At 34.2% G+C, this 72,089-nt stretch overlaps 1 protein-coding gene across 2 annotated transcripts; it reads left to right on the top strand.

Annotated features, from left to right (window-relative positions):
* The first annotated feature begins 12,904 nt into the window (after nt 1-12,904).
* LOC136027899 (carbonic anhydrase 2-like) lies at nt 12,905-61,523 on the top strand. Of its 2 annotated transcripts, XM_065705330.1 has the most exons (8): nt 12,905-12,961; nt 16,876-16,948; nt 23,192-23,242; nt 34,796-34,960; nt 37,188-37,326; nt 40,626-40,731; nt 53,775-54,005; nt 61,350-61,523. In XM_065705330.1, the coding sequence occupies exons 2-8, from the start codon at nt 16,897-16,899 to the stop codon at nt 61,518-61,520; spliced, it is 915 nt and encodes a 304-aa protein (XP_065561402.1). In that variant the 5' UTR covers nt 12,905-12,961; nt 16,876-16,896; the 3' UTR covers nt 61,521-61,523. The 2 variants fall into 2 exon arrangements, with proteins under 2 accessions (XP_065561402.1, XP_065561401.1); XM_065705329.1 differs by lacking the exon at nt 12,905-12,961 and having other exon boundaries at nt 16,842-16,948.
* Nucleotides 61,524-72,089: the final 10,566 nt, after the last annotated feature.

The raw sequence follows: 72,089 nt of genomic DNA, 5'->3' as shown, positions 1-72,089 counted from the left end.
GACACGAAAAAAGATACTAAGTTAATGACATTTTAAGCCTCCTTAGGGTGAATAAACACAAAAATGTGAGTAACAAAATTTAAAATAATGAGGGGGGGGCGTCAGAATTTTAGAAATACCTAGGCGGGGCACTTCCAAAAATCAGTTTGAAACCGAACTAAACTAAATTCGCATCAATAAGCCATTCAATTCTTGGGGCCATTCCTTACTGGATAATTCTTGGTCTTTTTTTTTGTTTTAAGAGAAAATACAAGATATTGCGATTTTGTAGTAAGGGGCTTGAAATCTCCACAATAGAGTTCTCTGGTATTCCGACTTTGTCGGTGTAGCTTACATTAAAATCACTTGTCTTTTTGGGATTCTTTTGTCTTTTTCTAGAATTTGTTAGATATTCTCATGCTCAAAGCTTTTGACATATAACTCTAAACTTAATTACTATATAGCATTTGAAACCGTCGTATAAAATAGATTCTTTCAACTCCTTTATTCCTATCAATATTCTTTTTTCTAAAAGATTTGGCTGCTATTAGCAGAAGCCGCTGCTTACTTACAGTTCATTGCTGCAAGGTGTTTGATCTTGCGACATATGTTATGTCCTATGTTGAAATAAAACAAAGTAATTTTATTATGATTATTTTCTAGGTTCCAAAAGGCGTATTTACAGGTGATTATCGTCCTTCGGAGATGTCCTCTGCTTTTACCTTTTCCGTTCGATTCAATTGTGAACAAAGCGATTCTATTGGGATGGTTTTCAAAGCTCCCATAGGGGAAGTTTCAGGTGATTTTTCTTCTTAAGGAAAAATTTTCCTTTCATCATTTGGAGAATATTTGCATAATATGTTTTAATTTGACATCAGTGCGCCAGTCTGATTTGCAGTCACTAAGCTCAGGAACTGCTCAGGGTATAGGTGGAATGTCGGTGAATAGATGGAAAAAAGATGGGATGGATACATCTTTATACAGCCGTGCTGGCCTTAAGCGGCTTGGTTCAGTAAAGAGTTGCTAGTGGTATTAATAGCAGTAGTATTATCTTGACCAGAGCAAATTCAAGCAGAAATCCATCTGGATAGTAGATTTAAACCAATGATACACTGCTTGAAATATTAAATGACTTGAAAAGTACCCAGGAGAGTAGCTATTATAACAACAAGGAAAAAGAGTAAGGGTGCCTTATGTCCAGTGATGCAAACTACTGATAATTTGATAATACACTGTAAAATAAAACAAATATTACGGTTAGAAATCAGAATCTTGTTTCCTATTATTAACAGCTCTGTATTTTTCGTGGCTGTTTTTCCTTCTGAATTTTTCTTGCTTGTTCTTTGTTTCCCCTCTGTTTTTGGTTGGGCAACGTAAGGTTAAATTAACATAAGTTGCTTTTCTTGATATTAAAGTTTTATTCTCGAAAAAGTATTAAAATTCTTTAAGGTAAAGGTTTTAAACCTAATCTTGTAGATTCTGAAGAGATATGTGTAATAAGTAGGATAAACAAAAATAAATAGTGTAATAAATTTGAAATAATCTAAAAATCCCAATCATGGAACTTGCAGAAACAGAACATGTAGACCACATAAGAAAAAAAAGAAACATAGGGCATTTTTAAATATCGACTTTCATGACATCGTAAGTATTGTTGGATAAAAAATTAACGAAAGTGCCCAGAAGTGTAGTCAGGACAAATACTACATAAGATCGAGATAAGAGACAAACTGCAAATTGCCTCTTGAAAATCACTGTAGCAAACCAATTTGGGGATGGAACACAGATGTGTTATTTATCTGTATGTTTATCTATAAATCAAGTTAGTGCCATCTTCCAATTGTATTCTTAGAGCATATATATATATATATATATATATATATATATATATATATATATATATATATATATATATATATATATATATATATATATATATATATCATGAAAAGAGAAATCACCAATGCAACAGCACAAACACAAAAAAAAGAAAAAAAAGAGAGAGACAGAAGGAGAAAAGGAAGACTGTTTTCCTAAATTAGTGATTAAATGAGGCCTTAACCCTACTCATCCATTTAATCAGATAGGTCAAACAGCATAGCCACACACAATCAACCATAAAGAATAATCCATGGACAGGCAGTCATGTCGTCAATAAGTATAAGTCGTCATTATCCAAACAATAGAAAAAATAATATAGACAAATAATTCAGAGGCAACACCCAACATAAGGGCTCATCAGGAGAATACACTGGCCTATATAGGGTTTCGCCACTCTAAATTCTCTACCCAGAACAGTGTTGTGGCTACCACAGAATATCCATGGCATCCCCGCGTCAGGTATCACCCCCAAAATATGTGCCCATGAAAGAAAAAAAAAACAGCAAATGTAAAACAACCAAGTAAAACCAAAACAAGCTTATCCTGTTAATATATCCCTCCCTTTAGCAACAATAGGTAAACTAAAAAGTATAAAATTTACCAAATCACAAATATTAACACATTGCAAAAAACCTGAATGAACTAAACAATTATAGAATTCATCTTTACCATGTGGCTAATTTTTAAGAAAATCCGCTCAATTAGAAACACAATTCAAAATAAATGGCGCTGCGACAAAATTTCTCGAACCTCCGAAATTAGTTGAAAATTTCTTTAAGTATTTCTAGATAATTTTTTTGATATTTATTTAAAAGTTCATTATAATGAAAACTAAATTTTTAAATTGCCAAGTTAATTTATTTGCAGAAAAACCTCTTGATATCAATTTTTGGCTCAAGATTTTACATCTATTTTTAAAATCAATATAATTACTACAAATCCTTGCATAACGAAGTAACTGTGAGAAAAACGCTGAATATGTGATATTTGAGCGTATATTACTTTCAGGGAATGGGAAACTAATCCCTTCAAAATCAAAATCATCCGTTTTATTATACATTTTAAAACTTAATTTATTATTATCACAAATATTCATATTTAAATCTAAGAAATGATCTTCATGACCAGCGCCATGACTAGGCTCATGAATAAGCTCTGATGGATATATATTTTTAGAAATATCAATGAAATCCTTACAATTTAAGACCAAAATATCATCTAAATATCTTTTATTATTTGACAAAGTATGTTTTAAATTAATTGGATTATTCTTTTCCATCATATATTTATATTCTAGTTGACTTAAAAACAAGTCAGCTATAAATGGGCTGGCATTCTCCCCCATGGGAATTCCCACAATTTGCTTATACAAATCACCCCCAAATCTTATATAAGTATTGTATAAAACCAATTCCAATAACTCAAAAATCATATCCAAGCTGTAACATCTCAAGTTAACTGTAGTATTAAAGCAATTTGTCCATTTAGCTTTTTTTTTTATAAATGCCTACTTTTAAGAACATTTTACTAGATAAGAGGAAAGATTTCTTGATAACAGTTTTTAAATTATCAAACACTACATTAAGTGATAAATTAGTATACATTGTCGCAAAATCGAAAGACTCAATTCTTTTAGCTGAAACCATTGTTAAAGAACCTATCACCTGCAGTGAATTATTAACACTCCAATATGGATTAAAATTCGAAAATTTTTTAATAAGAGAACAATAGGTTTTAAGTTTATATACAATTTCCTTTAAAATTAAAGAAAGGTCATATATATATATATATATATATATATATATATATATATATATATATATATATATATATATATATATATATATACAATCAACAATTAACCAATGCTTTCCTCGATCAGGACTCATCAGAATCTATTCTTAATTGTAAATATCATAGTGTACCCCTCTCTAGCCTAGGTCTACATCGTAGTGAAGGTTGAGCAAACGGAATTGATGTTAAGAGGGCCGTGAACAAACAAAATTCTGACACTTACTGCTGAATATTTTTACTAGCTGTAGATCCGTTTGTCTCTTTCAGATTCTTTTCTATGTTTTCTCTTTTCACTAAATGTGTCCGATATTTTATTTTCGTTAGGAGATTTTAACACCCAGGTCAAAATAAATAGAGATATATAGTATCATAGCCTACGTAAATTTGGTGAAGGAAAAGAAAACAGTAATTGCTACAAACTTTTGTAATGTTGTAGGCATAACAATCTAGTTATCACCAATACAGTGTTTGGTCGTAAAGTGGCCCATAATTTGGTATTCACGTAATGGTAAAAGAGCAAACCTTATTTTTATGTTATAGTAAACCGAAGACTGGCAGGATCAATACAAGGAGTTACGGTATATAGGAGTGCTGTCGTCGGTGTTAAAAGTAAAGATCGCCATCTAGTAGTGTCTAGGGTTAATTTAAAGCTAACATATGGACGGGTAACTACCTCCCGTGAAGTTATGATGCTGGTTAACTTCAGGACAAAAATTTTAGTTAACTTTCCAGGAACTGTTGAATACTAAACTTGAGGGTTGAGAATTTGACGATTTGGAGAATGAATGGAATAATTTTAGGAAAAAAAATTTGTGAAGTTGCTGATGGTGTCTTTGGGAAGAAATTTAGGAGTACAGCTAGGAATATTAGTGAAAAAGATTTATTTTCAATATACAGGAGAAGGGGCTTGAACAAGAATTATCTTAGTGATGGACCTTATGAAAACGAAAGGAATGTCAATAAAATGGAGAAAGGATTAAAATATTAATTAAGGAGTCGTTAAGTGGACGCAATGGATAAAATTACCGTGGATCTAAAAGACGCAGCTAGACGGCATAATGGTAAAATGTTATACTGGCACGTTAAAAAATTTAAAAGGAGTATTTATCCTGAACTTGTCCCTTTCAAAAATAGGAAGGTGGCCAAGATCAGTGACAAAAAACGAGTTAAAGAGAGATTGGTAGAGCTTTTTCAGAATGCATTCAACCGGGATAGAGCTACAGTAAAACATATAGAGGAAAATGAAAAGGTTTGTGACACCTTGAATGTAACCGAATATTTATATATTAGGAGAACGAGCGACAGTACTAAAAGTGATAAAAACAAATAAGGTCTTAGATGCTGATAGTCTGGTAAATGAAATAAGTTTAGCATAAGATTAGAAATAAACTACTGAAGACTATGAATAGGATTTTTGAAAAAGGAGAAGTATCAAGCGATCTTAGGAAAAACCTCATTAAACCCTCTATAAAAAAGGGGATAAGAGTGAGTGTAGTTATTTTAAAGACACTAGCTTGGTCTCCGTATGTAGCAAATTATCTAGAATAATGATAATTCTTAGACTTATCGTGCTGTAGACAGAGTCAAACAGTTCGTGGTAACGAACTGTAGTAAGGAGCGACCCGGCTCAATAGTAAACGAAATTCTAAAAAACGGAATTTCGATACTAAGAGATATATGAAAAGAATCGAATTTTTATGCTGATTTTAAATATATAGGTTTGATCAAATTTAGTCTTTGTCATCAAAAGTTACAAGCCTGAGAAAAGTTGCCTTATCTTGGAAAAGAGAGAGAAACACCCTCTAAAAGTCATAGGATCTTAACGAAAATAACACCATCGGATTCAGCGTATCCGAGAACCCTATAGAAAAAATTTCAAGGCTCAATCTACAAAAATGTGGGATTTCGTATTTTTTACCATAAGACAAAATCACGGGTGCGTGTTTATTTGGTTTTTTTTTCCCCAGGGGTCATCGTATCGACCAAGTGGTCCTAGAGTGTTGCAAGAGGGCTCATTCTAACGGAAATGAAAAGTTCTAGTGTCCTTTTTAAGTGACCAAAAACATTGGAGGGCACCTAGGCCCCCTCCCACGCTTATTTTTCCCCAAAGTCAACGGATCAAACTTTTGAGATAGCCAATTTGTTCCGCATAGTCAAAAACATAATAACTATGTCTTTGGGGATGACCTATCCCCCCACAGTCCCTGGGGAAGGGTCTGCAACTTACAAACTTTGACCAATGTTTACATACAGTAATGGTTATTGGGAAGGGTACCGACATTTTCAGGGGATTTTTTTGTGGTTTGGGTGTGGGGTTGAGGGGAGGGGGCTATATGGGAGGATCTTTCCTTGGAGGAATATTTCATGGGGGAAGAGAAATTCAATGAAAAGGGCGCAGGATTTTCTAGCATTACTTTTAAAAAAACAATGAAAATATAAACATGAAAAAGTTTTTTCAATTGAAAGTAAGCAGAAGCATTAAAACTTAAATCGAACAGAGATTATTACGCATATGAGGGGTTCTAAATATGCTTTAGCATAAAGAGCGAGGTATTTAGGAGGAGATAAATACTTCGCTCTTTATGCTAAAATATTCTTAGTAATTTCAACTATTTATTCTACGGCCTTTCTGATTCAGGGGTCATTCTTAAGGAATTGGGACAAAACTTAAGACTTAGTGCGAAGAGCGAGGTATTACCGAGGGGTCAAACCCCCTCATATATATATATAATCAAAAATATAAGAATATAAAAGTTTGTTACGTAAGTTATTTCTTAAGTTACGTATATTTTTTACTAGTAAAAACGTTCGTTACAAATTAAAAATTCTAGTTGCCTTTTTAAGTAACTGAAAAATTTGAGAGCAACTAGGCCTCCTTCCCCACCCCTTATTTCTCAAAATCGTCTGATCAAAACTAAGAGAAAGTCATTTAGCCAAAAAAGAATTAATATACAAATTTTATTTTAATAATTTATGTACGGAGAGCCAAAATCAGACATGCATTAAATCAAAAACTTTCAGAAATTAAATTAAAAACAAGTTTTTTGAAATGAAAGTAAGGAGCGACATTAAACCTTAAAAAGAATAGAAATTACTCTGTATATGAAAGGGGCTTTTCCTCCTCGACACCCTGCTCCTTGCGCTAAAGTTTGATTGAACTCTACTTTTTAAAACAATAAAAAACTTCAGCGTAAAGAGCGGGGCGTATTTTCTGTTTGTTTTAAGTTTTAATGTCGCTCCTTACTTTCATTTCAAAAAACTTTTTTTTTATTTAATTGTAAGAAAAGAACAGTTCGATTTTAGGAAGCGTCGAGGATGTGTCGACATAATTAATAATTAATTAATAATAAAAGTAAAACAGTTCAAGACAGGGATGATACCTTTTTATTGACAGTGTACATGTGTTCGAAATATCCAGTTAAATAATTTTATATCTATTCACAGTCAATAAAAAGGTATCATCCCTATTTTGAACTGTTTTACTTTCGTCATGGAAAGACAGTGTGGTCTTCGAAGTTATCTAATTAATAATAATTAACAATTAATTAATAATAATAACATAATAATTCAGAAGTATCTGAGTCTTCAAACACCTTTAGTCCTTAGTTTTATAGAATGAGCAAGTGTTCAGTTCACCTGACAGAAGTGCTTTAGCGAAGGTCTTATCCTTGTATAGTTTGCCAAACAAATAGATAAAAGTGAATACTGGTAACGAAAAGATCGACCAGGTGGACAGCTTCACTTGCCTTAGTAGTATTATTAGTAAAAATTGTGGGAGCCGTGAAAATGTTAAAACTAGAATAGCCATGGCTCAGGGTGTTTTTTTAAAGCTGAAAAACGTTTGGAAGAAAAAGAAGATAAGTCTGCGATCCAAGATACTAAAATTGGAAGCTACAGTGACGAAAGCGACCAGTGATGAACTCCGAAAAACGGAGGAGGATTTGCTAAATGTTTTCCAGAGAAACTTCCTACGGATCGTTTTGGGTACCCGGCTGACTGAAACAGGCTGACTTTCAGACAGGAATTTGCAGAAATAGTTTGTCTTATTCCTGGTTTCTAGGGCTATAATAAAAGAAAGATTGAGATTGGTAAGGTTCAGGTTCTGCGGATGAAGGATGGTATATTGGCATACATTTTACTTTTCAGCTAAGAGTTTTGGACTAATCGGAATAATAGTCCAAAGAGCATAAAACGATATCTCCAGGGCTGACACAAACCCTTAAAGCCTTAGGGCAAGGGTTTTAAGTTATGCTCCAGGGAGAATTGGGGTTTTTATGATGGGGCTGGTCACAAAAACCTTGGAGGAAGCTCATTTGATTTGAAATTGGAAGTTCTAGTTCCCATTTTAGTGTCAAAAGTTATCGGAAGGCAACTAGCCCCCTCCTTCCATGAAATTCTCTTTCCCAAAAATGTATTCAATCGTAATTTTGATATAGCCATTTCGTTCAAAATAGTTCAAAAATCATAGAACAATGCCCCCAGGCTGACACAGCCTTCCAGAGCCTGGAGGAAAGATCGTATACAATTTGGGGTGATCGTATACAATTTGGAGGAGCCCAATAGATTGGAAAATGAAAGTTCTAGTTCCCTTCTTAAGAGTCAAATAATGAGTTTAATTAGCCCCCAAACGCCCTCTTTTCCATAAATACAACCATCGAAATTTTAGATGGCCATTTTGATAAAAATAATCCGAAGATTATATAACAATGGCTCCAGGGTGGACACAGCTCCCCAGAGCCCTTGGACAAGGGTTGTAAGTTATGCCCTGGTAATACATAAAGTTTTTATTGAAATCGAAAGTTCTAGTGCAATCTTTAAGTGCCAAAAGTGATTGGAAAGCAGCCAGCTGCCCCCCCCCCCCCCAATCTCTTTATTTCCCAAAACACATCCAATCAAAATTTTAAGACAGCTATTGTGTTCAGCGCAAAAGACCAGTAATCATGCCTTTGGGGATGTCGTTCCCCCTCCCTTTCCAAAGCCCTCAGGGCAAGGGCTGTAAGTTAGGCAATTTGTCCATTGTTTACATACAGAATATGCTATTGAAAACTGGTTGGCCCGTTTGACCTTTACTTTGCAAAAAGATGAAGGGCTTTCAGTTAAGTCTTTCAGAGAATGCTGAGGAGAGTTTCGAACTGAATCAAAACACAATATGTGCATACGGGTTGTCAAAAGGGCGTAACTCAGACTTAGTTTATTACTTTGGAGCTTTTACGAAATAATAAAGAAGATGATCAATAAACCAAAAGGCAATATTGGCACGCTACTGCTACTGATACAACTACCACTACTACTACTGCTACCAATACTACTATTACTGCTATTGCTCCTACTACTACTACTACTACTACTATTACTATTACTACTACTACTATTACCACTAAAACTAGCACTTCATTAAGGAGTACTACCAAGGCTCAGGATATTGAAGTCAACATCTGAATAAATGTTGAAATGGAAGTTTAACTAAATTTTAACATACTATGTGCATTAAGAATGGCAAAAAAATGTAACTGCAATATGTTTGAAACGGCCTACCGTATCAAGAAGAAGCTTCCGGAGCATCATGATGGGAACGTTCAACTGACCAAAAGGCAATACGTATATGCTGGTACTGCTATTAATACTGCTGCTACTACTGTTGCTACTACCACTAATATAACACTATTATTACTGCTGGCACTCCTACTACTAACACTACTAATATAATACTAACATTAGTAATTTTAAGCGTATGAAGGTGAAATTTTGACAGAATATTGGTGGGAAATCTGAACTGAATCAAAACACACTATGTATATGCAGATTGTCAAAAGGGCATTTGTCAAGAATGGATTTGGGTATTAAGTTGGAACTATCAGAGAATGTTTAATGGGGAAGATGAATTGACTAAAGGATAATATGAAAATAATATTAATAATAATTTTTTTAAACCCTCTATAACAAGAATTATACAAATTCTGAAAAAAGGAAAAACATACATTTCCAAAAATTTGTAAATTTAAAATACACTGAATTAACTGGCACAGAGGCCAAAAAGAAAATATATAGTCCAAAGAGTACGTTATAAGGGTGGCCTAGTGTACGTCAGTCGAACTGAACTCTGACTCAGGCAAATGCTCCATATGACTTTCAGTTTTCTATTTGAGGCTACGGATATGAGTTGTTTTGTACCATGAAGAGTTTTGTCATAACTAAGGCTAAGATATACCAAAGAATTTTCTTCAGGGACTATAGTCCCATCTATATTACTAGGGAGGACCTCTAATCTGTCGGTTAATACCAAAAATTAAAAACTTAGTTTTGGACATTGCTATGGTTAGCCCTATGGCATTCAAACTCATAGAAATAGAAGTCGCAGCTTCCTGCAACCCAGATAAATTCTCACCTAATGATAGAAGGTCATCAGCGTATCAAATATGACTGATATCAAGGCCATGTAGATTGACCAAAGGATGCAAAACCGTTGTAGTCGAGCGAAGACCTACATTGAAAATCGAAGGACTAATCATTTACCCTTGATTAACCAATCTCCTAATGGGTATCTTGGTCGAAGTTAAGTGGCCAACTCTAATTCGATTGGTAGAACTCTGGTAACATGACCAAAGAGAGCTGCAAACGAACAGATTTGCCCCAGATTTCAAGAGAGATAAAATGGATCGAAAGCGGAATATGGAATCAAAAGCTCCAGATATACCGAGTGCGCAAGCGATTAATTCTTTCTTGGAGTATTGTAATATCGTTTTTAATAAAATGATTGATTGATTGATTGAAAGGGCTAATCAATCATACTTTTGGAACTGCTAACCATATCAAAATAAAACTTTAAGGGTATCCTAAAGGGGATTTTCAACTGATCAAAAGGCAACATGTACGTTCTACTACAACCATCAATACTGCTACTACTACAAATACAAATACTACCTCTACTGCGACTACTTGTAAGACTAAGAGTGTTAAGAAGAAACTTTAAGAAAGTATATGAATATACAGGTTATCAAAAGATCATATGTCAACGTTGTCAACGCCTGTCAACGATTGGGTCCTTACCACCCTTTGATTAGACTGCATTGATTGTATTGTTTGTGTTATTTTGTTTTTCTTTCCTTAACGTTTTTGCTCCGCTTAAATTGTCAAAACAAGCGGGTAACAAATAAATTGTTGTATTGGTAATGTCATACCCACGGCTAATCATATTAAGTCGAAACTTTAAGAAAATGATGAGGGGATGCTCAACTGACCAAAAGGTAATATATTAATGCTACTGATGTTACTGCTGCTAGTGCTGTTACTGCTAATACCACTACTAGTACTTCTAGTGTTAATACAATTGTTGTGACTACACTTATAACTTTTCTTAAGGGTGTGAAGGTGAAATTTTCAGGAAATATTGAGGGAGGAAAATGAATTGAATCACAACTCATTGTCTGTATGTAATTTGTCAAAAGGGCGTATCCGCAATATCATAGGAACGGTTTGGTGTGTGAAGTTGAAACTTACAGTGCTAGTTGTTTGGGATGTTGAACTAACCAAATGACAATATTTGTGTCCTAATGCTATTGCTTCTACTCATGCTACTGCTACTGCTACTACTACTACTACTACTACTACTACTAATGCAACTACTATTGCTATTGGTACTATCATTACTGCTACTAAGGTTAAGGGTATCAAGGCGAAAAATCTGGAAAATACTGAATTTTTATGGAACTAAATCAAAACACACTTTGCCCATAAAGGTTGGCATGAGGATGAATTAACAATGCTTTAGGAAGGGTTAATGTTATTAAGTTGCAATTTAGTGGCCAGAAGCCACTATGTTTATACTATTAATGCTACTACTGCTAGCAGTATATATTATATATTTTCTTTTTCCATAAAAAAGGCTATGTAAAAAAATGAACATAAATTAATTTCAAAAACTTGTTTCATGATATAATTTTTAGAAGAAAAGTAAAGAGCTCCATTAAACCAAAAATGAGAAGAAATAAAGTCAAATAGTCTTCCAAGCATAAAACTACCATAAACTACCCTCCGAAAAATAAATGAAACCCAAAAATTAACGACCAAAAATTTCAATAAATAACTGAACCAAACTCAAAACGACCAAAAATTAACAGAAATTAACAGGGGTGGGGGTTACACCCCCATGCTTTTGAAGACCAGAACATAATTTGAACTTGTTTTACTGAAGTAAAACAAATGAATGCGGACTGATAGTTTAATATACATATACCGTTGTTTACTCATTAAAATCTTAATAGTTTTTGATTTATTAAATAAAAAAAAAAGTTTTTTTAACTGAAAGTAAGGAGCGACATTAAAACTTAAAACGAAAAGAAATTACTTCGTATATGAAAGAGGCTGCTTCCTCATCAACGCCCCGCTCTTTACGCTAAAGTTTGACTCTGTCTCTGTTCTTTTTAAAACAGTAAAAAACTTTAGCGTAAAGAGCGGGCGTTGATAAGGAAGCAAAACCTTATTAAAGTTAAAAAAAGTGAAAACGTGTAATAAGCATTTTGTTTTCAGTAAAGTGCAAATCAAGTTCTGGTCTTAAGGCACGGGAAGTGTAACCCCTACTCATGCTAATTTCTCCTCGTTTTGAGTTTGACTCAGTTATTTATAATAATCTTTGGTCCTTATGGGTCTCATTTATTTATTATTGATGGTTTGTGGTTGTTTTACGCTTGGAAGATTATTTGACTTTATTTCAGATCATGTTTGTTCTAAAAAGCTCTTTACTTTTCTTTGAAAAACTTATTTTGTGGAAAAAGATTTATAAGTTAACATACTAAAGGGCAGTATCTCCCACAGGATTCCCATCTTACGGTGACTATTCCGTACCGTCTCTTAGTCATTCTATTGAGTTGTATGTTTCAGACTTTTAATGCTGAATGAGTGTTTTTCTAACTCACCAAGCTTGGCTAAAAAAACAAAAAGAAAACGCAAAAAATAGTCCCTCTGCATTATAAATTGGTTTCAAAATCAATGGATGTCCAATCTACTAAATGAATTATATTTTAAATAATACATTAATTAGAAGAGCCAACTTTTACTATCCCTGTTTAAGTGTTTTCCAAATTCTTGTCACATAAAGAATTTGTCATGGATTTCATTTTGTTATGTCATCATAAGCCGCTTTTTTTTTTAGTTTAAACCTCAAATTAGTATTCTGAAAAGGAATTCCTTCATTCTCTCAAAAGAATATTTAATAATTTGCCAAATAACATACCTATTTATAAACAAAAGTAAAATCAGTTTTTTACGTGGAATTCTAAGAAAATTGGAAGGTCTTTTTCAGTTTAACTTAGTAAGTTATTCTCTTTGCATAAATAGATTAGAGCTCATTTGAAACGTTTCAGGAAGGTGGCCCGAAGCACGTGGTTTTAGTGAATAAACCATTAGTAAATATAAAAAAAAAAAAATTTAAGAAATAAAATAAGAAGCTAAGAAGTTATCTTGTTGACTGTTGCTTATATTAATATTAATACTATTATTTCTTTATTACTAGCATCACTTCAACGATATGAAGTCCAAAAGAGAAAAAGGCTAAATGACGTTAATGGTGTCCAATTTATAGGCGAGTTATGTAACCTCATGTTTAACTTTCTGTAATGTTCAACCAATGGTGCTTGACTCATTTCTACCTTAAATAATTTAATCGTTTGAAAATACTTTTGAGAATAATATAGGATAATGCTAAATTTTTAGGGGAATGCTACCCCGTAGCTCTATAATCTTTACGGTAGATTTTAGTTTTAAGTGGCATTGCTTTGAATTTAAAAAATAGTGTTTTCCTTATTACCGTTAACGCTATAAGAGAAAGATTTCTATCCTTTCTTCCCCCTATCACCTCCGAATAAATATTCAAAATTTGTACATGGAATCATCCTTTTTCGAGATTTTCAAAGTATCTACATTTTGAAATAGTTTTAAATTAATGTAGTTAGTACACTCATTCATCAATTTCGGATATGTTTCATTTTCCCAGTAACATTAGTTTCTGTCGTGAGTGCTTTCGTTCCATTTGTTTGAATTCCTGACATAATTATCTTAATCCAATAACCGTATTCGTTGTTTCTGGAACGGTGAATAGCCTCTATTTTTATTTATTAAAATATGACCTAACACCACCAACTGACGCTAACCGTTTTGTATCACATATCAAGTCAGCAAACATATAAAACTTAAATTCCATGAGAATTTCAATTTGAATAAGCCCCTTCCCAAAGTTCTAGGACTACTGACTCGATGCTATCACCCCTGGGGAAAACATACAAAAACAAACAACCAAACAAATAAATACGCATATCCATGAACTTTCTTCTGACAAAAATAAAAGAATTCCACGTTCCAGATGGGAACTTGAAACTTCTACAAAACAGTTCTTGGATATACTAAATCAGATGGTGTGAATTTCATTAGATTCCGTGTATTTTACGAGGTGTCCCCCGCCTTTTTCTTCAGATCGCAGCTTTGAGTGACGCTAAACATAATGAATAGTATACATTTGGAATCAGGATATCAAGCCGATTCCTTTTAATATTAGATAAAAAGCAAGATTTTTCAAATGAAAGTAAGGAGCAACATTAAAACTTAAAATGAACATAAACTATTACGTGTATGAGGGGGTTCACTCTCATACCCCACTCTTTACGCTAAAATTGGAATTTTATTCAAATTCTTTAAAAAAGACTCCTGAATCACCAAGGCCGTTTAACAGAATAAATAGTTCTTTTGAAAGTACTATAAGAACTTTAACGTAAAGAGAGAGGTATTGAAGAGGGGACAAACCCCCTCGTATACGTAATAATTTCTGTTCGTTTTAAGGTATAATGTTACTCCTTACTTTTAGTTGAAAATTGAAAAACCTGATTTTTTATTTAATTTGTGGTTCTTTTTTAAATTATATTAATTCCGGCAACCCCATCATGGATAATTGTCTTCCCCCATGAAAAATTCCTCCATGGAAAGATCCTCCCATGAATAAAAGACCCCCACCAGAAAAAACCCTGAAAACATCTGTATGCTTCCTAATAACCAATACTATATGTAAACAATAATAAAATTTAATAAATTACAGCTCTCTCCCCGGGGATAGTGAGGGATTAAGTTATCCTCAAAGGCATAGTTATTAGATTTTTTTGACTATCCTGAAAAAGAGTTAGTCAAAATTTTGATTTGGTGACTTTGGGAAAAAATGAGGGTAGAAGGGGGCTTAATTGCCCTCTAATTTTTTGGTCGCTTAAAAAGTGCACTAGAACTTTTAATTTACGCTCGAATGAGCCCTCTCGCTATACTGTAGGACCACTGGGTCGATACGATCACCCCTGGCAAAAAATACATTCCCTATTTTTGGAAATAGGAGCTCGAAACCTCTATGTCAGGGTTCTTTGATACTCTGAATCTGCTGATTTGATTTTCAGTAAGATTCTATGCCTTTTAGAGTGTGTTTCCCCCTTTTTTTAAAAACAAGCAAAATTTTCACAGGCTCCTAACTTTTAATAGTAAGACTAACCTTATGAAACTTATATATTTGAAATCAGTATAAAATTCAAATTCTTTTGATGTATCTATTGCTAATGAGATTCCGTTGTTTAAGATTATTGGTTGCTATTGAGCCGGGTTGCATCTTACTTATAGTTTGTTACCACGAACTGTTTCATATCTATTCATATCTAAATTCCGTTTGTTTTTAATTTCGGTTACTATTGAGCCACGTCGCTTCTTACTTACAGTTTTTTTACCACGAACTGTTTGATTACAAATAAACTCCGTAAGCTTAACGCTACACATCAAAAGTTGTCAGCCTATAAAAATGTCTCAACGGTCGAAAGAGGGTAAAATCAATCCCTAAAGGGTGATAAATTATGATGAAATTTACGTCATCAAATTCAGAATGTAAGAGAACTCCTTTTAAGAAATCTAAGCTCTTGTGTACTTTGTTCGAAGAGGATCGTGACGGATCACCTTTTTTTTTAAATCGTAACCGTTGGTTTTAGAATGTCTGAAGAAGGTTCAATAGAAATAAGATTGTTCGCTCTAATCTTGTTTTCGATTATTAGAATACCATATGGAGGTAGAAATTTCTACCATTTAGGGCACAAATTGACAATTTTATCTAAATTCAAATTTCAACTAAAATTTTCAACTAAAAATTAAATTCAAAAAAATTAACTAAAAATTCAGTGAGTGAAGGTTCTGAGATAGCCAATGGATTTGTATTTGTTGAAAAACTGAATATTAAAAACTGAAAAACTGAATGTTAAGAACTCGAGTTTCTTCAGTTGCTCTTCAGTTGCAACTCTCGAGCTCTTCAGCTGCTTCATGCTGATGCATTCGATGCAGAAATTGATCTTTAATATCTCTTAATTCCCGGATATTAGTCGTTTACACCTTTAATATTGATGCTAGGGAGTGGTATCACCCTTCCTATTTCTAAAATGTATGGAGCATAAAAGTTTTAGGGCCATTTTTAAGTAACCAAAAAGACTCACCATTTTTCTCATCAAAGTTGAAAGACCCGACAACTATGCCTTTAGATATAACATCAAGATATCTTGAGCGTCACCAAGAAATTTCTCGATGTGGTAGGGGGGATGTGTGTGCGTTTCAAATTTCGTAGGGAACTTCGTTTTCACTAAGTTTAAATAAAAAACCCTTCTTGCTTTAAATTTGAATGCAATGTTTACTTCTTTTGTTTTCAGAGGGCGTCACACCCTACTGGAATCAATGGGAAAATCCCTGTACAACCAGTTTCTTGAAAGAATTTACACTTAGAATCTTGAATATGATGACTTAATCCGACCTTGAACCTCTAAATCATAACTCCAGTGGTGCATTATTCTTCAGGGATGAAAATTATTCTCGGAAAATTATTTTAGAAATATTTTTCAAGGAGCCAGAATTCAATGAGGGAGTATTATCCCTCTTTCTCGCTAAAGAGAGCTTATTGTTTAAGTTTCTACTTGATTACAACAATTAGATTTATTCTCCTAATCCCTGGCACTTTATGCATTCGTTCAACGTACTACGCCGTTTTTCTTTTTATCGTTAATAAAGGGATTTCCACCCTTGCAGAAGCGCTGCTAGTTATAATGTCGAAATAATGTTTTAATTAGAATTCTACATGAGTTTAAACCATGGATTATGCTTGTGTTTTATATAAAATAGTAATTATAAAATCAACAATGAACCTTAGAAAGAAACAACTTCTTTTTCTAGTAACTGGTAGTGGCTCAAGATATGAAGAAATATTCAGTCCTAGTAACTCTTGTTTTAGCGGATTTATTCTCAGGCAAGTGAACAGCCTTTATATTGTCTAGTCATTGTTCTGCTTATTTTTGGGTTTTCTTGTTAAATACGATTGACCAACTCAAGCTGGTCAGTATAGTATATTTCAAAGTCATAATACGGCAATGTACACAAAAATATCAAATATTATAAATTTGATACAGTGATCATCAAGAAAAACTTAAACGAAAGATTATATTAACTTAATACTATGATTTTATTTTAATATACATGATTTCCAGACATCTTGCTGTTCTACAAATAAAATGTGGCGACGTACTATTTATGACATTAAACAAAAACAAACAAATTATTTTTAACTGAAAGTAAGGAGCGACATAAAAATTTAAAACGAACAGAGATTATTCCGTATATGAGAGGGGTTGTGCCTCCCTCTTTACACTAAAGTTTGACTTTTTCTCACAACTCTATGTTTTAAAACAACAAAAAACTTTGGCGTAAAGAGTGAGGCGTTGCGGAGGGCACAACCCCTCTTATATACGGAATAATTCCTGTTCGTTTTAAGTTTTAATGTCGGTCCTTACTTGCAGTTAAAAAGGACTTGTTTTTTTTTATTTTATTTCTGAATGTTTTTGAATTAATGCATGTTTTGATTTTGGCTCAGCGCTCATGAATAATTAAAACGAAATTTATATATATTTTTTCTTGCTAAATGGCTTTCTCATAGTTTAGATCGGATGATTTAGATAAGAAAAAGGGTGAGGGAGGAGGGCTAGTTGCCCTCAAATTTTCGGTTACTTAAAAATGCAACTAGATTTTTTAATTTTTTGTAGGAAAGTTAGTAATAGGAAAGTAAGTTAGGAAAGTAAGTTAGAAAGTTAGTAATAAACATACGTACCTTACGAAATTTCTTACGTAACAAACTTAAACTAACTAAAGCTTGAATTTTATCCCAAATCCTTAAGAATGACCCCTGAATCACAAAGGCCGTAGAATAAATAGTTGAACTTACTAAAAAATACTTTAGCATAAAGAGCAAGGTATTGTGGAGGAGAAAACCTTCTTCTATACGTAATATTTTATGTTCGTTTCAAGTTTTAATGCTACTCATTACTTCCAGGTTAAAATTTTGTACTTATTTTCTCATTGTTTCTTTTTAAATAATGCTAGAAAATCCTGCGCCCCCTTCATGGAAATTCTCTTCCCTCATGATAAATTCCTCCATTGAAAGTTCCTCCCACGTAACCCCCTCCCCCGACTCACTCCAACCCCAATGCAAAAATGTCCCCCTGAAAACGTCTGTACACTTCATAATAACCATTACTATATGTAAACAATTTTCAAAGTTTGTAACTTGCAGCCCCTCCCGCGGGAACTCTGGAAATTAAAAACAGCCCTAGCATCCTTACTTCAACAAGTTCAACAAGGACTGATAAATAAATTGATATGAGATGATAAATTAATTCAAACAAAACAGAACAAAATAACTAAATACAAGTTTTCAAAGCTAATCTTGTTTTTTGGCAGCTTGCCTCAAAGGCCTTTTTGTAACTGGTTCATTACCATTATAAATTCGTTTAATAAAATATTTTGTTATATCATTTTCAATTAAATTTGAGCATAAAGAATATAGTGAATACTCCCCCAAGTCCATATTTAAAGAATCATTATTGTTTATTTTAAGACTAATTTCGATCGATTCCTGAACCACCTGTTTTATCCCCAAGTCATTGCTAATGAGAGAAGATTTTCAAAATGTATTCTTAGGAGGGATTATTAAATATATGGCAGGCTAAAACAGAATCAAAGGAGATTTTAGAATTATTAGATATTAATGCTTTGTCTATGTCTTCTTTATGCTGGTGTCGTCTTAATTCTATATTGTGAGGGGTTCTACCAACAAATAATTGCCACAGTCACATGGTATTTGATAAACCCCTCTTTGGTGAGTAACTGGGGTTTTATCTTTACCGGAGTTTAAGAAATTCGTGATATTAAAATTATTAATGAAAACTACATACACATTATTTCTTGTGCAAACTCATCTTAATATTTGCCTTGATTTTTGGGATGTACAGAAGATAGATAATATTTGAGGCCTAATCAGGAGCATCACATTGGGAAATATCTTCGATTTTACGGGAATGTCTCTTTAGTCTACGGATAATTATTATTGGCAAAAGGTGTCCAATACCAGAAAGAGTTTCTCCGGTAAAATTCATTTATGCACAAATCGGAGCAAATTTTCAGTGCACGATTAATTAGAGAAGTTACAACTGCTCTTTTAATTTATGGGAGGTGATTTGGATTAGAATGAAGATTCTGTTTATGTTTTGTATTGGTTTTCTATAGATAGTAAAATCCAGTTAATCAGGATTACGAATAATTAACACATCTAAAAATATTAGTTTATTTTCATTTCCAATTTCTTGGGTACGCTGCAAATTTCTGTCATCAAACAGTTCTAGGTAAGGAATTGTAGTAAGGAGCGACCCGGCTCAAGAGTTTTGGGAATTTTGGACCAATAATTGCATCAAAAGAATAGCATTTTAAAGCTGATTTAAGTATATAAGTTTCAGCAAGTTTAGTCTTACCCATCAAAAGTTACGAGTATGAGAAAATGTGTCTTGTTTTAGAAAATAGGGAGAAACACCCCCTAAAGGTCATGGAATCTTAACCAAAATCACACGATCGCATTCAGCATATCAGAGAACCCCACTGTAGAAGTCTCAAGCTCCTATGTACAAAAATGTGGATATTCCTATTTTTTTGCCAGAAGACCGATCACGGGTGCGTGTTTATTTGTTTTTTTCTCCCAGGGGTGATCGTATCGACCCATTGGTTCTAAAATGTTGAAAGAAAGTACATTATAACGGGAATTAAAAGTTCTAGTGCCCTTTTTAAGTGACCAAAAAATTGGAAGGCACCTAGACCCCCTCCCAAGCTCATGTTTTCCCCAAAGTCAACGGATCAAAATTCTGAGGTAGCCATTTTATTCATCATAGTCGAAAAACATACTAACTACGTCTTTGGGGACGACTAACTCTCCCACATTCACCGTGGGAGGGGCTGCAAGTTACAAAACTTGACCTGTGTTTACATATAGTAATGGTTATTGGGAAGTGCAGAGTCGTTTTCAGGGGATTTTTTTTTTGATGAGGGGGGGGGGAGACGTCGAGGGAAGGGGGTAGTTGGGAGGATCTTTCCATGGAGAAATTTGTTATGGGGGAAGAGAATTTAAATGAAGGGGGCGCAGGATTTTCTAGCATTACTTAAAAATAAAACAATGAAAAAATAAATATGAAAAGTTTTTTCAACTGCAAGTATAGAGCAGCATTAAAACTTAAAATGAACGGAAATTATTGCGTATATGAGGGGTTCACCTCCTCGTAATACCTCGCTCTTTACGCTAAAGTATTTTAGGTAATTTCAGCTATTTATTCTACTGCCTTTGTTATTCAGGGATCATTCTTAAGGAAATGGGACAAAATTTAAGCTTTAATGTAAAGAGGGTGAACCCCCTCATATACGTTATAAAGACATACGAATATAGAAGTTAGTTACGTAAGTTAATTCGTAATTTACGTATATTTTTTTACCATGAAGATGTTTGTATAAAATTAAAAGTTCTAATTGCCTTATTAAGTAATTAAAGAATTGGAGGGCAATTAGGCCTCCTCTCCCGCTCCTTTGTTTCTCAAAATCTTCCGATTAATACTTTGAGAAAGCCATTTAGCCAAAAAAATAATATTTAGATTTCATTTTAATTACTATGTGCGGAGAGCCAAAATCAAAACATGCATTAATTCAAAAACGTTCAGAAAGTAAATAAAAACAAACAAGTTTTTTTTAACAGAAAGTAAGGAGCGACATTAGAATTAAAAAAAACATAAATTACTCCGTATATGAAAGGAGCTTTTCCTCCTCAACGCCCCACTCTTTACGCTAAAGTTTTTTTTCTTAAAGTAGAGTTAAGAGAAAGAGTCAAACTTTAGCGTAAAGAGCGGGGCGTTAAGGAGGAAAAATCCCTTTCATTTACAATGTTGCTCCTTACTTTCTGTTAAAAAAACTTTTTTTTTATTTAAAAAAAACTATTTTTTATTAACGAGTATTACGATGGTTTAAAAAACCTCGAAGTTTAATTTCCCCATAATTCCAAACTGAAATTATGTCATCCATACAACAACCCCAATAGAGGTTTTTTTTTAAAAAAAAAGAATTTAATGCCCAATTTTCTAAGTTTTTGACATAAATATTTGCCAGTAGCCCAGATACGGGTGATCCCATGGATAACTCATTTATTTGCTGATGAAAGGCTTTGAAGGCAAGGAAAGCTGCCGAAAAAAACAAGATTAGATTGAAAACTTGTGTTTAATTATTTTGTACTGTTTTGTTTGAATGAATTTATCATCTCGCATGATTTTATTTATCAGTCCTAGTTGAACATCGCTGAAGTAAGGATGTTAGGGCTGTTTTAAAAAAGCTTTTTAAAAATATTTTTAGTACTAATTTTTACATTTTAATATAAGTTTATATATATATATATATATATATATATATATATATATATATATATATATATATATATATATATATGTATATATATATATATATATATATATAATATATATATATATATATATATATATATATATATATATATATATATATATATGTTTATTTTTGTTGCTCTACTCAAGACAGCCATTGGACATAGTGCCAAAATTTTCACTGAAGTGAAATCCACGGTCTTGGAAAAATTTCCCTATTGTTTTCAAGTTGTGTTTGTTTCAGAAATTTTCCACCACCCATTCTAAATTCTGAGTCCAGTATCTCGTTATTACCGTCTCTAAATGGCAGTGATTAATTAGCATAGATTTGACAAGCTTCTGACACCCATCCCCCCTTTCTTCGATTCAAAGTACATTTTTTGATAGTTGCTGTATTTTCTTTACCGCTGCGAGAAGGGAGCTCATAGTTGAGCTCAAAAAGGGAGCTCAAACCACCCTCAGTTGACAATAGCTGCCTAATGTAATGATAAATAAAATTTTCTAAAACAAAATCAGTCATTAAGTAATAAGAAAAGTGGAAACCCTTAGTTAGAAAACCTAAAAGTTAGAAAACCTTTTCTAAGCCTCAGTGAAAGCTCATAGCGAACTGCTTCTAAAATCCCCTCTTACCTAAAGTGGCAATGTGCTAAGTTTTGATTATTACCTTTTCTAAGCCTCAGTGACAAAAGAAGCTCATAGCCGATCAACTTCGGAAATACCCTCTTGTCTAAAGTGGCAAGATGTTGAGTAAGGCAAAATGTCTGTCGATTTTTAGCTCGGAAGCCTTAATAACCCTTCGATTAAAGAATTATCAATGAAAATCTGATTATAACAATTAGATTGAAATTTGTTTGTTCTACCTTTGTTTTCTTTTCACGATCAAATGGTATATTCTTGACACAAGATATGTTCAAAATTTTAGTCTTTTTTGTAAATGATTTACCTAATATGGTACTGTAATTTATTTTCCTATTTTTAAGTAATGTAGGATATTATTTTTTTTGTTTCTGTTCTCCCTTTTTCTATTGCAGAAGATAAATTTGAGAGGAAGTCAAAAAATTTCAATTTTTTTTTTATTTCAGTATTTGCCTCACCCTTTTTGTGTCTTTGGAAAATATCAGATCTGTGCATTAATCTAATATTAAAAAAAAGATATATGAAGCTATATCCTACAGTAATGTTTCAGAGACATAATTTAGAAGGTTAATGGATGGATTTAGAAATAAAATTATTTTGCAATCAAATTTAAATGTGGCTCAGAAACAAAACTACATTTGTTTTTGCTAACCAGCCATTTCTCAGTTTCTGACATGTAACCAATTGATTCTGCTATAGAGTCTTCCCTCTCTTAACCAGGGAACTATGTAATAAAGGGTTCTATGTAAACTGTTTGAATATTTTACTTATAGGTTTCAGTGACCGTTCAGGAATTGAACTAAGTAGGCTAATTAGTAAGAAGTGCACGCCTCTCTAAAAAAGAAACTTCATTTAGCAGATCAGGTGTTTTAGCACACAACTTTTTGTTTAACTTAGCTTTTGCATTTTTGAAGACCAATCATTCATACAACAATTGCAAACTTCAATCCTAATTACGACTCTCTCCCGTTTAAAAAATAAATACCTAACAAGGATTCCAACAAGGGGTATTCGAACCATAACAAGGGCTATTCGAGCCATTTAGAGTTCCATTTTATCAATTTAAGACTTATATTTTAACCGTTTAAACTTCTTTGTAGGTACATGTGGTGATGATCATGGTTTGACCTGGGATTATGATGGAGAACACGGTAAGTTCAACAAAGAATATCTTGTTATGCTTTTCTGTTATAACATTGAACTATTAATCCTTAGAATCAATTTCAGGTTATATACCCTCCCTGTCCTACCCTTCACAAAGGATTTGACTGCTCATTCCTTCCCTTAAACAAAATAGTACGGTGGAATTAACATTGTATCTAAGTTATAGAGCTTACATCCCAAACGCAATTAAGCAAATCAGAGACAAGCCTTTTATAGACTCCTCTCCTCTTTCATATCTCCTCTAAAAAAAATACATTTTAAGTCCTCTTACTACTCTCCAAAACTCCGTGGAAGTTTCAACTCTATCCTTAAAAACGTTCCCAAAACATTGCACGTAAGGTAATTTGAAACTCAGGTGAGCATAATACATATTGATAAAACCCTGTGCAAACTGTCTCAGGAACACTTTTTGGGATACCCTGGAAAATCTTTTCTTAAGAAACGATCTCTAAGTGTTCCCAATTAAAATCAAAAATACCTGATTTTTCTTCTACAGTGTATTTACAAGCAATGATCCGCAGGGGGTTTTGTCAGCCCTGAATGCATACTAAGTACAATTTTATATTATTTTGAACTAAACAGCCATCCAAAGTTTTTGACCTTGTATCTAAGAGAGTTATGGGGGCACCAAGGAAAAAAATGGCACAGAAAATGGTCTGGCTACTCTGCAGTCACGAGCAGTCACTAAAAAGTGGACTGTAAATTTCTGTTTCCAATCAAGTGAGCGAACTCACAAGTTTCTACGGTCACCCTTTCCAGAGAGAGAGTGTAAAAAAACAAGGGAGACACATTGTTCATTACTAAGCCCATGCTAGTACGTTGACTCTGGTAGCATACTTCTTTTTTTGTATCACAGTTGAAGTCATATCTACACAAATACCTGTTGTCGGTTACCTGTTTTTGCGTTGTCGTAGACAGGATCTGAAGCAAATAAGTCAATAGGATAATCCTTACCGTTTAAGGGCAAAATGATATCATTTTTATCAATTCTTCGGACTTTAGAGTTTGCCTTTGTCACAATTAATCTAGATAGCTGGCTGTTGTAACTCTGTATATTTTCAAGCGGGACTAGAAGATGACAGGTGATTTATGGCCAAAAGAGCTGGGAATTAGGTGGTCCCTCAGAGCTTCGTAGGAATAACAAGCCTTTCTTCTCAAGTGTTGACACTAGAAGCAGCTTTAGCAAAACAAGACGAAAACTTGCTGGAATTTGAGGATGAATGTCATTTGTCCATTCACAAGACAGGCATAAAGATCGAATAATCATTACATATCACTTTAGAGGCCTTTCGAGATGGCCCAGGACGCTAAAAGCAGCAGAGGCAAAAACGGAGAATAGCTTCCTACAGCTTCCAGATTAGTAACACTACTCCATTAAAAATGAAGGGTAGAAACCTTTGATAGAACTCTAGGACAGTTTTGAATGCCACCCTTTTTACTGGTATTTTGTTGACAATAAAAAAGTGTGAGAAACTATTTGGTACTGAAACTAGATGGCATAGTAGTAAAACATTGTAATGGCATGTTAATATTTGAGAGGGAATAGTAAATTTGGATTTCTCTCTATTTAAGATAGGAATTAGTGGTCAGGAAAGAATTGGGCAGACATTTTGAAAGTGTGTTAAATCGAGGTACAGTTGCAGGAAAAGACATAGAAGAAAATGAAAAAGTTTGTGATACCTTGTATGTGAAGGAAGATTTGTTTTGTGAGAAAGAATTAGTGACATTAATTAAAAAATATTAAGGCTCCAGGTGCTGATTGTGTGGTAAATAAGTTTCTTAAATACGGTGGCTCTGAGGGTAGAAAAAGAGACTTAAGAATATGAATATAATTCTTAAAAAAGAGAAATACCAAACTATTTTAGGAAAACTTTAATTAAACCAATGTATAAGAAAGATGATAAGAGTGAGTGCTGTAATTATTGAGACGTTAGTCTGGTCTCTTTAGGTAGTAAATTACTTGGTAATATGATACTTTTTAGACTGAGAGATGCCATAGACAAAGTTTTAAGAGAAGAACATTGCGGGTTTAGAAAAGTTAGAGGATGTATAGGCCAAATTTTCATTCTTAGGTTAATAATCGAGGAGTGCCTTATTTTTCAAACATCTTTGGTCTCAGTTCTATAGACTGTGAGCAAAAATTTGATTCTGCTGATATAACAGCTTTAGAAAAAGTCTTTTCCTTGTATGGTATACCGGACAAACAGATTAGAGTAACTTGCACTATGCACGGGAATAACGCTGCTGCGGTTAAGGTAGGAAATGAGGTTAGCAACTGGTTTTGTATTAAATCAGTAAATAAGAAGGGTTGTGTTCTATCAGCTTTTAAATGGACTATTTTGATGGACCTTGTCTCAAGAAAAGCAGGAAAGACAATGAGAGACTAAAGAATGAAATGGGTAGGAAAACCTCTCCTGGATTTCGATTATGCTGAGGATTTAAGCATCCTAGATAAAAGTTTGAGCAAAATGAATGAACTTTTAGAGGTTTTGCAAGTTCAGAATGCTAGAATAGGTTTGAAAATTAATGTTGAGAACGCTAGGTCGAAAAAGCTAGGAATTAGTGAAGATGAATATATGATGCTTGGTAACGAAAATATTGATCAGCTGGGCAGCTTCACTTGCCTTGGTAGTATAATTAGTAAAGACGGAGTGAGCAGTGAAAATATTAAAAGTAGAAAAGACAAAGCTCAGGGTGTTATTCCACAGTTGAAAAAGGTTTTAAAGAATAGGAAGAAAATTCCGCAAACCAAGATTAGGATAGCAGTCAAATATGGCTCTGAAGCATTGGCGCTCCGAAAAGCGATGAAGATTTACTAGATATTTTCCAGTTAAATTGCCCATAGATTGCTTTGAGTACCAAGCTGACTAACCTTATTTTAACCAGTAGACTGTAAGAAAAATATGATTCAATCCCGCTTTCTAGGCCTATAATAAGAGGAAGGTTGAGATTGCTAGAGCATGTTCTACGAATGAAGGATGACAGATTGCCGAATATTGTCCTTTTTCGCCAACCTTCTATGACTAAGCGGAAAGCAGGTCGTTCTCTTCTAGGGTAGGAGGATGTCTTATAGAAAAATTTAAAGGAAATGGGAACTTTCTGGGAGGGATTGAAGAGGGAGGTTGTCACTTCCTTTTTCAGAAATCAGCCCCCTAAGAAATACAAGCCGTGACAACGACCCCATAAGCCTTCTTAATAAACCTCTGAAACAGAGACCACGTGCCCGGAATGGGGTGCTTTCAGGGGACTATCATAAGTTGAAGGAAACAGAGCTTTCTTATGTTTAAAAGTATATTCCGGATACCATAGAAGGTTTCGTATTTCACTATTATTTTTTTGTAAGATAAATGACAGAGAAAGCTAATCTGGTAATTTAAAATAGGTATATGAGTATTTTTACTCAGATTCGACAGAAACCCGGTAAGCTCCAAGTCTCCTTCAGCCAGAAAATCTTTGAGTCAAATCGCAACCTAGAAAACTAATTTCTGGATATACCCATGCCTCTTGTTTGACTCTTATACCTATTTTAGGAAAAAAAGTACTATATTTCGTTAAAATATTTTATCATATACCAGTAGATGATTTAAGAAAAAACTATAGAGAATAATTGGAAAGGCGATGAGATCCTTAAATTTTTCCGCCACAGTCGGGCCCTATCCCCATCCTCTGCTCAAGTGTCTGCTGAGTGCTTACAAGGCCACACCCAGTCTGTGTCAACTGGATCTAGTATGTTTAGTTTTGGTGTATGTGCTACCGGGAATGTCCAAAATCTGGTTAGTGTCGACATTCACCAGTGAATGTCCGAAATTCTATTTTCTCTACTTGAAATCAATTAGCTGTGTGAGTCACTTTTTTCAGTCCTATGCAAGTTATGATGGTAAAAGTTAAAGTTAGGTTTGATTAAATTAGTTTAGGTTTGGGTAGAGTAGGTTAGATTAGGGTAAATTTGATAATAAATACCAGAAATGGGGTTAAAGCCTAACCTAACCTTACCCAACGTTACTAAGCCTAACCTAATCTAACCAAAGCTAACGTCTCATCATCATACCTTGTGTTTAATTGAAAAAGTTGATTAGCGACACTAAATAAATGGAAGCAGAAAAAAACATATTTCGGACATTCACTGGTGAATGCCGACATTGACCAATTTTTGGACATTCACAGTAACTAATGTGTAAAGCATTTATTAGCCTTTATCTTATAGCTGCATAGTGTGATAATTGTTAAATATACTATTGTTCAGATCATTTGGACGTGCGTCATTGTGCACTGATTAAATTTAACTTATTTTTATGGTTGCTCTAACATTTACTCACTACTATAAAAAAAGCTGTTAAGAAAGTTTTGGGTTTTTTAAAGATGAATATAATAAAATTTTATGCCTTAAACTACTCCTTACATCTTTTAACATGAGTGAACGAATTGATAAAATTGTTTACATTTTGCCTTTTATTTACAGCCTAAAGATTTACAACCCTACTACTGTCCTTAGATTTCACGATAAAAGTGTAGTTTATTTATATTTGCTCTTTGTTTTTTTTTACTTGAATCTTCTGGTTTCTTTGAGCCAGTAAAAAAAAAAAAATCCCTTGAACAAATTTCACAAAGAGAAGCCAAATTACCCTGCCCTTTTTAACACATTGTTGTGTTTATCTGTTGTTATTGTGTCGAAGTTTGTGCCTGTTGTGCCAGTTTAAACCAACCGGATTGGCTCTTTTATCCGAAATCTGGATTGGCTCTTTGGATTATGCCAATCCAAACCAGATTGGTTGTTCTGCATAAAATCTTAAAAGAGAAAGTATTTGGAAAAGTTTTCGAATCACAATATTTTATGCGATCCAAAAAGAATCAGAGTAGGCTGTTACAATCTTAAAAGAAGAAGCAGATGAACACGTTTTGGAGTCACAACATTTTATTAGTACTAGAGGTAGTACAACCTGCAATGTTCGGACACAGGTTGTATGTCAGTGTAAACATAAAGTAAAAGATAATCTTAAATGGATGCGATAAACTTCTATCGTTTATTTAAATGATTAAAATGTATAGTCTGTCTGACAGTGGCGCCACATAAAAAAAATCCTTTTTTATAATATCCTGGCGAAAAGTACACTTGAATTTCATTGGTTTGGCTCTGTGATCTATTTTCGTGAGCCATTTTAACCAGCAGAAGTTTTATTTGTCAATCATAGTCCTGGCTATGTTAGAGAAACAAACTGGTCAGTCTTTTTAATTCCCTGTTGGTTTTAAGAATCTCCTATGTGGAATTTAAACCAGTAAAAAGAAAAAAAGCTAAACTATATTTGGTGGGTCTTTGCGTGTGAAAATTGAAGCCATTATAAATAACAAGAGGTTTTTTAACAAGAGGTATATTATTTTATTTGGTCTAAATGAGTATTACACATTTCTATTCTTCTTTTTCTTATTTGGACTATTACGCAAACGTCTTTGTAGAATCTCAACACCAAATCATTTTCGGGGTTTTTCTGAGGTCTAACACCAGGTCCTGTAATACCAAACCGGGAGGCAGATCAATCCCACTACGATACCGCAGGAAATTTAGCTGTAAATGTTAAATATATATCTAGTTCCATATTATAAGGAAAAAATGAAACAGTTCGTGGTAACGAACTGTAGGTAAAGAGCAACGTGGCTAAATAGTAACTAAAACTCTAAAAAAGGGACATCAAAGACTACAAGAACAAGAAAATTTACCTGAATTTTGAAAAAAAGGAGGCTACCCCCCTAAAAGCCAAGGAATTTCAATGAAAATCTCACCTTTCGATTCAGCTTGTCAGAGAACCCTCTATTGAGATTTCAATCTCCTATTTTTAAAACTTAGAATTTTACATTTTTTGCCAAAAGAAAGGATGCATCTTTATTTGTTTGTTGTTGTTGTTTTTTTTTTCCTTGGGCCAATCGTATCAAACCAATAGCCCAAGAACATCGCGAGAAGCCTCATTTGAACTCAAATTTGAAATTCTAGTACCCCTTTTAAGTGATCAAAAAGATTGGAGGGCAATTACCCCCCTCCTACCATCTTGCTTTGAGGTTTGATTAAAATTATATTTCATTAAAGTGGTTCAATTAAAACTTCGGAAAAGCTATTTTGATCAGTATAGTTTAAGGTCCAATAACTATGTATTTGGAGAAAACATGACCCCCACAGCCCCTGGAAAAATGTCTTTAGTTATGACGTTTAGGTTATGAAACTATATGAAATTTACTCATTGTTTACGCATAGTATTATCAAGGGGAGCTATGCAAAAGTCTTGTGGGCGGGGAGAGCGTGAATTTTCTTCCCGGGAGATACTCCGGGGGACATTTGCTATGGGGAGAGAAGTTTCCGATTGGGAGAAGAACTTTTCAGGAGGCATTTTACACCGAGTGAATTGGCCAGAAATCCCATACGAAAATATTATTTTTTGTCTTACTTTCTCTTTCCTCACTAAATTTTGCATGTAGAGATGTTAATGGTAATTTTCCGAGGTAAATTTTCACCAGAGTGGATCTTTCTGTTCAGACGGATTTCCAGGCATCAAAAAAAAAAAAAAAAAAAAAAATCAGACAACAAGTTTTTTGAGACGAAAGTAAGGAGCAACACTAAAATTTAAATGATCAGAAATTATCACGTATAAGGTTGGGTTTGTTCCCTTCTCAACACTTCGCTCTTTACGCTATAGTTTGACTTTTTGTCCCAGTTCTTTAAGAACTACTCATGAAACCCAACGGCTGGTTATCTAGAACAATATGAAACTTTTTTAAAAGTACTATAAAATTCTAGCGTGAAGAGTAAGGTATTGAAGAGGGGACAACCCCAATTCATATACTTGATAGTTTTGTTATTTTGAAGTTTTAATGTCTTTCATAAATGTCAAGTTGAAAAAAACTGTTTTTTAACTTAATCACTGGATATAATAGTCCATATGTTATCGATATAAAATATTTTAGGATTGTGCTTTCTGATGATGTCGCATTTTACTTAGGAATAAGCCATATCTGGTCTTAGGTCTGGACATCAAGTTATCAGAGCAGTTACCATTTTAAGGCGGGCCTACCGCCATAGAATTCAGAACATAGACTGAACGCCGTGTAGTGTAATTCCTGCTGTTTAGTTTGAAGGTCATATGTCTAAAACCATATTTAATATACTGATATCGAAACTTACCTGAGCTGTATACAAAAACAAATGAAGACTAATTAATATTACCTGTTGGTTGGGTTTACTAACCTTTTCCAGGTCTTTGTCCTTCTGATTTATACGTTCGAGTCCTGGGCCCTGTTAAGAGGCTATATTGTCAAACAAAATACCGCTGTATACATGTCCTATGTTAGTTAATTTTTTCAGGTATTTTCATAACTACGAATTCAATTGTGTATGCTAAGTGGTTAAGATACGTCGGCACAATTTTTCATTCTAAAATTGTGCCGCTCCTTTCAAGCATGGTTATTGTAAAAATCCATGATACCATGGCAATTTTGGCTGTGGTTTCAAAAGGAACCTAGTAATAAAAACAAACTCTAGTCCACAGCAACTTAAAACTTAAAATATGGTTTGGAAAAAAAACTGTTAAGTAAAGAAGGATCGTCAGGTGATGCTGATTCAGGAGCGGTAACTGTTATTTTATTATCAAATTTTCTCGGAAACAATACGAAAATTTCCAATTAAAGCCAGGAACTCTTCAAAAATGGCAACCGATCAAAATCCAAACTGCACCATTAAAACACCATCGCCCAAAACCCAGTAAAAAAAAAAAAAAAAAAAAAAAAAAAAACAGTCTCCCATCTGGAATAAAAAGCAAAATCAGTTTTTTTTCGGATGGGAAGCAGTGAGGTGTGTCCTTTCTTTTTTTTCTTTTTACTAGAGGTGAATGTACGGAACAAGGACACATAGAATGTTGAGTGAGGGCTCATTTCAATGGTAGTCCCCATTTCTGGTGCCATTAGTAAGTAACAGAAGAAATCATCGTTTAAAATCATCACAGCCATCATAACTAAACAATTAAAAATTAAAAATCTGAAAGGAAAAGGAGAATCAAGCTATGTTGCAGGATGAAAGCATTTCTAGAAAAAAATTAATAATTGATTTATAAAACTATTAATTGCTCATTCAGAAATTACATTTTAATACAACTAAGTTGAATTTTCCATAACAAGTTAAACTCACTTTATGGAAACCTCTATATAGAACTCATATCTATTTGTATATGCTAGTATTACAGGTAAAATTTGCTCCGTAAGAATGTATAACGTAAAATAAAGTCTTAGCTTCTGCTAATCTAAAAGGTTTTGCCATGTTTTAGGAAAGTTACATTAGAAATTGTTTTGAATATTTATAAAACCACACAACGATACATTGCTGCACCCCGCTGAGGCTTATACATTTTTCGTTTTCTAAATATCCATTTATAGGCTGTTGCTTTAATTTGAGCTCACTCTAAACTAATTAAAATTGATAATCTGATTATCTTTTGAGGAATAGCAAAATAGCTAAGTTAAAGTAATGATCGAATTCCTCGAATGTTTTTTTCGTTAATATTTCTCTTATTTTGTGAACTATAAATTTATATTTATCACTGTAAATTTTTTACCCCTTCTTTCTACGAGGGTAATTATAAAGAAAAACTATTTTTTCAATGGGCAAAATAGAAATTAAATTTAAATTAAGGACGGCCCGGAGGTCCCCACTCATTGTTCAAATGCCTGATTTAATCGTTTTGTTTTTTTGCCTATTATTTACCAAGGACTATCTCTAGTTAAATCAAACATTCCCCCGTATAAGTTTTGTATTATTTTGACTTCGCTTGTCCCTTGCTTATTTTTATATTCTGTGCTACTATTTTTTGAGAACAAATACAAGCACACCAATACAAATGGAACAAGTTAAAAGCATAGATGAGAAATGTTAGAAAACCCTAATAAACAAGTCGGCTCAATCTGGCAAATAATATTATAAATCAAAGCATTGAAAAGAAGAAAGAACAGAATCCAACCTTGACAAACACCTGGCTAAATGCTGACCTTTTCTGTAAAATTAAATAAAAATCTAGTTTTTTTATTAACTGAAAGTAAGGAGCGACATTAAAACTTAAAACGAACAGAAATTACTCCGTATATGAAATTGGTTGTCCCCTCCGCAATCCCTCGCTCTTTACGCTAAAGTTTTTAATTGTTTCAAAAAGTAGAATTGTGGCAAAGAGTCAAACTTTAGCGTAAAGAGCGAGGGATTGCGGAGGGGACAACCCATTTCATATACGGAGTAATTTCTATTTGTTTTAAGTTTTAATGTCGCTCCTTACTTTCAGTTAAAAAAACTATTTTTTTTTATTTAATTTCTGGACGTTTTTGAATTAATACATGTTTGATTTTGGCTCTCCGTACATAAATTATAAAAATGAAATTTGCATATTAATTCTTTTTTTGGCTAAATGGCTTTCTCTAAGTTTTGATCAGATGATTTTGAGAAATAAGGGGTGGGGAAGTAGGCCTAGTTGCCCTCCAATTTTTCTGTTACTTAAAAATGCAACTAGAACTTTTGATTTTTAACGAACATTTTTATCAGTAAAAAATATAAGTAACTTAAGAATTAACTTACGAAACAAACTTTTATATTCTTATATTTTTGATTATATATATGAGGGGGTTTTTCCCCCCCGTTAGTACCTCGCTCTTCACACAAAATATTCAGTTTTGTCCCAATTCTTTAAGAATGACCCCTGAATCAGAAAGACCGTAGAATAAATAGTTGAAATTACTATAATTACTTTAGCATAAAGAGCGAAGTATTTATCTCCTCCTAAATACCTCGTTCTTTATGCTAAAGTATTTTTAGAACCCCTCATATGCGTAATAATCTCTGTTCGTTTTAAATTTTAATGCTATTCCTTACTATCAATTGAAAAACCCTTTTCATGTTTATATTTTCTTTGTTTTTTATAATAGTAATGCTAGAAAATCCTGTGCCCTTTTCATTGAATTTCTCTTCCCCCATGAAATATTCCTCCAAGGAAAGATCCTCACACATAGCCCCCTCCCCTCAACCCCACACCCAAACCAAAAAATCCCCCTGATGACGTCGGTACACTTCCCAATAACCATTACTGTATGCAAACATAGGTCAAAGTTTGTAACTTGCAGCCCCTCCCCCAGGGACTGTGGGGGAATAAGTCATCCCCAAAGACATAGTTATTATGGTTTTCGACTATGCGGAACAAAGTGGCTAGCTCAAAATTTTGATCCGTTGACTTTGGGAAAAAATGAGCGTGGGAGGGGGCCAAGGTGCCGTCCAATTTTTTTTGGTCACTTAAAAACGGAACTAGAACTTTTCATTTCCGTTAGAATGAGCCCTCTTGCAACACTCTAGGACCACATGGTCGATATGATGACCCCTGGGAAAAAAAGCAAAAAAAAACAAAAAAAACAACAAACAAACAAATAAACACGCAACAAACAAAAAATACGAAATTCCTGATGAAATATGAAAAATATGAAATTCCTACTATAGGGTTCTCTGATACGCTGAATCTGATGGTGTGATTTTCGTTAAGATCCTATGACTTTTAGGGGGTGTTTCCTCCTATTTTCCAAAATAAGGCAAATTTTCTCAGGCTCGTAACTTTTGATGACAAAAACTAAATTTGATGAAACTTTGAAACTTTTGATATATCTTTTAGCATCGAAGCCCCGTTTTTTAGATTTTCGTTTACTATTGAGCTGGGTCGCTCCTTACTACAGTTCATTACCACGAACTGTTTGATTGAGAACGAAACCTTTACATAAGGTATTAATACCATACTAAAGTCAATACGAGACTCCATTTGAAAATATAACATCATATATACAAAAATTTAAAAAATAAGGGGACAGTATCCCACCCCCACAAACACTTGACCGATTGCTTACATTTCCTGTCAACTGGGAATTAAACTTTAATGTAAGATATCAATTGCTGCATCAGATCCATAGGACGTTAATGATGGGATAATATATACCAAGGAAAGTCAAAGAATGCCAAAGCTAAGAATGTGAAACGCTTTCGAACGCCTTATAGAGTCCTAAGGACAAAATTAGTTTCAAACAATCAACTTATGTCAGCTATATATTAACATTTGCATATCTTATTTACCAATGGTTCAAAATCGTTGGTACCAAATACGCATTTATTGACACAGGTACAAATACCCTTATTTGCAGGTTTAAATTTAATAAGAATCATCTCACTCTTTGGCGTATAATTACCCTTCCCCTTTTTTGATATTATTCTCAGTTTTTTTTGTGACCAATAAATTTGGTAGGTAACAAAACGACATGATTGGTAGATTTTTTTTCACCTACACATTGTTATAAAAATAGGTTTTAGAAGTTTGTTACTAACTTAACTATAATTAGATGTTTGTTTGATTATATAATAAAAAGTTTCATCCATGTAACCATTACAGCACGCGTTGTTCCAAGGTTAATTTATATGTTTAGATTGATTATTCTTTGCGAAGTGAAGATGATATTTTGACTTTGCTTAAATTTGACAACAATGTCATTTTCAGGTCCCGATCACTGGTACGAAATCCAAGCTTTATGTGGAGGAACAGAACAATCGCCAATAAATATAGCTACCTCTTCAGCTGTGGCAGCAGATTATGAATCCATTTATATGGAAAACGGTGATGCAATACCCAAAAAACTCAAAATTGCTAACAATGGCCATACAGGTGTAGTTTTCATTTTGTTTGGTCATATATATATATATATATATATATATATATATATATATATATATATATATATATATATATATATATATATATATATATATAAGTCAATTCTCTTTTTCTCTTTAATAGTCCTTAATAAGTTTAAACCAGTCTGATATTGTTTTTCAGCTTATTCTCCTACAATGTTTATGTTCTTTGTGTGTAATTTAGCCCCATTTGAGTCAACAGTGCCAAGTGAAACAGTAAAAAACTACGTTGAATAAAGAATAGGAAAAAGGAGGAAGATAACAACAAAAAGAAAAAGTGGGAAAAATATGTACTACTGCTCCTACTGCTAATCACCTAAAGCATCCTCAAGCTGCCTAAAGCAAACCCAGCTACGCTCCTCTCGAGTGCATTCAAAGCTTCACTCTTTACCATCTCCTATAAAATTCCAATTTTCTGAAATCGCCTCTTATGAATTCATTCCATCCCGTTTGAGGACAGCCTGCTATTCCCTTGACTTCAGGAGGAAGTAGTTAGACGCTCTTCGTATACTGCAGGTGCCCTCTAAAGGCCGTTGTGGCGACACCAAACTATATCGAAGAGTTCAGGGTATGGAACTACAAATAAGAAGCGACTCGGCTTAACAATAACCGATACCCTAAAAAAGGTATTTTGATAACAATTACGGATAAATAATAAAAAAAATGGATAATTGTGCTGATTCCATATATGTAAGTTTCACCAGGTTTAGTGTTACCTATCAAAGGCTAAAAGCCAGGGAAAATTTGCCTGCTCTTCATAAAAGGGGAAACCGGTCTTAAAAAAACAAAATAGTTGTAATGAAAATTCACAGTTAGATTTGGCCCATCAAAGAACCGCTACTGTAGAGGTTTCAAAATCCAACCTGCAAAAATGTAGAATTTAGAATTTTTTGCCAGAATGCGTCTCAGGGATACGTACTTATTTGCTTCTTTTGTACCTTTTCCCCAGGGGTGATCTAATCGACCTTGTTATCCTAGAATATCGAGAGAGGGCTCATTCAAACAGAAATTAAAAGTTCTAGTGCGCTTTTTAATTGACTTGAAATATTGGAGGGCAATTAGGCCCCCGTCCAAGCCCTTTTGTCAATATCATCTGATCCAAATTTTGAGACAGCCATTTTGTTCAACATAGTTGAAATGCCCAATGACTATGTCTTTGGATATGAAATGACCCACTATAGCCCTTGGGTAATGGTCCTTAAGTTATAAGACTTGTATAGTATTTTTTATGGGTAAGTATGCATACACATTTCAAATAGAGGTGGGGGGAGGCAAATTTTCTGCTGAGGAAATTTTACATGAAGACAAGTTTCCATTTCGAGGGTAGTTATCAGGGAATGAATTTATAAGAGGAAATTTTGTACTGGGGGAATTTACGAAATTTCCTAAACAAAATTCTTCATATGTCTTTCTTTACCTCTACCGATTCAATTTTAAGCGTTAAGAGGTTTAGGATAATTATCAGGGGAATTTTTTTTATCGGGATTTAATTGTCTAGAGGATATACCCACTGAAAGGAGGTATTTTTCCATGGAGATGGTGCCAGATATCCTGGCATTACATGGAAAACGATGAGAAACAATCTCTTTTTAAAAAACTGAAAGCTAGGAGTTACTTTACAACTTAAAACGAGCATACATTATTACGCTAATGGAGGGAGGAGGGTTTCTACTTTCTTAACCCCTCAATTTTTATGCTAAAGTAAAACTGTGACCTAATTCTTTTAACTCAACTCCTTAAACAGAAGGTTCATTTAACTAAAAGATTGAGAGGCCCTTTAAAAGTACTGAATAACTTCTAATGATTTAACCAGTTAGTTCAATATATAGGCTAGCGAATTCTGATAAAACTACCATGACATTTCATATCCTCTGGCTATTAGACCGAATGTCCAAAAATTCCTAGTGTCCCAGTCAATATGTTGTTATAATCTGACTAGTTATGCCTGATCATACTTCTCATGCTTCACATTCCTTTTTTGATAAAGAAGGAAACTATCTTACAGAAAAGGAGTCAAATATGATTATTTTGTTATATATTCAATAAAATTGTATTTAATATTATCCTAAATTGTAGACTGGGAATTTGGAACCCCATAACCTTCTGGTTATCACAGACTTTTGAATTGAAATTTTAAGTATACAAGTGAATTAAATTATCTTTTTCATTTATTGTATTATTTTTTAATTGTCTTTTAGTTGTTGTTTCAATGGACATGGAAAGAAAGCCATACGTATCTGATGAGGTTTTGAACACAACTTTTAGCTTTGCACAAGTTCACTTTCACTGGGGGTCAAGTGTTTCAAATGGTTCAGAGCATACATTAGATGGTAAAAGGTAACATTTTAGGTTAAATGGTGACAGAGAGGATAAGAGATTTTGAAGAGACAACTTGACTCTGTACAAAGTCAATTTCAACAGAGACAAGTGTCTCAAAAACTTTAGAGCCAACGTTCAACGTTGAAAGGTAAGTATTTAGGTAACATAGTAAAGGTTAGAATAGTATCAGGTTTGAACCAAACACTTCCCTAAATATGGCTTCGCTTCAATTTTAATTTGAGCGCCTCAAAAGGTCCAGAGCACTAAATTGTGGAGGGCAATTCCCAAATGCACATATCATATACAAGGGAAAACTATCATATTAAAAAAGATTGTCTAATTTGTTGTTGCATTTTTCAAAATTCGGCAAGTCCACAAAATCAAGGGCTGTTAGTATTTTTAGGGGGGCACATTCTCATTGTTATCTAATAATAAGATCTGGTCCCCTATTCACAGGCATAGCTTTAGGCTGTCAGGGAAGTAACTACGCCAGATAAAAACCCATTGGCTCTTTTCCATAAGACGTCGAAAGCTACACGAAGCTAAGTTTTGGCCTAAAACAAAATATTTTCACTCCAACTTACTGGCTACTCCCCCCAGATCTACTAAAAATAAACCCTTAGCTGCGTCCTTTCCGAAGCATTAAAAAAAGGTGACACATTTTGAAGACCTGACACTTAATAGGTGTCACCTTAGGTCATCGTATAGAAATCACTTCTAAAATTTAGCGGGGAGCCATCATTGGCACCCCTAAGAATGCACTTGTGATTAGTTAGCCTTGTTTTAAATGGGAATTGTCATAAAGGGCCAAGGGCTATTGGATGAATATCCATACCTTTTTATCTGGGATTTTGTCTCTGGGTAATGATGTCTAACTTATTGGTATTTTGCAATATATTTACACTTAATATATGGAATAGTAAGGGTACCCAGTGACTTATATTTAGTGGCAAGTGCTATTTAAAGTAGTTTAGGTGCTATTTATTGTTTTTCAATAAATTTACACTTAATTTATGCGATAGTAAGGGTGGTCAGTGGCTTATATATAGTGGCAAGTGCTGTTTAAAGTAGTTTAAGGGCTGTTTATAGTTATGTTTTCAATATATTTAGCCTTAATTTATGGAATAGTACGGGTGGTCAGTGGCTTATATTTTGTGGCAAGATCTTTCTAAAGTAGTTTAAGTGCTGTTTATTGTTAATTTTTCAATATATTTACGCTTCATTTATGGAATCAGTGGCTTATATTTTGTGGCAAGAACTTTTTAAAGTAGTTTAAGTGCTGTTTACTACTTTAAAGTAGTAAAAGTTAATATATGCTTGGCTCTGAAGCATGGACACTCCGAAAAGCAGATGAAAATTTACTAGATGTTTTCCAGAGAAATTGCCTACGGATTGTTCTGGGTACCCGGCTGACTGACCGTATTTCAAACAGTAGGTTGTACGAAAAGTGTGGTTCAATCCCGCTTTCTGGGGCTATAATGAAAGAAAGGTTGAGATGGCTAGGCCACGTTCTACGGATGAAGGATGACAGATTACCAAAGATTGTCCTTTTTGGCCAACCGTCTGGGGCTACACGGAAAGCAGGTCGTCCTTGTCTGGGTTGGGAGGATGTCATAAATAAGGATTTAAAGGAAATGGGAACTTCCTGGGAGGGTGTAAAGAGGGAGGCTTTAAATAGATTAGGTTGGAGGAGGAGCGTGCGTAGCTGTGTTGGCCTCAGGCGGCTTGGTGCTGCAGTGAGTTATTAGTAGTAGTAGTAGTTAAGTGCTGTTTATTGTTAATTTTTCAATATATTTACACTTCATTTGTCGAATAGTAAGGGTGCTCAGTGGCTTAAATTTTGTGACAAGTGCTGTTTACTGTTATTTTTTCAATATATTTACACTCCGTTTGTGGAATAGTGAGGGTGCTTCGTGGCTTAAATTTAGTGGCAAGTGCTGTTTAAAGTAGTTTAAGTACTTTTAAAGTAGTTTTTTTTAATTAACCCAACTGGACTAGTTTTAATAGTATTTTCGGTCCTAATTCAAATATTTCATTCTCAGATTGAAGTTTTCTCTAGTAGAAGACAATCCGAAAAACGTCCCTAGGAAGAGACTCTATAAAAGAAACAGCATTGCAACAAGAAATTAATCTAGCCCTTCCTGCCCCACTACAAGTAAAAGTGTTAGCATAATCTTTAACTTTACACTGAACCTTAGGGCTAAAAACTCATAAAATTTAAGAAGGAACAAAATGCACTTTCCAAAACATAGGGGAGAGGGAAATGCTTTTTGTTATCATTCATTTTCTCAATGATAAACCTTAAGAAGGGATTCTCCAATGAAAGTATAAAAAAATAATTTCTTTTCTTGAAGTTGTCTGAGGTGTGCCTTCCCTCGCCTCAAACTTCTCCTATAATGCAGAACATTTATAACTGCATAATTCGCTTTCAAGGCTTCAGGCATCCCATCCCTCTACAAAAAGATTCACTGACGCAATTGTGATAACGTATATGAATGAAGGAAGCTTCCGATTAATCGACTCAGTTAAATATATTTTACAAATAACGCAAAAAACCACCTATTCTGTATATATTGTAAATATGTTTAAGGACAAAAGAACCACCGCACCTCAGTAGGGCCTTTGAAACCAAGACGTTATATATAAAAGGTAGGCATTGAGAGATTATAGTAGTTGGAACTCTTTTATTCTCTCTTCTAGTAAAAAGCCTTGTAAGTTTATGATTCTATCGGAATGAGGCCCATCCGGGTTCCGTGGGCCCACCGATTCAATACAATCAACCTTGGTAAAAAAAAATGATCCATGACTGCTCATCTTGGAAAAAATATATAGTTTCTATTTTTTTTTTTGATAAGACTTCAAAATTTCCTTCTAAAATATGGCTGGTATGTTAAGCATGTTGATTCATTAAGATATTCTTTAAACGCAAATAAAAACCAGTTACAAATATTTAGGATCAGTGTAAAAAAGCTGAATAATTAATGGATATAAAGTTGTTAAAATGGACTTTTTTTTTTCAAATGTTTCGGTTTCTACTGACAGTGCTGGCTTATTACTAATTGTCATTAGCATAGATGACTAGGTAAAGCCGTCAACTTTTATCCATTTTCAGAAAAAAAAAATAAAAAGATTACAACAATTAAAGTACCTACAAGAGATAACCAATAATGGACGCATTTGCAACTTATCAATCATTTTTTTTTGTCCAATACCAGGAATATTTTTATGCCTAAAACCAATGTTTCCTTTTATTATTTTCTGTGTCCCAAGTATTTTAAATCATTTGGCTGAATTTTTGTGATTCTTTTAAAATTTAGATTCCCAGCAGAAATCCATTTGGTACACTGGAACACAAAATACAAAAGCCTATCAAGAGCCCTTGGAAAAACTGATGGTCTGCTGGTGCTGGGAATTTTCGTCATGGTATGAAAAATGCTAATTTTTCTTTACATTTTTTACATAGCAAGCTGGCAAGTAAAGTTTTTCTTGGAGCGATAATTAAACGGAAAAGGATTGCAATTTTTGAAATAACACAAACGATGACTAAATTCCATATACGGTAGGAGACAAAATAGAAAAAAGCAAACATATCATTTTTTTCGGGGAGGGGGAGCAGGTCTTAAGGCTTCCTGTATAATTTGTTGAAGTGTAGGCTTACAAGTTAGTGAATTATGTTTGGATAGTTTTTTTTGACCAGTAGTTTGATGCTAAGCACGTTTTGCATGGGCATTCCTTGGGATGAAACTTGCTAGTAGTTAAGGGCAACTTTGATGTGGTTGTGGAAGTAGCTAAGCTGCCTGACCGCGATGCTTTAGGATGGTCTGATCTTGTAAAATATAATATATACGTAGTGAATCAACTCGAGTTCTGGGTGGGCAGGGATGTTTCTTACAAACTTCATATACAAACACAAAAAGAGAACAAAACAGCTCTGAAAGTAAAAAGGACGGTATTTGTATGATATACGCCCTGCCGCTCAAGTTGTTCATTCATTGACGCATTAAAGAACCGGTTTTTTTCGTTAGTTTCTTTTAGCTTTGTGTGAGTCAAGACAAAGTGAAGTGACAGAACGGATGTTAAATTTATGATTTAGGACATATGTTTGCCCATTAGGGGATGGGATAAAGTATTTTGACAGTATGAAGTTAGAATACAGTTCTTACTATATAATATGCAGAATAATTGTACCTAACATAATAGGCATGCAGATTCTCTATACTTTACCTCTCCCCCTCCTAATGTGCAAATATGTACCCAAAGTTTGTTTCTGGTATATTTCATTAGAATTGAGCGTCAGAAAAGTATATTGGAAAAAAATTAGGTAGGGCGTATTTCAGATTCTAGTGGCATACTAGAACCTGAAATAGGTTAACTAGGTTTTTACCAAAGTAAGACAGCGATGAATCGGATTCTTTTTAGAGTTAGACACATATGAAGTGATAATTTATCAAGATCCATTTAGACACTGACACTACTATCAGCTCACAAGTAATATGCTATAGTCTGAAATAGATAAATTTGGTTTTTGCCAAAATAGAGGGAAATGAATCAGATTCTGTTTAGAGTTAGAGACATATGAAGTGAGAATTTGTCAAGATTCAGTCAGACACAGAAAATACTACCAGGTCAAAAGTGGTATACTAGAGTCTCAAATAAGCAATTTTTTTTTTTTTACCAAAATCAGAGTGAGATGAAACTGATTCTTTTTAGAGTCACAGATATATGATGTGGAAATTTAACATGATTCAGTCGTCCACCTACATTACTACTAGCTCACAAGTGGTATATTAGAGTCTGAAATAAGTGAATTAGGTTTTTTACCAAAGTCTGAAAGAGAAAGAGATAGATGAAATGAAATCGTTTTAGTGTTAGAGACAAAAGAAGTGGGAATTTTGGAAGATTCAGTCAGACACAAACACTACTATCGGGTCACAAGTGGTATACCAGAGTCTAAAATAAATTAAATAAGTTTTTACTAAAATATCAAACAGTTCGTGGTAACAAACTGTAGTAAGGAGCGACCCGGCTCTAAAATATTGAATTTTGATACCAATAGCTACATAAAAAGGATCTCATTTTAATACTGATTTTGAATATATAAATTTAATCAAGATCAGTTATACCCAGCAAAAGCTAGGAGCCACAGAAAATTTGCTTCATTTTAGAAAAAAGGAGGAAACACTCCCTAAAGGTAATAAAATCTTAAAGAAAATCGCACCATCAGATTCAGCGTACTAGAGAACCTTACTGTAGAAGTTTCAAGCTCCTATATACAAATATGTAGAATTTTGCATTTTTTGGCAGAGGACAGATCACGTATGTGTGTTTATTTGTTTTTTTTTTTTTTTTTTTTTTTTTCCCAGGAATGATCTTATCGACTGAGTGGTCCTAGAATGTCGCGAGAGGGCTCATTCTAACGAAAATTAAAAGTTCTAGTGCCCTTTTTAAGTAGCCAAAAAAATTGGAGGGCACCTAGGCCCTCTCCCACGCTCATTTTTTCCCCGAAAGTCACCAGATCAAAATTCTAAGATAGCCATTTTATTCATCATAGTCGAAAAACCTAATAACTATGTCTTTAGGGACGACTTACTCCCCTGCAGTCCCCGTGGGAGGGGCTGTAAGTTAAAAATTTTGACCTGTGTTTACATGTAGTAATGGTTAGTGGGAAGTGTACAGACGTTTTCAGGGGGATTTTTTTGTTTAGGGGGGGGGAGATTTGAGGGGAGGGGGGTAATTAGGAGGATATTTCCATGGAGAAACTTCTCATGGTGCAAGATAATTTCAATGAAGGGGGATTTTCTAGAATTATTTGAATAAACAATGAAAAAAAAAATATGAAAAGTTTCTTCTACTGAAAGTAAGGAGCAACATTAAAACTCAAAAGGAATACAAATTATTACGCATATGAGGCGTTTATCTCCCTGTTATACCTCACTCTTTACGCTAAAGTATATTTAGTAATTTCAAATATTTATTCTACGGCCTTTGAGATTCAGGGACAAAATTTAAGCTTTAGTGTAAAGAGCGAGGTATCGAAGAGGGTTGAAATCCCTCATATACGCAATAAAAACATACGAATATAGAAGTTCGTTACGTAAGTTAATTCTTAAGTTACGTATATTTTTTAATAATGAAAACGTTTGTAAAAAATTAAAAGTTGTAGTTGCTTTTTTAAGTAATCATGAAATTGGAAGGCAACTAGGCCTCCTCCCTCGCTCCTTTTTTCTCAAACTTTTCTGATTAATTTCAATTAATTAATATGCAAATTTCGTTTTAATTATTTATGTGCGGAGAGCCAAGATCAAAACATGCATTAATTCAAAAACGTCCAGAAATTAAATAAAAAACAAGTTTTTTTTTAATGAAATTAATAACGATAAAGTTTCTTACTGTTTTAAAAATAGAGTTAAGAGAAACAGTTTAACTTTAGCATAAAGAGCGAGGGGTCGAAGAGGAAAAGCCCCTTTCATATACGGAGTAATTTCTGTTCGTTCTAAGTTTTACTTTTGCTCCTTACTTTTATTAAAAAAAACTTGTTTTTTTATTTAATATAGAAAGTAAACAATCAAAAACCTGGGTTTTAAATGCCAAACGAAAATATTGAAGAAAACTGATAATACGAATATTTCGAGAGAACAAAGGCCTCTCTTCTTCAGCGCCATTTGGGATTTTGGAGGAAAATCTCAGTTTTAACCCATCTATATCAGAAAAATCCACACTTTCGAATCAGAAACTTCTTTCACTTACTGCCCTTTGGAACGGGATTTCTTTTTACTACCATTATAGGGGCATTTCTTATAGACAGAAATTTGAGTTTTCAAAGGGCGCCCCCTTTTCGCCAACAGAGGCTGATATCTTCATGGAAAACCTTTGAAGAAAGAGCTATTTTGTAAACTTTTTGTAAACTGGAATTTTGGGTGTCATTTTCAAGATGATATTTTTATTTATTTAGTGACAGTTTTATTTTATTTTATTTAGTGACAAATCTCGGGAGACTTTCATTAACTTGCTTAAATCCTCGAAAAAAAACCGAAATTTACTCAGGAATCAGAGGTAGAAAGAAGTCTTCCTTTCATAGATGTCCTGGTTCACCAGAATGATACATGGTTCAAGTTTTGAGCATACACAAAATCTAAACATAGTCACCGTTACTTAAATTATTCCTCTAATTAATTTTCTACTGTGAATAGAGGAGTAGTCACATCTCTCGATGATAGAGCATTGCAAGTATTTTCTCCAAGTTTCCTGGATTCAGAGCTTGACCTCCTTAGAGATATTTTATTTGGGAATGGTTATCCAATAAGTTTAAAAAATTCTGGAATTGCAAAACGTATTAAAAAATTATCACATAGTGGTAATTTCGAGCCAACCTGGCTGAGTGGTTTGCGTGCTGGCGTGCGAATTCTGTGTCCAGGGGCACGGGTTCAATCCCAGTTGTGAACAGTTATTTAGTTTGGGATGGGGGTCATTGGCGTGACTTTGTAAGCTCAGCCAGAGTCGACCCAGCTCTAAATGGGTAGCTGGAGAAATCTGGGGAAGGTAAGCAGGAAGTGTGTTTGAAAGCAAAGGATGGTTGACCCCCCCCCCACGGCACTTCCTGACTGATGGGCCATGAAACGGAGATCAGCACCGTAGGTTTAGACCTTAAGGGTCTAGTGCTGTCTTACTACTACTACTATCACATAGTGACATAGTAAACGCAAATCAAAGGGTAAATCCAGTTTATGTTGGTCTATCGTACGTTAAAAGGGTATTGAACCACGTTTCCAAAAATCTAAAGAAAAATAATATTTACACTTACCATAGACCCAGAAAAATTATCAGTTACTAAATTTACCAATTTAAAGACCTTATCCCAATAGGTTATAACTCTGGTGTGTACAGAATTCCTTGCTCTTGTGGTCTTTGGTGCATCAGAAAATCTGATTAACGACTTATGGACAAATTAACTCAGCACTCTTTTTCATTTACAACACCCTTAAAAATTAGAAAAAAAACTGAAAGTTTCTCTGCCCTCTCACAACACATATTTAATTATCCATACTGTTTTCCTTAACAAAGCTAACTTAATTTTTCCATCACAAAAGTATTGTCAAGCACTACAGAAAAGCACTTAAAATTTAGAAATACCAACATTTAGGTCTTGCTTTAAACCGGGATCCAAGTTACTTAAGAATACATGAGTAGTATTTCGGTGTTCTCAAAAGAGCAGCCGATGATTGAGTAATCTCTGAAATAAACGTTGAACCACTTTCCCAATCACATAATGAAATATATCGGCAACCCCATAAGTCTCAAAGAGAATCCCCAAGAAATGAAATGGCTAAATCAGAAATCAGGTGACTTGACTCTCCCATTTATTTATTTGCTCTTTCGTTTGTTTGAGGGAAATAATTTTTTTTTATTTCTCAGTTTTTCGTTAGTATCCACCGATGCCAGTTCATATTTGTTTGGATTTTGAGCGAACTGTCGATATTGGCGAAACACTAACTTCATTGTTGTTAGGTAGTTGATTTTAATTCTTATAATATTTCGTCGCTTATTGATTTTATTTATCTTGAGTTTTTTGGCAGTTTTTTCATTTGTTTTTAATTGGTTTTCTTGTACATTCTACCTTTGTTTATTAATTTTTGCTTTTTTCTTGATTATAAAATTTTGATCTGGCTGAAGAAAAAAGACTGTTTTTCTCTCGAAAAATTCACTTTCTGGGTTTTCTTCAGTATTTTCTTTTGGCCTTTAAAAACCTCATTTTTTGTCGTTTTCTATCTTTATATTATGGCAGGCCAATATGGTTTAAGAAATTGTGATTGTCTTACCAAAGTTAGAGAAGAAAAATTTGGATTCTTTTTAGAGTTAGAGATATATGATATGGAAATTTACTAAGAATCAGTCAGACACAAACACAACTATCAAATTACAAGTGGTATACTAGACTCTGAAATAAGTGAAATAGGTTTTTGCTAAATTCTGAGAGAGTGATGAGTCTCCGCTTCTTATGTCTCTAATTCCAGAGAAATCTGATTCATCTCTCTCAGACTTTGGTGAAAACCAAATTTATCGGTTCAGACTTTAGTATATCGCTTGTGAGTGTCTGCAGCGTCTGTAATTGTCTAAATCTTAATAATTTCCCGCTTCATATGTTTTTAACTCATATAAGAATCTGATTCATCTTTTCCAGAATTCAGTATAAACCTAATTCATCTATTTCAGACTCTTGTATGCCACTTGTGACCTAGTAGTGGTGTCTGTGTCTGAATGAATCTTTATAATTTTTCACTTTATAGGTTTCTAACTTCAAAGAAATCTGATCCATCTCTCTTTGTCTTTTCTAAAAACCTAATTCATCTATTTCAGACTCTAGTATACCAAATGTCAGCTAATAGCAGAGTCTCTATCTGGCCAAATATTGATAGAATTTCACTTCATACGTCTCTAACTCCAAAAGAGATCTGATTCACCACTCTCAAACTTTAAACAAAAACTTAATTCACCTATTTCAGACTCTAGTATATCACTTGTGAGCTGATAGTAGTGTATGTGTTTGAGCAAATCTTGAGAGTTCTCACTTCTGTTGTCTATTCAAATACCACTTCTAATGGACACTAATATCTTTACATTACTATCATTTCCCAAGTGATAAACGAGGGTCTGAAATAGATGATTTATGTTCTTACCACAGTCTGAGATAGATGAATCAGATTATTTTCTAGAATTAGAGACATATTAAGTGGGAGTTTATCAAGATTGTTTCAGGCACAGAATCTAATAACAGCTTACAACTGGTATAATAAAGTCTGAAATAGGTGAATTTAGTATATACCAAAGTCGGAGTGAGATAATCAGTTTGCTTTTTAGAGTTTAAGACATATGAAGTAAGAATTTTTCAAGATTTAGTCAAATTCAGACACAGCTACCAGCCCAAAAGTTGTATACTAGAGTCTTAAATAGAAAAATTATGTTCTTACCAGTGTTTGACAGAGAGAAAAAATTGATTCTTTTTAGAGCTAGAGACATAGGGAGTGAAAATTTATCATGATTCAGTCAGACACAAACATTACTACCAGCTCAAATGTGGTATATTAGAGTCTGAAATAAGTGACTTAAGTTTTTATCGAAGTCTGAGAGAGATTGAAACCAATCATATTTTTTATTGAGTTACAGACATATGAAGTGGAAATTTATCAAGATTCCTTCAAACAAAGATACTACTATCAGCTTACCTGTGGTATACTAGAGTCTGAAATCAGGGAATTAGGCTTAGACCGAATGGTGGTTTGAATAGGCATATTCTTGGCTCAAAAACGTGGCATTTTCATCAAAAGGTCTTAGAAATAAACAATTGCAAGAACTGTGTCTCTTTTTTCTTGCCTATGCGTCTGTTACAGCAGCAGAAGCGTAGTATTTTCATAAGGAACACTCAAAAATGCCTCTTAATATGCTTAAAATTGTCTTTAATTTCAACCCATTCGCTGAAAATGGTTGCTAGGGTTCTAACCTTTCTCTAAATCATGGTTCTATTTGCTTGTATTTTATCCTATATAAGCTTTTTTCACGTTTTATTTTTTCTGTTTGTTTATTTTTAAATTTCTTTTTCTGTGTTTTAATAATGTTTGTAAATTTGTTTTCAATTAATAATAGTTGCAAGTAAAAAAGACTTAATTCTTTAGATTTCTTGTTTCAGGATTAAACTTCAATAGGTAATCATTTATCTAATGAAATATCCAAGGCTAGTGCTGTGTTATATCTCATTGATTGAACAGCTAACTCAATTTGTGTAGATCACCTTAGAAAATTAATAACGCTCTAATAGGAAGGTGTGCATAATAGACCAAAAATCAATAGGATTGGGATATTTGTGGTCTCATGTACAAAGGGTTGAGAAACTGCAAATCATTTAATCACTTAGTACATGGGACAGTAGGTTTGCCTTGCATACAATAGGTTATCATGTAGAAAGTGCTCCTCGAATCACAATATTATGAATAGATTACTGGTCCAGATGGCTAAGGCTCCAGTCTGGTCATCGGGGGAAATCATTGGTCTTATATTCAAGTCCTCATGCGGACCAAAAATTTGTAGATTATAATGGTTCAGTAAGAAAAAAAACACCCTGAAAGAAAAGACTTCTTAAATTATTATGCAACATGCCATGTGTGTGTCCTCCTTGGTTACAGGCAGAGATTTCCCAGGGACCCTTAAAAAACAAGTCACGTGTAAATGCATCATCTTTAATACTGGTTAACGATCCCTACTACGTAAGAACTAAGGAAATCATGATCTAAAAGTCATAAAGAAAATGTCTTAAAAACCTCTTCAAATGTCATGAAAAAAAGGTCTTAAATAAAAATGTCTTAATAAAACTTCCCCGTTTGGCTAGTGGACTCTAACACGTCCTATTACGTAAAAATAAAAACTATGATATAACTAATACACCCTATTCAATAAAAACCAAAGTAAACTCTCCTTATTAGTTAATTAGCACCTGTACCTTTAGAAAACAGTCCCTTTTACGTAAGGGTACTATACCGCTACAGATGCACGTGTCAAATACAGGCGTGCGTAATAACATCTTGAGGGACTAGTAGCTCCTATTATACACTCTCAATGTACATATTTAAAATAATTATGCCCCCACTAATACTTACATCCACCTCAACTTTCTTTGAAATTTTCAACTCGATGTACTTAGGTGTTCCTGGGATTTTACAAATGTACAGTTTTCACTCCTTGGATGTCTTTTGATTTGGTTTAAAAGACATGGCCTGAAATTTTCAACTTGATTACCTTAGCCGTTCATTAGATATTTCAGTTGCGCCCTTTTCAAATAGTTTTATGGTAGCCAACTGTAAGTAAAAAGCGACGTGGCACAATAGTAAAAGAAACTCCTAAATATGGACTTTAAGAGCGACTCCCAATGCACAAGGGTCGTTTGATTAGAACAATTTTCTTTTCTTTTTCTTTAATCACCGAAAATGAACTTATCTTTAATTACTAAAAGAATTTTACACGATGAGTAAATGTCAAGGAGGAGGCAACACCACTATATACTTAATAATTTCTGTTCATTTTAAGTTTTTATGTTATTCCTTACTTTCTAGTTGAAAAAATTAGTTTTTTTTCTATTTATCAACGACCAAGATAGGCATACTATCTTTTAATCAAGTACAACATCTCCCTCAACATTTCTTTACAGTTTGAATTGAATACCCTTAGCTGCTCCTAAGGTAGTGCACATACATTTTTTGACATTTTCACTGCGCATACTGTATTTTGATTTAGTTTAACGTCCCTTTTAGCACACCGTAAAAGTTCTAACTTTATACCCTTAGCTGTTTTGGAGATCAAAGATCAAAAATGCCCCACTTGCCATTAACAAAACCTATTTGTGGATAATGGGGAAGTTGCAAAATTCATAGAGCTTGCTCCAGGAGCTGTGGGGCTCATACTATTCCCATAGGCTCGTTTAATGCCCCTTTGATTTTTGTAAGCGACAAAACTACCTTAAATTTTTATTGGATGTGTTTGAGAGTTGAGAGGACGGTTAACTTGAAAAAGCGTTGAATAAGGCCTGGCCGCCTTCCAATTAGTTTTGACTCAGAAAAGGGGCACAATGACTTTCATTCTTCAATTGAATGAGACTTAAGGCAACTCCTTCCATACAAAGTGACATAGCTAAAAGAAACAGATACAATAATAGTAATAATACATTTTTTAGTACATTGAATTGATTTGGACTCAAAAAAGGAACCATAGTGTCCTTTTTTAATTTTTTGTATAGAGGGAACAAATAAATTTTTCGTTTTTTCTTTTGTCTTTATAAAAGAGTGTACAGTCCTCATAAATGAGCATAAAAAAAATTGTTGCTGCCTGTCTCCCAAAAGACTCTTTGACTAGTATCGTGTAACAATGAGACCCAGACAAAAAATCTGTAAGAGCTGTTTTTTTTGTGCGAGTTTCATGTTATTATTTTTTTTCTGTAGAATACTTTGTAATATTTCTCTTCCCGTGTATCAAACAAGGAATGAAAAGATTCCATCGATAATGCTCCCGTGTCTATACAAGAAAATAATCTTATACCTGTCATTTTCCTGTTCTTATCTAAACTATAACGAAATAATTATTACTTCATTACCTTCAGAACATATCTATTAGTTAGCACTTCAGAGTCACTTGCTAACAAAAAGAGTCACAGCCTAAACAAAAAGTTTGTATTTTTTTTATTATTTTTTACTTCTTTGTCATAAATACTTGGTTCGAAATGCCAATGCTTATGAAATTTTAATGCCACTTTAATCAAATTGAAATAGTCTTAAGTTAAACAATAAGTTTTTTGGATTTTATTGGTTAATACATTATTTTTGTGCTTTTCCTCTTCAATACTTGGCTCGTACTGCTAATTTTTAGGAAACTAAAAAAAATCTGCTGACTTGTTGCTTAGTCCAAGGTGGTATTTATGTATTAGGGAGTGGCCCTAAAATATATTTTTAAAGTGTATGAGGGAGAGAATTGTTTAAGGATCTCTTTAAAATCACTGGGTTTTTTGTAAGAACTAAACGTTTTTGTGCTATAAGTTCTTCCAAACGAAGGATAGGCGTTGGTATGCCCACCGCCATATGTACACGCATGTGAATAGCTGAAATTAACAGGAGAATATGTAGCCCTAACGATACTTATGAACTACATTAACCAAAGAAAGAGAATATATACTAGCACTAAGAAGGTTAACTTTAGGATCCAAATGTATGTCCGGCACCAAGGGCTGGCCATATAATCTATGACGTTCACTGTTTAAATCCGATTATATTCAATTTTAAACTCGAAAAAATTTTTATATAGAGCAGGGCGAAAACGCCCTGCTCTTTACGCTAAAGATTGACCCTTTCTCTTCACTCTACTTTTTAAAATAGTAAAAAACTTTAGTGTAAAGAAAGGGGCGTTGATGAGGAAGCAACTCCTTTCATACACGAAGTAATTTCTGTTCATTTTAAGTTTTAATGTCGCTCCTTACTTTCAGTTAAAAAAAACTCGTTTTTTTAATTTGATTTCTGAACGTTTTTGAATCAATGTATGTTATGATTTTGGCTCTCCGCAGAGGAATAATTAAAACAAAATTTGTATTTTTTTTATTTTTTTTTGGCTAAATGGCTTTCTCATAATTTTTATCGAATGATTTTGAGAAAAAAGAGCGGGGGAGGAAGCTTAGTTGCCCTCCGATTTTTTGGTTAATTAAGATAAAGGCAACTAGAACTTTTAATTTTTTACGAATCTTTTTATTAGTAAAAGATATATGTAATTTATAAATTAGCTTACGTAAAGAAGTTGTGTATTCTCATGTTTTTATTACATATATGAGGGGGTTCACCGCCTCGTCAGCGCCTCGCTCTTTACACTAAAGCTTAAATTTTGTCCCAATTGATTAAGAATGACCCCTGAATCACAAAAGCCGTTGAATAAATAGTTGAAATTAATAAAAAATACTTTAGCGTAAAGAGCGGGGTATTAGGAGGAGTTGAGCCCTCATATGGGTAATAATTTCTGTTTGTTTTAAGTTTTAATGCTGCTCCTTACTTCCAGCTGAAAAAAAGTTTTCATATTTATTTTTTCATTGTTTTTTTTTAAATAGTGCTAGTAAATCCTGCGCTCCCTTCATGGAAATTTTCCTCCACCATGACAAATTCCTCGACGGAAAGCTCCCCCAGCCTATCCCCCTGTTCTCAAACTCTCCCCCCAACCAAAAAATCCTCCTGAAAACGCCTGTACACTTCCCAATAACCATTACTATATGTAAGCACTGGTCAAAGTTTGTAACTTGTAGCCCCTCCCACGGGGACTATGGGGGAGTAAGTCGTCCCCAAAGACATAGTTATAAGGTTTTTATACTATGCTGAATAAAATGGCTATCTCAAAATTTGGATCCGTTGACTTTGGGAAAATAATTAGCTTGGGAGGGGGCCTAGGTGCGTTCCAATTTTTTGGTCACTTAATAAGGACACTAGAACTTTTCATTTCCGTTAGAATGATCCCTCTTGCAATATTCTAGGACAACTGGGTCGATACAATCACCCCTGGGGGGAAAAAAACAAATAAACACGCATCCGTGTTTATCTCCCTTCTGGCAAAAAATACAAAATTCCACATTTTTGCAGATAGGGGCTTGAAACTTCGACAGTAGGATTCTTTGATACGCTGAATCTGATGGTGTGAGTTTCGTAAAGATTCTGTGACTTTTAGGGGAGGGGGGTTCGCCCTATTTTCTAAAATAACGCAAATTTTCTCAGGCTCGTAACTTTTGATGGGTAAGACTAAACCTGATGAAATTTATATATTTAAAATCAGCATTAAAGTGCGATTCTTTTGATGTAGCTATTGGTATCAAAATTCCATTTTTTAAAGTGTTTGTTACTATTGAGCCGAGTCGCTCCATACTACAGTTCGTTACCACGAACTATTTGATAGAAGGGATCATATTTCCTTAGTTTTTCAAGATAAATATATGGTTGTGTTCATTTCAGCTCAGGTCACATTTATTTACAAACAAACAAGACATTGAACTTAACTGTCAGTTCCTGCCCTGAGAAAGCTACAAAAAGTACTTGCAGCTATGCAGGTGCATTTAAATAACTCTAACTACTAATTAACTAAATACAAACAAAAAAGAAAGGGAAAGAAAAAAAAAATCTGACCAATTTATCATCATCTCATGATTACAATAATAATAACGAGAAAAAAACTATGACCCTTGACTTGACGAATAAATTTTTCAACTTACTTTTAAACAGCCCCGGGTACTCAGCTGACCGGAGATTCTCTGGAATGGAGTTCCAACCACTAGCCCCCTAAAAATCTAAAAAGGAAGCCGATTTGGCATCACTTTGGTGTCGATTTGTGACGATGATATCATTATGATGACACGTTTCATAGTGATGAGACGACCTATTGTCACTAAAGTAATTAGTGAAACCTCAGGACTTACATAATTCTAGCATTGATAGGGCAAAACTTCAACCTGGTATTCCAGTAACTGGCCTGCATTAAGCACAAGCAGCTTGTTGAAACAATTTGTAATACTAAGCACATTTTAACCCACTTTTTAACCCACATTTACCCACTAATAGGATGCATAGCTTTATTTTGAAAAAATTAACAGGTTCATTAACATTTGCTTGCCCGTAACATATGGTCATTCAAAAAATATATGTAAATTAAAGCCTGATATAAAAGCAATAAAACTCTTGCATTCAGAAAATTTCTACAACGTAAAGTGGTTGAGTAATTTTTCGTTTCAAAAATTAGCTATTATTTTCGCTGTCCTTGGTACCCTAAGAAATTTCTTATAATCTGAATCATCCTTATACAAACCCATTGCCTTTTAAGTGATATATCCAAATCATGGTGGCCTATATTACAGTGGCCACATTTTCAATGATTTGCCAGGATTTAATTATCAAATTAATTTTTTTTTTCAGGAATCAGAAAGTGACAACCCAAATCTTTTTCCCATCATAGACATGCTCCACGAAGTAACAATTGCTGAAACAAATACATCTCGAAACGATTCAGAATTCCGGTTGAAAAATATTCTGCCTTCTGACCTTGGACAGTTTTATAGATACCATGGATCTCTAACTACTCCAGATTGCAATGAAGCAGTATACTGGACCGTATTTACAACCCCGATCACAGCATCTAATAAACAAGTAAGTCATTAAAATTTCCACATTGGATACCAAATTTCACTTTTAGCATAAAAAATGCTGGCAGTTTTTCTGTGGTTTTTCAATTTTCTCTTTTCCGTTATGAGGTTTGTTTTTTAATAAATTGTGCTGTTGTAATTATCACGTTATATTCAAAAGGGAGATTGCAGACCAAATTTAATCTTACCATTCCTTTGCTCATTTATTCCTTTTATTTATTCCTTTTATTGATTCCTTTTTTTGTTCATTTATTCTTTCTAACAGACATAAATATTTACTCAAAATTTGATTATATGTTATACTACTCAAGGGTTTAATATTGAGTACGGCATTCTATTAGGGTTTAATTAAATAATACAGCTGTCCTGCACTGGGTTTCGATAGATATTGAGCTGCGTCTTGAGAAGCACGAAGATGCAAGAGAATATAATAGGCTGTGGTTCACTACTCACTAGGCTGCAGCTTTCTGTCAGTTTATGATGCAACCATGATACATATTTCTAAAAAGATATAACAGAACGAAAAGATATGCTACTATAGGGTAGTAAAGTATAGATCGATCAGACCTACACATATTTGCTTAAGACTGTGCATCTGAAATCATATATTGTAATAAATTTCCTTCTTGAAGTAATAGCTTGTTAAGCATTTTTGAAATTATATATTGTAATAAATTTCCTTCTTGAAGTAATAGCTTGATAAGCATTTTTGAAATCATAGATTGTAATAAATTTCCTTCTTGAAGTAATAGCTTGTCAAGCATTTTTGACGCCAACGCTCTGTAACTAACTTTGGACATATATTAAACATAATCAATACATTAATTTGTACCGTTAATCTATGTTATCAATTTATTAACACAAAATTTTTCAATCAGTTTATACAACTTAACCATTAACTTAACATAAACTCCACAAAGCATGGGTCGGGGCAAGCTCCTCACTCTTCCTTATTCATGCTCGAAGTAAAGTTGTTTGAAGCAGGGAAACAGGTTATTTATTAATATTGCTTTATTACCTCCTTTATTACTATTGTTCTTGTTAAATGTCTGGAGGCCATTTAGCTGTTCAGCCATTGTAATGCTTTTATTTATCGTTTGGAACTTGGCACCGTAATTCAGATGATTTGAAATAGACCTACAAAAACTAAAATAAATTTGTAGATTCGGTGAATATTGCGTTTGAGTGGAAAAAACATGTAAGTCAAATGAAGAATTTCTGACATGTAGCTTCCACTATCAATGTAAGTGACATAAAAGCCATATGAATACTCTTTTAAAAGCAGAAAAATAGGATTTGCTCACTGCTATGCCTAGAGTTAATTAACTATACTAAAAAAGTTAATTACATTGAAGAAAAATTAAGAAAACTTGACGAAGAAAAGTTTTGTCAAATAGTAACAGCTAACAGATATATTTACGATCACTGTGTGTTAGTAGCAACGTGTCTTAAAGTGGCCCTTGTCCCAGGGGTAAAACAAATTTTCATTTACTTACGAACGTCATACTAGTTCGATTCTCTGTTCTATCTTTGGTAGGAAAAATAGGTCTCCCACAGTGTAGGCTGGTTTTTGAATATGGTATTACTCCTAACACTGACAAATCACCGCAGCAACAAGCCGCTTGAGGTCAATACAGATACGTAAGCTTGTCCTGGATCCTAATACATTTAAAGTTTCCCTCAAAATACCCTCCCAGGAACTTCCAATTTCCTTGAGTTCTTTATTTATGACTTCCTCCCAACTTCTAACATGGACAAACTTCTTTCTATTTAGCCCTAGACAATTGGCTAATACGGTCAGTCTGCAGGGTATCCGAAACAATCCGTTGGTAATTTCTTTGGAGAAGATCTAGCAAATCTGTGTCTATTTTTCAGAGCACCCTTGTTCAGGAGCATGATTCACCACTGTTATCACTGTAGCTTCCGAAATTCCGATGTTAGTTCGCATACTTATTTTCCTATACTTCCATACTTTTTTCAACTGTGGAGAGCCTGACTGACTAACATTCAATAGGGAGAATATAGTTGCACTACTTCCATCATTTTTTTTATACCAATGCTTAAGGTCTTGCAATATTTTTAGAAGTAAATTTAGCGTTTTTGCTGTTCCAAAATTATTTCTTACCAAGAAGTTGAATATTCTTACCCTCCTATGCTTTTCCCTTCCATTCCTTCTTTCTGTTCATCGAGGGTTGTTTTCCCTCTGATGATTTTCGGAATCGACAACGTCAAGAACATTTAGCTCCTATTACAGATCGTTTTTGTTCTTTGATTACAAAATGCTACAAGATTTTCACCCAATCTGAGTATTTGAAAATCGACGAAATAATCGTTTCCCTTTATGGTCCGATTTGTGTTTAGAATGAACATCCCTTGAAGCCATCCAATTAAGGACTGAATATACAGCATTTGACTAATGTCCGCACCTACAACTCATTTACTGCTTTCATATATTGTGACAAAACCAATGAAATGGTTTGAACTGAGTCAACATCCATTCCTAGCCACACCGCTTCGAGTATGGATGTGCCGGTCTTGAACGCAAACAGAAACATAACCGCAGAACATTGGTACCCATCGATTGAGTTGGCTGATGAGCTGAACAGACAGAATACTACCTACGTAGGAACTTTCAGCAAGAACAAACCTGAGCTCCCAGAAGTGTTTCTTCAGCACTAGGACCTTGAGCCTGGTTCCTCAAATTTTTGATTTGCTCAGAAGAAGCTTATTGTATCGTATGTGCATAAGAATAGCAGAGCAGTAGCTTTGATCTCTTCAATGCAAAATACAAACACGATGAATACAAACTAAAGCGAGCCACAGATACATGAGTTTTACAACAGAAATGAATCTAGTATTGACAGTTTACATCGAAATGTACACGACCAGCCGTCAATGTCAGCGCTGTCCACTTGCAATCTTCCTTGTAATGCATGCTATTGCAGGCACAAGCACATGAGTACTTGTCAACACAACCTAAAGCCAATAAAAGGTGGTGCTGTGACGACAAATTCTCATACAGTTGGGACTATCCCTTGCAAAGCCTCTTTTGGTGGCTAGAGTATCCATCAACTCACTTCCTTGAGAACTTTAAAAGCTAGCGTCCAATAGAATGGAATCTGCAGGTGGTTCAGACGCTGAATTCCTGATTCTGGCCAAAAAAGTCAGGACTGCAGTCTCTGTCCTTGTTCAGCTGACGGAAAGACGAATAGGTTCTGCTGTATCCGCAAGGAAGGGCCGCATGGACCACCTCAGCAAAGTTTGTCCAGAATGTATTTAGGTGATTCATTTTATGTTGAAAATATTGTATTTTATTGCATTTGCCTAAAGTAAAATTAAAATTTTCTGTCTGAAAAAAGTTTTTATTTACAAGAGTTTTTAGTTATGGGGTAAATATGTCCCCCGCCTGAACAGCTATGTAATAAAAAAAACCGCCAAACAGTCAAGGGTAAAATCAATTTTGTAACCTATTCTAATACCGTAAACTGCAAAAACTCTAAAAGAAAGCTAATTTTTCTCATACTTTCCTCTAGGATGCTTAAATCATTGCATAAAAAAAAATCCAGGAAATTATTCTTCCACATTAGATTTTGTCTTCTGCCATTGCCTTTCTTGAGATCCTTCGCTCTACAAAAATATTATATTACTGAGTAATTTGACACCTAAAGACACCAGGCTAATGCTTGTTTAATTACCATACTCAATCCTATTAGCTTTCTTACACAGTGGCTTAATTAACGATTTCCTAACTAGATAGGTACTTCTCCTCCTTCAAAAACATTATCTATTATCTTCAGTAGCTTATCTCTCAGTATACTATCATTGCTGGTGCAGAGATTGAGGACGTATGTGAGGTCTCTGACTTCACTCTTTATAAGGAACTCCTAAGACTGAAAGCGAACTGTGCGTCCTACCCAGGTGAGCTTCCAGTAAAGCTGTTACGTGAATTCGCCATTTTTCTTGCTAAGCCACTCTCTTCTATAATCAACCAATGTTTCCTTCAGCAAGTATTCCCTAGTGCTTGGAAAAGAGCATATGTCCGCGTTATTCCAAAAGTAAGGTGTCCAAAATCTTCTGATCAACTCCGGCCTATATCAATAACTCCGAACCTTTCTAAAGTTGCAGAAACTTTTATTTACCGCAAACTTATGTCACAGGTCTCTGCACATCTTTACCCGTATCAGTATGGATACTTAAGAGGCAGCAGCACAACTGTTTATTTAGTACGGATGTACCATCTCATTGTCGAGTGGCTCGACCGAGGAAGTGCTATAGTCGACCTTCTCCTCGTAGACTACCGAAAGGCTTTTGATCTTATCCGCCATTCCGTTGCTATCACAAATCTACGCACCATGAGTGCGCAAAAACATATTCTCCTTTTAGTGATCAATTTTTTACAAGCCCACTATCAGTGCGTTTACAGTCTTTTCCCAGGAGATACCGACTCCGAATGGGTCGAGCTTACCTGCGGAGCCCCACAAGGTACTAAGCTCGCTAGTCTACTGTTTTTGGCAGTGATAAATTTCATCCTTTCCGGCTATGAAGAAAGATTTAAGTATGTAGACGACATGTCAGTCCTACTGAAGTACATTGTTGAGAAGTCTGAGGCTGTCCCCTAATTCTATAACGAAATAATCAACAACTTCAAAGTTGAATGTACTGCGAACAGCCTCCAAATCAACGAAGGAAAGACTAAAATCCTTCGCTTTAATCCCCCGAAGAGAGACTTTGTGTGCCCTCCTCCTCTTTATCCTAGTGAATCTTCGGCAGTAGTGCTCGGTGTCAAGTTTAGCATCGACTGCTCTTTCAGCCTCCATGTCGATACAATTATCAAAAAGGCAAATAGTGCGATGCGGACACTTATACTAATGCGTCGATTTGGTTTTTCAGTGACACAACTAAGGATAGCCTATCTTACTTACATTTGACCAATTTTAGAGTATGCATGTCCCGTATGGGGCCCACAAGTCAATAACACTATTTACCTAAGTGACCAGATTGAGTCAATACAAAAAAGAGCAGTCAAAGTAATATTGTGCGATGCTTTTACCGAATATAAGTTAGCATTATCCACTTTACAAATTCCCTCTCTTCAAGAGCGTCGTCTCAGTTTGATCCTTGAATTTGGCCAATATCTTCTCAGAAGTGATAAATAAAGATCGATACTACCACCAGTTTTAGTTAAACATCGAAGTACTAGGTTGAAGAAATTTGACAGATTAGCAGCACCTCCTTCACGCACAAATCGTTTTTCCAACTCATTCATCCCTTTCTTTGTATCAAAGTATAACAATTGTTGATTTTAAACTATTTGTCTTTTGATTTTTTTTGTCGTTTGATTTAATCCTTTTTTCTTTTTTGTAAGCACAAGCGCCATTTAGTTTTATGACTACGAGAGATTGTGCAAATAAAACCTATTCTATTCTATTCTATCTCTAGTCATTTATATATTCCTGGCACCTTATTACATTTTTTTTGCATATTCACTAGTTCTTCCTCACAAAACCAATCCTACTTCACATCCAAGGTATCGTAAAAATTTTTCATTTTCATCTAAATCTTTTTTCTGAAAGTCTATCCCAGTTTAGCCAATTCTTAAAATTTTCTGCCAATCTCCCTTTAACTATTTCCTTATGACTAAGTGTAGCCTTGTTCCCATCTCTAACTGGGAAAGTCAGGATTGACTACTCCCTCTCAATTTATGAACGTGTCATTTTACTATTACACTTTAGTGCAACTTGCAGGTCCTTAGCAATTTTATCTATGGCCTCCGTTTCAAACCTACTTGTTTCATGGTTTAATACTTTATACACTTTTCTATAAGCCATTTTTTTGCCATTAATCAAAACTTTTACTTTCATACTGGTTACTAACGTTACAATTCGTTGCGTTGCCAACTTTCTTCCCTGAGACACCATCATTGACTAACATAACCATTAGCAAAATTTGTTTTCCTAAAATTATTCCATTCATTTTCTACATGGACAAATTTTCAATTTTCGTATTGTTTAAATCATGGAAATTATTTTGGCCTCAGGAAAAGCAATGGCTCCGATTACCAGTGCAGGACAGAGACCAACAAGAAGCGCTGAAGCCTTCTTAGAACCAGAGAGAAAAAAGTCCCTCCAGTATGACTGGGACCTCCAGTATGAACGAGGCTTTTTGCAATCCTAGTCCCATCTTGGTCAAGACACGGTTCTTAGCTCTTGGTGACGCCCTTCTATCAATAAGAGTCTAAATCCTGCATAGACAATCTCAGCTCCGAATCTTTATATTCATGCTTCTAAATATTGTGATATTACAGGGAGTTTATTATAACTCTTAAGTAATTGAAATATTTTCGCTCATTGCGTTAATTTAATTAAGAAACTGATTTCTTACATGTCAGAACCGGTAAGTTATATTTATAGTAATTATAAATACAGGTTGTTTCAGAAAAATCTTGAGTCAGGAAAAAAAGTGTCGATTTCTCATATTTGTGTGGCTGAAAAAATCATTTTACCTTAATATGACTAAACTGCTGCTGAGTCCTTATGTAGGCCCTTTATGTAGCCCTTTATGTAGGCTATCTTGAGCGCGTCGTGGTGTAAATTGGGGGGCAGAGGGGGTTTTGATCCTCCTTGAAACTAAAAAACAACAAAACTGTCCAACACTAGACATAGAAAAATAAATTTTAACCCCATCACCTTCATTATATTTTCGTAAATTCACACCACTGTCACAATGAATTTAACAAACGAAATATTTGGAACATTTGAAAATTTAAAGAGATTAGAATCCTAAATTTTGTATATTGAGGTGTATTTGTTTTTTATCTTAACGACTGAGGTGAATAGGCATTTCACCTTTTAATGAAAATTACAGCTTAAACATCAAGGCCAGTTGTATAACTTAAAAAAAAAGGAAGATCCTGGAAGCTATTTATGTAAATTAGACATCATCTTAAGTGACTTATAATCTTAAAGGTTACTGCATAGGCGATGCCTTACTAATATTCTTAAGGTTTTACACAAACACTCTCTTTCTCTCTCTCTCTTTCTCTCTCTCTCTCTCTCTCTCTCTCTCTCTCTCTCTCTCTCTCTCTCTCTCTCTCCTCTCTCTCTCTCTCTCTCTCTCTCTCTCTCTCTCTCTCTCTCTCTGTCACTTCCTATTTCGGTCTTTTCTCATTTTTCTCTGTTTTAATTCCTCTCTCAAACTGCCAAATTAATGCTGACTTATTCTTAAAATAATAAACGTTTTCATATTTTATTTTTCTGCTTTAAAATCTTTCAAGTATCGAAAATTTGATATAATCCATAGTTTTCAACAATTTCACCCAGCCCTTAATGTTTTCTTCTGTTTTTTACAGCTTTCAAAATTTCACGAGCTTCAAAAACTTGATGGCACACCATTGATCAACAATTTTCGGCCGATTCAGCCTGTTGCTTCAAGAAAAGTGTATTTCCGGTCAGTTGCATCTGTTCCAGCTTCAACTTTGTTTGGAATTGCTTTGTGCACGCTACTGTCTCTAAATAAATAAGTAGTTTTTAATATTTTTTTTACTGGTCGAACACGGAATTTTGAAAGTCTAGATTAAATCAAACAGTTCGTGGTAACGAACTGTAGTAAGGAGCGACCCGGCTCAATAGAAACCAGAACTCTAAAAAATGGAATTTCCATACCAATAGCTACATCAAAACTATTGCATTTTAATGCTGATTTTAACTATATAAATTTCATCAAGTTTAATCTTACGCACCAAAAGTTACGAGCCTGAGAAAATTTGTGTCATTTTAGAAAATAGGGGGAAACACCCCCTAAAAGTTATAGAATCTTAATGAAAATTACACCATCAGATTCAGCGTATCGAGAACCCTACTGTAGAAGTTTCAAGCTCCTATCTACAAAAATGTGGAATTTTGTATTTTTTTCCAGAATGCAGATCACGGATGCGTGTTTATTTGTTTGTTTTTTTTTTCTTTTTCTTTTTCCCAGGGGTGATCGTATCGACCCAGTTGTCCTAGAATGTTGCCAGAGGGCTCATTCTAACGGAAATGAAAAGTTCTAGTGCTCTTTTTAAGTGACCAAAAAAATTGGAGGGCATCTAGGCCCCCTCCCACGCTAACTATTTTCCCAAAGTCAACGAATCAAAATTCAGAGATAGCCATTTTATTCAACGTAATAAAAAATCTTATAACTATGTCTTTGGAAACGACTTACACCTCCACAGTCCCTGTGGGAGGGGCTACAATTTAAAAACTTTGCCCAGTGCTTACATATAGTAATGGCTATTGGGAAGTGTACAGCTGTTTTCAGGAGGATTTTTTGGTTATGGGGAGGGGTTGAGAAGAGGGGGATATACTGAGGGAACTTTCCATTGAGGAATTTGTCATGGGGGAAGAAAATTTCCATGAAGGGAGCGCAGGATTTATTAGCATTATTAAAAAAAAAACAATGAAAAAATATATATGAAAAAGTTTATTTCAGCTGGAAGTAAGGAGCAGCATTAAAACTTAAAACGAACAGAAATTATTACCCACATGAGGGGCTCACCTCCTCCTAATACCTCTCTCTTTACGCTAAAGTATTTTTAGTAATGTCAACTATTTATTCTACGGCTTCTGTGATTCAGGGTCCTTCTTAATGAATTGGGACAAAATTTAAGATTTAGTGTAAAGAGAGAGGTACTGAAGAGGGGGGCGAACCCACTCATATGTGTAATAAAAATATGAGAATAAAAAATTCTTTACTTAAGCTAGTTTATAAGTTAGGCTACGTATATCTTTTACTAATAAAAAGATTCGTAAAAAATTAAAAGTTCTAGTTGCCTTTTTAATTAACGAAAAAATTGGAGGGCAGCTAGGCTTCCTCTCCCGCTCTTTTTTTCTCAAAATCATTCGATCGAAAATATGAGAAAGCCATTTAGCCAAAAACAAAAAAAAATTGCAAATTTCATTTTAATTATTCATCTGCAGAGAGCCAAAATCAAAACATGCATTGATTCAAAACCATTCAGAAATTAAATAAAAAAAACTAGTTTTTTCAACTGAAAGTAAGGAGCGACATTAAAACTTAAAAAGAACAGAAATTACTTCGTATATGAAAGGGGGTTCTTCCTCATCAACGCCCCGCTCTTTACGCTTAAGTTTTTTAATGTTTTAAGAAGAAGAGTTGAGAGAAAGAGTCAAACTTAGCGTAAAGAGCGGGGCGTTGATGAGGAAGCGGCCCCTTTCATATACGAAGTAATTTCTGTTCGTTTTAAGTTTTAATGTCACTCCTTACTTTCAGTTGAAAAAACTTGTTTTTTTATTTAATCTAAAATAGGAGAGAATTTTAACCCATGATAGTTGATATTTAATGCAGTAGCCATTAATTATTTGAACGGTAACAAGTCATAGCGCAATGGATGCTTACTAGTCTAAGCATCAATTCGCAACCTTCATTTGCCGAAAAAAGTAAATGAAAAATTTATTCAATTTTTTGACATGCTTATCTGTTAAACTTGAAGTTTTCATTATTAGGGGCTGCTCAAGTTATAATCACGAGGTTATATCCGAATCATATATTTATTACTGATTAGTGATTAGGGAGTAAAACTAAGGAATAATTTTAGCAGACTTGGAGGTTCTATTGTTAATATAAGGTTCTAGTTTGATTTTTTTGGGAGGGAAAGGGGCTTATTAGAAAAAAACTGAAAATTTGGACGTTGTTTGAAAGCATTTGGTCAATCTACAAGGTAAATCCCTGTGGATACCTTAGGACAATCTGAGCTCCACACGGTATATTCATATCTTGGATTCCTCATAGCAAATTCCTATGGACAACGTATGGGATTGTATAGGAAGATAGCGGGGTACTCGTGGTATCTGCAACTATTATAATCCTCTAGAATACGAAAAGAATCTTACCCCATGCAAAACATATGATTTCTGACCTTTTTAGACATAAATATGAGGAATGTTTACCGTTGTCTTGCGAAAACAATACCCAAATAAGATTTTCTGGATACCACTTTGTTTTGTAAAATTTATTTGTGCTTCTTTGACCTATCCAGACCTATCGCGGCTCTCCAAAATGGTTGTTGGGTAACAAAACAAGTCCTGTCTTTCTTTAACATTCTCATACCTATAGCGGGCTTCCCCCATCACTTTATTTCAGGCACTTTTGGACGGAAAATCCTATTCAGTTTTTCCTTTACTAGTCAATATATTTTTTTTTGCCAACTCCTACACTACTGTAACACCATAATGATAAAATATATGTTTTGTTCTTATCGAACAATTCATGTCCTTCTTTGACCTTTGGAGACTGGCAGTGGCCCTCCAAGATGACTTTTATGCTGCAGAACAAGCCCTGTATCTTCTAAACATTTCCATAACTATAAGGGGCCTATCCCCATCTCTTCATTTCAGGCACTTTTGGACCGTCAATCTTATTTATTTTTCTTTAACTAGCGATTAAACATGATTTTTTTTTAACACTTGCACTCATGTAACGCAATAATGCTAGGAAATCCTTATTTAATACTATTGAAGAAGTTGTCTTTTTTTTTACCTTTCCGAGGATACAGCAAAGAGCCCTCGACATGACTTTTGGTTCAAAGAACTATTCTCATCTTTATTTATCATTTTTATACCAATAGAAAGCTTGCTTTTTCACTCTATTTTAGACACTTTTGGACTAAGAAATTCTATTCATTTTTCTTTTACTATTGACTCAACTTGTTTTTTTGGTAAACTCCAACACCCTTGTAATACCATAATGGTAACACATTTTTATTTTATTATTATCGAATAATTTATGTCCTTCTTTAACTTTGATGGACCTGCAGGGGCCCTCAACATGTCAAAAACACCAAAAACAAGAAGAATAATAGGGAATTTTTTTAGAGAGTGGGAAACAAATTAGAATGAATATTTTGGCCCTATGTCCAAGGGCCGTCCTCAGCAATACAAGTAAGAAAAAACATCTTACGAGAGGATAAAATCTATAAAACCAAAATGAACAATTTTTCAAAACGGTCCCAGCATCCTTACTTCAGCGAAGTTCAACCAGGGCTGAAAAATCAAGTGTTATGAAACGAGGCAATTCAATAAAATGAATTTCATTACATGTAGTTATATTGTAAAATATAACTTCATTATAAATAAATTTCATATATATATATATATATATATATATATATATATATATATATATATATATATATATATATATATATATATATATATATATATATATATATATATATATATATATATATATATATATATATATATATATATATATATATATATATATATACAATATAATATGTGTATATGTATGTGTGTATTTAAATCAGGAGGAGCACATTCAATTGGATATGGAAAGTTAATGTACCATTTTTGAGAGTCAAAAGCTATTGGAGGGCAATCAACCCCCTCTCACGGTCATCAATTCCAAAATAAATAGAAAAAAGTTTTTGGATTGCCCGTTTTGTTTATCGTAGTTAAAAAGTCCATTGTTATGTCTCTCTGGATTCCATATCCTCCCCCTTAGTGCCCTTGGCAATAGCTGTAAGTTATGCAATTTACCAATTGTTCACATAGAGTAGTGTTAGGTCCAAAGGTACGATAATTACTCTGGTCAAACTCTTGGTCAAACTCAGGAATAGCTGAATGTATTAATTTGGAACTTCCTGGAAATGGTTTAGTCATCTAAGTAAAAGGATTTTTGAAGAACCAAAACAAGGTAATTAAGTATATTCTTAAATACTTTTATGCCTTATATGTTTTGTTGTTCAAATTGGCTTGATTCTTGGACAGAGTTAAATAAAAAAAGAATGCAAATTCCTCTGCGGAGAGTCAAAATCAAAACATGTATCGATTCAAAAACGTTCAGAAATTAAATTAAAAAAAACAAGTTTTTTCAGCTGAAAGTAAGGAGCGACATTAAAACTTAAAACGAACAGAAATTACTTCGTATATAAAAGGGGCTGCTTCCTCATCAACGCCCCGCTCTTTACGCTAAAGTTTAACTCTTTCTCTCAACTCTTCTTTTTAAACAGTAAAAAAAATTAGCGTAAAGAGCGGGGCGTTGATGAGGAAGCAGCCCCTTTCATATACAAAGTAATTTCTGTTCGTTTTAAGTTTTAATGTAGCTCCTTACTTTCAGCTGAAAAAACTTGTTTTTTTTATTTAATTTCTGAACGTTTTTGAATCGATACATGTTTTGATTTTGGCTCTCCGCAGAGGAATTTGCATTCTTTTTTTTTGTTTTTTTGTTTTTTTTTGTTTGGCTAAATGGCTGTCTCAAAATTTTGATCTAATGATTTAGAGAAAAAAAGAGTGGGGAGCAAGCCTAGTTGCCCTCCAATGTTTTGGTTAATTAAAAAGGCAACTAGAAATTTTAATTTTTTAAGAATCTTTTTATTAGTAAAAGATATACATAACTTATAAATTAGCTTACGTAAAGAATTTTTTATTCTCATGTTTTTATTACACATATGAGAGGGTTCGCCCCCTCGTCAGTACCTCTTTCTATACACCAAATCTTAAATTTTATCCCAATTCATTAACAATGGCCCCTGAATCACAAAAGCCGTAGAATAAATAGTTGACATTACTAAAAATACTTTAGCGTAAAGAGCAAGGTATTAAGAGAAGGTGAGCCCCTCATATGGGTAATAATTTATGTTCATTTTAAGTTTTAATGCTGCTCCTTACTTCCAGCTGAAAAAAACTTTTTCGTATTTATGTTTTCATTGTTTTTTTAAATAATGCTAGTAAATCCTGCGCTCCCTTCATGGAAATTTTCTTCCCCCATGACAAATTCCTCGATGGAAAGTTCCCCCAGTATATCCCCCTCTTCTCAACCCCTGCCTCCAACCAAAAAATCCTCCTTAAAACGCCTGTACACTTCCCAAAAACAATTACCATATGCCAGCACTGGTCGAAGTTTGTAACTTGTAGCTCCTTCCACGGGGACTGTGGAGGAGTAAGTCGTCTCCAAAGAAATAGTCATAGGGTTTTTCGACTACGCTGAATAAAATGGCTATCTGTTGACTTTGGGAAAATAATTAGCGTGGGAGGGGGCCTAGGTGCCCTTCAATTTTTTTAGTCACTTAAAAAGGGCACTAGAACTTTTCATTTTTGTTAGAATGAGCCCTCTTGTAACATTCTAGGACAACTGGGTCGATACGATCACCCCTGGGAAAAAAAAACAACAAACAAATAAACACGCATACGTGATCTGCCTTCTGGCAAAAAATACAAATTTCCACATTTTTGTAGATGGGAGCTTGAAACTTCTACAGTAGGGTTATCTGATACGCTGAATTTGATGGTGTAATTTTCGTTTAGATTCTGTGACTTGTAGGGGGTGTTTCTCCCTATTTTCTGAAATAACCCAAATTTTCTCAGGCTCGTAGCTTTTGATACGTAAGACTAAACTTGATGAAACTTATATAGTTAAAATCAGCATTAAAATGCGATTCTTTTAATGTAGCTATTTGTATCAAAATTCCATTTTTTAGAGTTTTGGTTTCTATTGAGCCGGGTCGCTCCTTACTACAGTTCTTTACCACGAACTGTTTGATAAACGAAAAAAAAAACAGGAATTTTTTTATCAACGGCTTAGACTGAAGTAGTACTTTCACTACTACTACCATTGTTACTACCGATACAGCTACTAAAGCTAGCACTGCTACCCTTTATGCTGCTACAACTACTGCTTTTGCGGCTTTTATTATGAGGGGATGGCCAACTAAAAAAAGGCACCATATGCATAGTGCTTATACTATTAATACTGCTGGTACTACTGTTACTACTGCTTCTAACACAACACTATTTCTTTTACTACTGCTCTAACAGCTCTCACAACTACCATGATACTAGTAATTTTATGGCTAAGGATGTAAATATTAAATTCAGAGAAAATTTTCATGGGAAATTTGAAATAAATAAAATTACCCTGTGTGCAAACAGATTGTCGAAGGAGCATATCTCGGGATTGGATCAGGATATTCAGTTGTAACTCAAAGGGATGATCAAAGGAGAAGATCAAATAACCAAGACATAAAATTTGTAAGCTAATATTAATACTACTACCACTGCTTATACTACAACTGCTAGCAGTATTAGAACTACTCCAACTACTACTCTTATTTAAAGTGCTACATGTGCAATGAGTACTAAAGTGTAAATTTCAGGAAGTTTTTAGGGGTAAGCTCAATTAAATTAACACATACTATGGATATACAAGTTATCAAAAGGTCAAGTTGGTCATATCTAAGCAACGGCTAACTGAATTAAGTTGAACCCTACACTACTGCAAAAGGTACCATGTTAATGCTACTGGTACTAGGGCTATTACTGCTAATACCAATTCTAGTCTTACATCTAGTATTACTACTGTGACTACAAGAGCAACTATTGCTAAGTGTACGAAGGTAAAATTTTCAAAGAATATTGAGGAAGAAGCTGAACTAAACCACACCAAGCCGTCTCTATGCAGACTGTCAATAGGATCTACAAGCCATATCTAAAGAATTACCAAGTGTATGAGGTTGAAACTTATAGGGCATACTGTGAGGGAGGTTTGACTAGCTAAGAGGCAACATTTGCAACCTTCTACTTATACTTCTACTAACATTATTGCTATTACTACTTTTGCTACTACTTCTACTGCTGTTACTGGTTCTGCTGCTACCACTATTACTGCTAAAAACCTAAGGTTACTATTAATTTAGTTGCAACAACAACCACAGATACTATTATTACCAGTGCTACTACTTCCTCCAAACTAGAGGTACTAACAAAACTTTTGGGAATGTTGATACAATGTTGAACTAAATCAAAAGCCACCATGAGCACACAGGTTGTAAAAACGACGAATCAGCAAGGCCTCAGGAACTGTTTAAGGTATCAATTTGAAAATTTCAGCGTATGTTGAGGGAGATGTAATGATTATATCTCACGAACGACTCACATTAATTAGCTAGAACTTCCAGGGTGTGTTGTGACAGATTTCAAAGCAACAAAATGTACTATGTGCATACTACTTTTAAGAGGAAAAACTAGAGTGAAAGTAGGCCCGATCCCGAGCAGATACATTCCAAGCAGATACATACTATTCTGTAGATACATTCAATACCAAATTTGGGATAGCTATTTTGTTCAACAAAAGTGGAAGGCCGCCAACGTTGTCTCTGATCATGATAGGGGTTTCAACCCCCACAGGCCTCAGAGCAAGGGATGTAAATTATGTATGTGGCCTGTTGTTAAATATAGTATTTGTTGGGATATTGTTGGGATAATTCCCCTCGGAAAAAAAAAATCCTTACCTAAAGTTTAAATCTCTTATTATCTGCCAATAATCATATTCATTGTTCATGCTAAAAGAGCAGCCTCAATAATTCACTTTGGATTCAAAAAATTTGACCATTTTCAAAAATTGTTTGATTTTCCTTATCTGACAACAGCTTTTGAGCACACAAAAAATGGCAGATATTTGCAAAAGTTCCAAATAATAAAAAATTTAATCGAAGATAAGAGATAAGATAAGACAAGATATTTATTTCGAAAAAATCACTATCACAAGCCCTCAAAGGGCCGAATTCGGACTTCGGAGTCGACTAATAAAACAAACAAAGCAAAAAACACAAAGCTAATAATAATAAATAATCAAATTATGATTAAAAAAAAATAAATAAAAAAATATATAAGTCGGAAAAAAAAGGAAAGGGGACGATAAAAGTATAATAACACAGAAATGAACAAGAAATAAACATATATATCTACAAATTAAAGGGGACTAAAAAACAAAGTCCAAAAACTCACAAAAAAAAGAACGAAGCATAAAACACACGAAAAACACATATGAATTAAAAGGGAAACTAAACCAAAACAGCGGGAGGCAAGCAAATTAGTGTAACGACCTAAAGCACCTCACGAAAAAAAAGGGGGGAGGAGAAACTAGTTGGCTATTTTATTTATTTTTTTTGTGATGAAGGGGACAAAGGTTTTTTCATATCTGGATGTAACGCAGCGAATGGGAGACAAAACTGGGATAGGCTCAGAAACAGCTCGAGGCTGTCGTAATCTGGATGGTGAGTGACGTTTGGGGAAAATACTTGCCGTCCGAGGGTTCGTTATTGCATTTATTGAAAAACGGAGGCACAACGACGACCTCCTTCGCTCAAGGGTTTCCAAACTAGCTTTTTTTAGGAGCAGAGAGTAAGGCACCTTGCCTTCTTTGAAAATTATTCGCAAGGCTCTTTTTTGGATTGACTCAATTTTGTCTGATTCTTCATGGGAGATGCCAGGGTGCCAAACTGGACAAGCATATTTAAGATGCGGACGGACAAAAGACGTGTACAACCTTAAGGAGTGAGAAGGGGGGACGCTATATTTATTTAGGAGCTTAAGGAGGGCGATAGACGCATTAGCTTTATGGATAATATCTTTAACGTGGATATCCCACTTTAAATTTGAAGAAATTGTGACTCCAAGTAATTTAACCGAGGATGCATAAATTTCAGGAGGGATAGGGATAAGAAAACAGGGCGAGGATTTGAGGAAACAAATCGGCATTATCATGGACTTAGAGGGGCTTACGGTCATATTTAGGTCCAAAGCCTCACTTCCAATTTCATTGAGAATACTCATAGGGTCACTTAGTAAATTTCTGAAGCAACTTTCAACAATCGTTAGGTCATCAACAAATTTCCAACGGTCAGGAACTTCCTTCGCAAGGCTGTTAACCATGACTGAAAAAAGGAGGGGGCCTAGGAGAGTTCCTTGGGGTATGCCATTGTAGATAGGGAGAGGATTTGAGTAATGGTTCTGGTATTTAACCACCTGTGATCTATTTGTTAAAAAGGAGGCAACCAATTTTACCAGTAAGGGATCGATATTGAACTCGCTTTCTAGTTTCTCAATTAAAATATTGTGGTTAACAAGGTCAAAGGCTTTCTGAAGGTCAATAGAAATTAAGCTTAGCCAGGAATTAGGTTTTTCGAGGATTTTCCCGATGTGGTCAATAAGAGAAACGAGATAGTGGGAAGTAGAAGTTGATTTTAGGTTTCCAAATTGTTTCAGGTCAGTAAGAGGTAGGATTTTTTCCTTTAGCAAATCTGCAAGGAATCCTTCATACAATTTTGAAAAAATAGGAGTAAGCGTAATAGGTCGAACGCCATCAAAAAACGAAACGGCTTTCCGTTTTTCTTTTTCAAAGGGGTAATAAAACCCTGTTTCCAAATTGTTGGAATTTGCCCAGACTTAGTAATTTCGTTAAACAGGACAGACAAGGGCTTAGACAGGAAGTCACCGAAGGCTCTAATAAGAGGAAATGGGATATCCAAAGGACAAACACTTGTCTTTCTTAGTTTATTAATTCTTCTTTCAATCTCAGACGGGAAAACAGTCGGGAAAAGAGGGGATGGGGCTCCTGTTGATAATTGGATTGGCAATGCTGGAAGGCTCTGGACAATGGAAGCGAGAAATTTATTTAGACTATTTGCAGTAACATCAGGGCTCTGGTAAGTTGAAATTATGCTGGTCAAGACTCCTGCCAAATAGCTTTTTAACCTCGGAATACCAGTTTTTTGGCTTATTAGTGAACAATTCTTCGATCTTATTTTTGTAGTATGATCGTGCCAATTTACGAATTTCTCTTTTAATTGATTTTCTTAATATATTGGCTTGATCGAGTTTACCATTCTTAAACAGCTTCAATTTGGTTCTAATTAGTGTTTTTATTGTTTGATTAATAAAGGGTTTGTCACTTGAGCACCTTTTAAACCTTTTTCCTGGGAAACAAATTTGATATTTATCAATTAGCTTTTTATGAAACGTGGCTGTTTTCTCATCAAGGTTTTGTAAGCTATAAATGTCGGACCAATCTTCAGTACTCAGCCACATACCAAAAGAAAGAAGACAAGAATTTTGAAGGGGGCGGTAAGTGCTATAAGTCTTTGAGAAAGTATGCTTAAAAGTTGAGGAGGGGGACAAAAGAATGGGAAGATGATAACTCCCACCTAATGGGGGCAAAGTTGAGGGAGGGGTGTAAAAATTATACATATTAGTTAAAATAACATCAAGAGAGGTATTTCCCGGAGTCGTCGGTG

This window comes from Artemia franciscana, chromosome 6, assembly GCF_032884065.1.
Source record: "Artemia franciscana chromosome 6, ASM3288406v1, whole genome shotgun sequence".
Taxonomy (NCBI): domain Eukaryota; kingdom Metazoa; phylum Arthropoda; class Branchiopoda; order Anostraca; family Artemiidae; genus Artemia; species Artemia franciscana.
Note: the sequence above shows the minus strand (reverse complement) of the source record. Positions and strands in the feature narration are given on the sequence as shown.

Bases quoted from the DNA above. Each gene is read 5' to 3' on its own strand.
- LOC136027899 (XM_065705330.1), top strand. From the start codon at position 16,897: ATGAAGAAATATTCAGTCCTAGTAACTCTTGTTTTAGCGGATTTATTC. The intron at 23,243-34,795 runs GTAAGTTCAACA...TGTCATTTTCAG, and splicing joins GGATTATGATGGAGAACACG to GTCCCGATCACTGGTACGAA. The intron at 54,006-61,349 runs GTAAGTCATTAA...TGTTTTTTACAG, and splicing joins TCACAGCATCTAATAAACAA to CTTTCAAAATTTCACGAGCT.